At 34.8% G+C, this 61,634-nt stretch overlaps 9 protein-coding genes across 15 annotated transcripts in view; 4 read left to right on the top strand and 5 right to left on the bottom strand.

The window, feature by feature from the left end:
- Positions 1 to 2,462: 2,462 nt before the first annotated feature.
- On the bottom strand, positions 2,463 to 5,041 carry LOC108196289 (cationic amino acid transporter 1-like). Of its 3 annotated transcripts, none has more exons than XM_064080808.1 (5): positions 4,711 to 5,025; positions 4,416 to 4,523; positions 4,091 to 4,179; positions 3,897 to 3,967; positions 2,463 to 2,908 (listed from the first exon to the last, which is right to left on the bottom strand). In XM_064080808.1, exons 3-5 carry the CDS (start codon positions 4,097 to 4,099, stop codon positions 2,488 to 2,490), a joined length of 501 nt encoding a protein of 166 aa, XP_063936878.1. In that variant the 5' UTR covers positions 4,100 to 4,179; positions 4,416 to 4,523; positions 4,711 to 5,025; the 3' UTR covers positions 2,463 to 2,487. The 3 variants fall into 3 exon arrangements, 2 of the variants coding, with proteins under 2 accessions (XP_063936878.1, XP_063936877.1); XM_064080807.1 differs by having other exon boundaries at positions 2,473 to 2,570; positions 2,676 to 3,027; positions 3,897 to 4,100; positions 4,711 to 5,001; XR_010285304.1 differs by having other exon boundaries at positions 2,519 to 3,027; positions 4,711 to 5,041.
- Positions 5,042 to 5,750: 709 nt separating this feature from the next.
- Positions 5,751 to 8,611, top strand: LOC108194958 (valerianol synthase TPS8-like). The gene is made up of 6 exons (XM_064082102.1): positions 5,751 to 6,033; positions 6,353 to 6,731; positions 7,036 to 7,254; positions 7,393 to 7,531; positions 7,730 to 7,978; positions 8,083 to 8,611. Exons 1-6 carry the CDS (start codon positions 5,751 to 5,753, stop codon positions 8,368 to 8,370), a joined length of 1,557 nt encoding a protein of 518 aa, XP_063938172.1. The 3' UTR covers positions 8,371 to 8,611.
- A 4,622-nt stretch (positions 8,612 to 13,233) lies between these two features.
- Positions 13,234 to 19,217, bottom strand: LOC108196288 (uncharacterized). Of its 3 annotated transcripts, none has more exons than XM_064081475.1 (6): positions 18,987 to 19,217; positions 18,700 to 18,822; positions 18,504 to 18,590; positions 16,356 to 16,985; positions 13,881 to 15,783; positions 13,234 to 13,688 (listed from the first exon to the last, which is right to left on the bottom strand). In XM_064081475.1, exons 1-5 carry the CDS (start codon positions 19,131 to 19,133, stop codon positions 15,475 to 15,477), a joined length of 1,296 nt encoding a protein of 431 aa, XP_063937545.1. In that variant the 5' UTR covers positions 19,134 to 19,217; the 3' UTR covers positions 13,234 to 13,688; positions 13,881 to 15,474. The 3 variants fall into 3 exon arrangements, with proteins under 3 accessions (XP_063937545.1, XP_063937546.1, XP_063937547.1); XM_064081476.1 differs by having other exon boundaries at positions 15,423 to 15,783; XM_064081477.1 differs by having other exon boundaries at positions 13,881 to 15,759.
- Positions 19,218 to 21,846: 2,629 nt separating this feature from the next.
- Positions 21,847 to 28,877, top strand: LOC108196264 (glycine--tRNA ligase, mitochondrial 1). The gene is made up of 9 exons (XM_017363470.2): positions 21,847 to 22,186; positions 24,503 to 24,885; positions 25,050 to 25,167; positions 26,368 to 26,562; positions 26,700 to 26,924; positions 27,153 to 27,212; positions 27,370 to 27,450; positions 27,667 to 28,072; positions 28,463 to 28,877. Exons 1-9 carry the CDS (start codon positions 21,872 to 21,874, stop codon positions 28,678 to 28,680), a joined length of 2,001 nt encoding a protein of 666 aa, XP_017218959.1. The 5' UTR covers positions 21,847 to 21,871; the 3' UTR covers positions 28,681 to 28,877.
- Positions 28,878 to 29,168: 291 nt separating this feature from the next.
- Positions 29,169 to 32,509, bottom strand: LOC108195322 (floricaula/leafy homolog). Of its 2 annotated transcripts, none has more exons than XM_017362281.2 (3): positions 31,902 to 32,509; positions 31,079 to 31,428; positions 29,169 to 29,793 (listed from the first exon to the last, which is right to left on the bottom strand). In XM_017362281.2, the coding sequence occupies exons 1-3, from the start codon at positions 32,353 to 32,355 to the stop codon at positions 29,431 to 29,433; spliced, it is 1,167 nt and encodes a 388-aa protein (XP_017217770.1). In that variant the 5' UTR covers positions 32,356 to 32,509; the 3' UTR covers positions 29,169 to 29,430. The 2 variants fall into 2 exon arrangements, with proteins under 2 accessions (XP_017217770.1, XP_017217769.1); XM_017362280.2 differs by having other exon boundaries at positions 31,079 to 31,437; positions 31,902 to 32,507.
- A 20,543-nt stretch (positions 32,510 to 53,052) lies between these two features.
- On the top strand, positions 53,053 to 54,323 carry LOC108195449 (uncharacterized). The gene is made up of 2 exons (XM_017362413.2): positions 53,053 to 53,233; positions 53,459 to 54,323. The coding sequence occupies exons 1-2, from the start codon at positions 53,138 to 53,140 to the stop codon at positions 54,128 to 54,130; spliced, it is 768 nt and encodes a 255-aa protein (XP_017217902.1). The 5' UTR covers positions 53,053 to 53,137; the 3' UTR covers positions 54,131 to 54,323.
- Positions 54,324 to 54,842: 519 nt separating this feature from the next.
- Positions 54,843 to 60,110, top strand: LOC108196628 (pentatricopeptide repeat-containing protein At5g50990). Of its 2 annotated transcripts, none has more exons than XM_017364002.2 (4): positions 54,843 to 55,084; positions 55,294 to 56,969; positions 58,588 to 58,792; positions 59,626 to 60,110. In XM_017364002.2, exons 1-2 carry the CDS (start codon positions 55,021 to 55,023, stop codon positions 56,808 to 56,810), a joined length of 1,581 nt encoding a protein of 526 aa, XP_017219491.1. In that variant the 5' UTR covers positions 54,843 to 55,020; the 3' UTR covers positions 56,811 to 56,969; positions 58,588 to 58,792; positions 59,626 to 60,110. The 2 variants fall into 2 exon arrangements, with proteins under 2 accessions (XP_017219491.1, XP_063937775.1); XM_064081705.1 differs by having other exon boundaries at positions 55,294 to 56,981.
- LOC108196630 (sec14 cytosolic factor) lies at positions 57,880 to 59,632 on the bottom strand. The gene is made up of 6 exons (XM_017364004.2): positions 59,379 to 59,632; positions 59,002 to 59,263; positions 58,855 to 58,891; positions 58,664 to 58,769; positions 58,390 to 58,500; positions 57,880 to 58,269 (listed from the first exon to the last, which is right to left on the bottom strand). The coding sequence occupies exons 1-6, from the start codon at positions 59,535 to 59,537 to the stop codon at positions 58,153 to 58,155; spliced, it is 792 nt and encodes a 263-aa protein (XP_017219493.1). The 5' UTR covers positions 59,538 to 59,632; the 3' UTR covers positions 57,880 to 58,152.
- A 355-nt stretch (positions 60,111 to 60,465) lies between the features above and the next one.
- Positions 60,466 to 61,634, bottom strand: part of LOC108196629 (CRAL-TRIO domain-containing protein YKL091C) — a 2,501-nt gene continuing 1,332 nt past the window's right edge. The window contains exons 4-6 of the mRNA XM_017364003.2: positions 61,357 to 61,462; positions 61,147 to 61,257; positions 60,466 to 60,872 (exon numbers count right to left, since the gene is read on the bottom strand). Coding sequence (XP_017219492.1) covers positions 60,756 to 60,872; positions 61,147 to 61,257; positions 61,357 to 61,462 — 334 coding nt within the window. The 3' untranslated portion in view covers positions 60,466 to 60,755. The remainder of the gene's footprint in view (positions 60,873 to 61,146; positions 61,258 to 61,356; positions 61,463 to 61,634) is intronic.

Below are 61,634 nucleotides of genomic sequence, written 5' to 3'. Positions count from 1 at the left end.
TTATACTTTAAGGTGTCCATATTATCCAAGTTACATGAAGACTTTGAAGAATATTCACAGCAATTAACTATTCACGGGACTAAATGCCAAAAGTCAATGTGCACATGAAGATGCAAAGAATTTTGCTGCTGATTTCATATGCCAGAACTTCTAAGCAACGACGAAACATCTACATAACATATGAAAACATTATTTTTTGTTTGCCCAAAATTTATGTTTATTAGAATATTATAATTATAAAAAAGGATGCAATTGTAATCATCAGTCGAACAACTACATGACCTTTTCACCAAGAAAATTCATCAGTGTGACTACAAATATAATCATGATCAGAGCAACATTCTTTTGTACGTAGAGCACCAATGATGATATGGAGAAACAAGTGAGCTAAACAATGAAGAAAAAAAATGCAACTGTTGATGAAGGTATATGACTAACTGTGCAAAATAATGAAAGAAACATCCAGGAGAAAAAAAGAAGCACTACCTAACCGCACTTGTTCCCTTATTAAGTGTAGGCTAATACTGAATTAACAAGCTTCATACATGAACTTGACATTTTTTTTCTATAGACAAAGCAATGTTATATCCCTCCCAAAGCATAAAAAATTTAAATCTCATTTATCATGAACATAACTTCAGAATTGCTGGAATTATACTCCAATGTCCAAATAACTCATAAATTACAACTACAAACTTCTATTAGCAAGTAATTAAGAAAATCCTACCAAATCAATCACGAATTCTAAACAAGTAACTAGCTCAGAACAATTAGAAATTTGTATTGAAACCGAAACAATGACCAAACATGATCTCCTAATTCTAAATATGCAAGCATATATCATAAATCCAAGGAACTGAAAACGAACTCTGCAGACATAAAACCGAACTTCCTGAAACGTGTTCATCAAAAAATTAATCATATAACAATTCCAAAAATGTGTAAAGAAATGCTCAAATTGAAGTTCATTCACCGGATATTGCGGATTACCATCTTAGTTCCGGTTGAAGGCCACTGGATATGGTGTATTCCATTTTGTTCCATAGCTTCAACGAACCTCCAAGTTATGTTACCAACAGTTGCTTTGTGTATTTGGAAGGAATAAAGAACAGTTAGTAATGATTCACCTGAACTCAACCTTCTCAGAGCAATGACTACTTGATCCTGAAGACCTAAAGGTTGTTCATTAAGGTCAGTGAAATTTGAAGTCATCACATCCTCCACAAGTGAAATTGGATGACATTCAATCTTTTCTGAAGCACTCTCTTCATTGTTTACTGCATATACAATTTTGAAACAAATAAATTGAGAAAGAAACATGATAATAAAAATTGAAATAAATTTTGATATATATTAAGTTGAAGATCTCAAGAATTGTCAAAGACATATGACAAAAACTCATCTAAAATTATTGAAAAGTTTGCTTAACATAAAATTTTAATTTAATCGAGATAAAATCGGAATCGGATCTTGATATAAATTAAAAAAAAAATTAAATCTGAACCCGATTTAACTTTATTGATTTGAATCAAAAAATTCATAACACAGACTAACCAAAACAAGATATAATTATGTATATGATCGAATTGAACTTTTGATCCGATACTCACAAAAATATTAAATTATTAATTTTTGAGTTTCAAAAAAGATAAATTCAAAATTTTTGTTTAAAATTCATTCAGATGAAAACTTTTATCATTCGATTCATACAATCGATGTAACAAATTTATTCAAAAAACGACTTACCAGATCGACTTACCAAATCAACCAAGATATCATGTGTACCACGCCCTTTACTCCGATAGCACGAAAGATCAATGAGTAAATGAATCACAACACCGTAGATCGGATAATGATTATGAACAATACAACTTATCATTTCTAGATCATTTTTTTTTGTTAGTGACTGTGGTATTGAGGCTATATTTGATATATTGAAGGTAATTTGGTAAAGATGGAGAGAGGAAGGGCGGAGTATTAGAGAAGGAGAAAGAGGAATGAAAGAAGATGAAAAGGGGCCGACGAAAAATATGATAAAAAAACACATATTAAGATATTTATAATCACATAAGGAAGAAATGACAGAATTATTTTTTAATTTTATTCACAAAAAAACTATCATATACTGAAAATATATAATAAGATTGATACTTAATTATTCAAAATTAGTCACGATATATATTATTATTCTAAAATTTTCTTTTACTTAAATAAATATAGTGGCTATAAATTCTATTAGATTTTCCATATATTATTAATGTGTGATGTATAAATATATATATATATATATATATATATATATATATATATTTATTTAGTTAATTAATAGAAAAAGAGGTTTGTTATTAGTGAAACTATGTAACCACGTCCGACTATCCACTAGTAATTATATCCACTAGTAATTATAAATTATAAAGTGATATAAGTTTTTTATAGTTATTATATTTTCTCTAAACATGGTCATCATATATTGGTCATATTTAAAAGTTAAAGGTTTGATAAAAAGAAATTAGACCTTTGAATCATATTAGACTTTTGACCAAGCTCTACTCTTAGATACACAAATGAGCCTCCAGATTTACCACAAAAAAATAAAAATAAAAATGAGCCTCCAGCAACAGGAAGGTCCACAGAAAATTCAGTATAACAAAGGACAGAAAGCAGAGCAGACAAACCTGAAATGAGGTATGATATTATGACAGCAGGCCCAACATAATCCCTAGCAGCTTGTCCAGTGAGGAAAAAAACTCCAGCTCCCAAAACAGAACCAAACCACATCATATCAAACCAGTTTAACAACTTCGTCATCTCATTCTGGCACCTAGCACGCATTTTGTGTAACTCAGATTCATCACTGGATTGCGTCAAGAGACGATCAGTAAGCCACGATTTTGTGTTTCCTAACACCCTGCCATAATTTCCCCAGCTTTTAAATGATTCTTCAGGAAGAAAATTGTTTATATTACATCCGTAACGCATTGTTCTGACAATCCCCTGGCCACTGCTATCACCAACCACCATCTTTCTCTTGTACAATGATAATTGACACAACAGTCATGAGTTAACGAATGTAACACACATGTATATAGAATTGTCCAGATTTCATACTTGTAGAAAATCTCAGAAAAGATTATCGATATCCTGAAATAGTCTCTACACGCTGCACACACTATACAAAGGGTAAAACCCAAAATTTGATAGATAAATGAAATCGGGTCACAATTTGATCCCTGTCTCACATAGCTAATGGTGGAATGAACATTAGAGATTAAAGAGGTCTAAGTTACCATATTATCGGAATTTAAATAGTAGTCAAGTTAGTTTCATTGCTGGGTGCAAGTATGCTTGTTACAATTCTACCTGCGTTCTGATGTGTTAAAAAGGATCAATTTATAATAATGTGTCAAAAAGGGTCAACACCATAATTATTTGCCTTTCTCAAATGCTCATACATAATGTCCACATTACACTTTTCTAATTATCACATTCTGTTATTAGTTTCTTTTATACAAACCTCTAAACCATAGGGCAGCAGTTTCAGAATAAGATAGCAACAATATATTTGACTGTCTTGGTAGCACAATAGTCCAGTTTGATCTAATCGCGTACTTATCTTGTTCTCTGCCTATCCAAAGACAAATTCTGGTTTTTAAATTCTATCCAAACCTCTAAATCATAAAACTGAATAAAGCTAGAAAAAACAATAAAAGCCAAATGCTATAAGGAAAAAAAGAACACTAAAATAAGATCTCAGAAGCATTATGAACCTAAGAACATGATTTAAATTAAGAACCTTAACGTGTAATATCTAAATGGTTCTAACAATATACATCACGTGTGTACAAATCAAAGCCTATCATACATTACATTAATTGTGTGGTTAATCTTAAATGTACCTTAAGATGAGTGGACACAGTAAAGCTACCTCTCTCACCACCGATTGTATCATACTTGAGCTTTTCCTCAACTGGCAAAGCAAAGAATTCATGGAAAAGACTATACATTTCAGAAATCAATTGCTGTCAATACGGTGATCAACCGCCTGGAAAATTGCACAGCCTTCAAAGGCCTCCACTATTTTATGACATACCTCAGACATCCTATCATCAGAATTATAATCCTTGTGCAAGTCAGTAACTTAAAACACATAATGAGATCAAAACTGCTCGTCTATCAAAACTACATCAAAAACACAAAACAGCATATCACGTGTCAGGTACTGCAAATGACAAAAGATATCCGAGCAAAACTTAAAATTACAATTTTACTCCTTACTCTCATCAAAAAATCGCAAAACACGGTCAAAAAATACCTAACAATTAACAAAATCAAAAAATACCTAAAAATTGACAAATACCTAAAAATAAGTATTAATCATTGTAGAAAAAATTATTTAAAACACAGTCAAAAAATACCTAAAAATCGACCGAATTATCAATTGCTCCTGGACATTTCGTCAAATACTTCCCAGGCAAAGTCAGAGACAGTAACAACTTGGCCATACACCGCATCTTTTTTTTCGTCTACATCAAATATATGACATCATAAGTTAGATTCAAACAATAAATACAAAAAGAAACTTGTACATACATCCCAAAATCAAGCCATTAACAATAATTTAAGTAAGAAATATAATTACAAAGTGCGAAGTTATTAACCTTTTCTTTCAGACATTTCATCAAACAGTTTCGCAGCAAAATATAAACTTACAGTCAAAGCGTGTTCTTCATCAATTCGGAAAAGAGAAAAGAGAAGAGAATGGATGAATTAATCCATCACTTGCTCTGTCAAAAGACGATGTCAAAAGGCAGAGTTAAGCGCCGAGTAGCACGACAGTAACCTGATTTGAAAGTAAAGTGAAGTGAGCTCAGATTTGAAGTTTGAATGCTGGTTTGAAATTTGAAATCAGAATGAGATGAAGAGAGCGTTGGTGAGGAGTATGTGGTCGAGAAAGAGACACGCGGCTATGTGTAAAGTCCCAGTGGCCGTATAATGAAATTAATAGAAATGTAGAGGGACAAAGTGGACATTTTATAGCAAAAAAGGCAGTAGGATTTATAAAGTAGAGAGATATAAGCCAAAATTACTGACCATAGATAAGCATCAAGTCGTTATTCAATCACCAAATATGAGAGAGAAGTTACAGAACAGCAAATCCAATTAAACTACTAGATGTGTTATATATAATTTTTATAATACTATATCCAAAGGAAGTCATAAAATCTTCCTACTAATTACAAGGAAAAATATACATACACAAGCAGTCACACTTTCCGTTGACACATACATCATATGCGAGAATTAATGGTACGCATCTACGGATTTTGTTCTGGATTCAATTCATTTTAAAAAAATTTATACTTTGTCATGTTTGATTTCTGATGTATGATTAGTATAATTGAGACGCCATAAAATGTTTGTTAGAATGCCTAAACTAATTTTTTTGTTTTTTGGGTTGTTTGATCCATTTAATACATTTTCTAATTCTATCATGTTAATCTCTTTATGCTCTATTTGTCTTGGACGTGATCGTTGCTGACACTGCCAAAAAACTTTCAGTTCCTATTTGAGGGTATATGCTCCTTACCTTTCATCTGGAAGTTATTTTGTCACATTGACTTCTGTTATCAATCTCTTCTTCTAGAATTCTGTTATGCAATGATAAGTAATTCTGTTATTTAATGATAAGTGACCATAATTTCTTTGTCATCCACATATAATATTATGATTGTTTGCTATTTACACGGTTCATGGCTGTTTTAAAATTGGAGGCGTATTCCAAAGAACGTGATGCGCTGAAAAGTGAAGTAAAGAACATGCTTGTGTTTGCAGCAAGCGGCAAAATGACAGAAGAACTTATATTAATTAACACCATTGAACGCTTAGGTGTTGCGTACAATTTTCAGGAATATATTGAAGAAAGGCTGGTGGATTTGTGTAAGAACTGCTTCGAAACTGACCAACATCATGATCTTTTCACTACATCTACTTGCTTTAGGATTTTCAGACAACATGGCTATAACATCACTTCTGGTAAGTGTATACATAGCACGTAAAATATATATTAGTATTGTTTGCAACTTTGCATGTGTTTGCTACTTCTGGTCGAGGTGTTTATTTATTTGTAAGCTTTGATTTAAATTTTCTAATTAGGGGAACTTCTGTATTATAAGTTTGTTACCTGTTTTTTCTACTTGAGTACTTGTAGTCTGTCAGTCTGTGCATAGTTTAATTTGTGATCAGAGTTTTGTTGATAATTAAAATCATGTGCCCTTTAAATTTTGAAGTCCATGTTTCGTTTTCATTATACTAATCACAAGAGCTTATGAAATTTACAAATTCCATTTGTTAGATATATTTAGCAAATTCAAAATTGAGGGGAAATTTGATGAAGCTATTAGCAAAGACCAGATGAGTACACTGAGCTTGTTTGAAGCAGCACAATTAAGAATAACTGAAGAAGCCATCTTAGATGAAGCCCTTGCTTTCACAACTTCTCACCTCAATGCAATGGCTAAAAGTAGTAACTTGGAGTCGGGATTACTAAGTAGGCAAATCATGCATGCCTTAGAGCAGCCCCTCCACAAGGGCCTTCCAAGAATCGAGGCCAAACATTTCATCTCTTTCTATGAGGAGGATCCATCTCGAAATGACTTGCTACTCAAGTTCGCGAAGCTAGATTTCAATCTAGTGCAAATGTTATACAAGCAGGAATTGTCCCAAGTCAAAAGGTAAATCACCTGCAAGATCTTTTAGATGTGCAATATTATCTATTAACGTGTTTTGGGAATATGTTATATATAGAAAATTTAAATTGATAACTTAGAAGCTATATATAGTCATCTCACATCTGATACAACTGATCAGATTTATAGGATTAGTTAATCCTCCAATTAGTCCATTACGTTAAGTATATTCCATAAAATCATGAAAAAAATCATAATCCTCCAGTTCCACCCATTTTTTCCATAATCAGAAATCCATCTTAGTTTACTCAAATTAAATACATTTTAATTTTTGTTTCGCAAATTCCAGGTGGTGGGCTGATTTGGACTTCGACTCAAAACTACCTCAGTTCAGGAGTAGAGTAGTTGAAGGTTATTTCCTGGATGTCTCAATATTGTATGAACCCTGCTATGCTGTAGGACGAATCATGTTCACCAAAGTACTTTGCGCCCTATCAATAGCTGATGACCTCTATAATGCATATGGCACAATGGATGAACTGGATCTGTACACGAAAGCAATCGAGCGGTAAAGCATGTGCTCAATCACACACCCCTTAATTGATGTAGTGTTTTATTTGTTATGAAATGAATCACATGAAAGCTACAGCTCATTAAAACTCTGCAGAATTGAATTATTTGAAATTTATGTATGATCTTTTTCCAGGTTTGATTTCGAAAGTGTAGAAGGCCTTCAAGGTCATTCAAAAGAGTGCTACATCACTTGCCTAAATGTCTTGCGTGAATTTGATGATGAAATTATAAAGATGGGAAGATATTATGATGTTTCTTATCTTAAAGAAGTGGTATGACTAACAATCCAACTCTTTTTACCAGTTGATTTTATGCTGTTATTATAATATAACCATCTCGGCTTCAGAAAATGGTTTTAGTTTACCTACTATTTTGATAGCGCACAATGCAATTTACCACAATTGTACAGCATTGTACTAATATGATGACAAAACTCTTTCTTTTTTGTTTCTTTGAATCAACTATATCAGTTCAAGGCAAACTTAATATGTTATCATATAGAGGCCAAGTGGCGTGAGATAAACTATGTGCCAACATTTAAGGAATACTTCCCCAACGCATTAACTTCATCAGGCGTATGGATTCTGGGAGTAGCAAGTATTCTGGGGATGGGGCATGTTGATACCGTTAAAGCCTGCGAGTGGGCACTAACAAAACCAAAAGTAATTCTTGTAGCTGAAGCAAATGGGTGCATCATTAATGATATAGCAGGCTTTGAGGTATGCCATCATCATACCATACAAAAAGAGTGATCAACACCATTAACTAATTTGACAATTGCTTTAGAGTTTTTCATCTATGTTCATATATGTATTTGTATGAGGAACATAACAGAGCACATGTCGCTACATCTATTGATTGCTACATAAAGGAGCATGGGGTTTCTAAGGAAAGAGCTGTGGCCGAGTTAGATGAAATGATTGACAATACATGGAAGGAGATGAGTGAGGCATGCCTAAGGCCAACGCCAGTTCCGATGCAATTTATCACCGTGTTTCTGAATTTAATGAGAGTGTGTTATGTTACTTACAAGGCCGGGGACGGATATACTCATCCCGAGCAACAATTGAAGGATGAAATCAACTTTATACTTGATCCTATAGTTATATGATCATATCTAAGGATCCGTCATATATGAATAATATTGATGAACTTCCGGTGGTGTGATCTGTGACACGTGGATAATACACTGGTAGTATTGTGTGCTAACTCTTTCTAGTTGAATAAACCCTCTTATTAAGGGACATTGCTAATGTTTGATGAGGTTAGACCTCTTAGCACAAGGTGAATCATGATATGATGGAGTTTGTTTTGTCATTATGTTTGATTTCACATTTTATATTTCACTTTTACTGTTTCTGTTTGTAATTGCTGCTACAAAGACATCTTTCTTCTCAGTTCAATGATAGTTGTGAAACTTTCGCCAAATTTTTGTTGTGTTACAGCCGTATGATATAAGAGAAAGGAAAGATGAGAATGACCGAGTGAGTGAAGAGATAAGTTCGAAGACAATTTTCACTCAGATGGTAAATACATGGGCCATGGGTGACTGCATTGAGTCGATGGGAAATTTGGCATGGACTATGAAATTTGGTGGAGACTAAAGAATGCGTTTCATGAGCCTGTGATGCCAATTGCACTGAGCTACTGACCATCGTACCACAAACAACAAAAGAACAAGAAACTACTGTAATCACCAGCCGATAGACTGTGCGATATTCATTGTTATTCTATTATATTTTTCTAATATTTTATTTAAAACATATTTAGATAACTTTTTGGTCCTTATTTAACATAGATTTTTAAATAATTTAGAAATTCATATTCTATCATTTCAACTCTGAATAAATTAATATGAAAGTAAGACCACAGTTGAATTATATTCTTTATATTTTATGCAACATTTTGACTTTTAGCATATCTTTTTTATTGCATTAGTAATAATATTATCATCTCAAATTAAATTTTCTTTTTATTTAGAAACCTAACATTCTAAAATCAGTGTTTGATCAATAAGAGAACATAAGAAAGTACAAAATGAAACATCATCTGGCAATAAATAATTTTTTTTAAAGATAGCATCTATCGAAATTTAAGCTATCAATTTTATTGTACAATAAATTGAAAGAAACAATCATGTATTTCAAAGTGCTTTGTTTATATTTCTATAAAGTGTAAAACCTTTCGAGAAATAGTAGGATATTATGCTCATAATATTACAACTACCCAAGAATATGAAAGAAGCATATTTAGTAGCCATATACAGTTTCACAAATTAATAATTATAAGTGGTACAATGTTGGATTTATAGATACAATTGACAACATGTGTTCTTATATTCTAACAAATCTTCCAGTGTAAGAACCATTCTCCATGATCCTCATCATCCTCGTAACCCCCAGAAATAACAACGGACTGTGCACCATAATTTGGATTGACTGGCAATTCCTTATACATGTGGATAATGAATGCCCCATTCCCTACACTTCATGCGAAGATCCCATCACTCTCCAACCAAAACACCCATTTTCCTCTCTGGAAGAATAGGTCCAAAATAGTCAGGTGGAGTAGTGACATGTATCCATCCATTGGCAGCATTAGCCATTCCGCTCTTTTTTGCCCACTCTGTTGTATATGCTTTATCAGGCCGGTCTTGGTTATGCACGTACTGATGATATTTCGGTGGTCCATGCATAGATCTTGATATGGACATCTTGGCCATTCGGATGACGGATACAAGTGAAGACTTGATGCGTGGTTGACTTGCCATCTTAGGAGGTATGCTGCAGTTACACTTTGCACAAGTATAATTCCCTTGCACAACCCATCTCTGGAAACACTTCAAACAAAAACTATGACCGCAAGGTGTCTGGAACATATAAATTATCACCATTAAAAAGTTATATTTTAAGGTGTCCATATTATCCAAGTTACATGAAGACTTTCAAGAATATTCACAACAATTAACTATTCACAGGACTAAATGCCAAGAGCCAATGTGCACACGAAGATGCAAAAGAATTTTGCTGTTGATTTCATATGCCAGAAATCCTAAGCAACGACGAAACATCTACATAACATATGAAAACTTTATTTTTTGTTTGCCCAAAATTTATGTTTATTAAAATACTTTAATCATAAAAAAAGATGCAATTGTATCTATCAGTCGAACAACTACATGACCTTTTCACCAAGAAAATTCATCAGTGTGACTACAAATATAATCATGGTCAGAGCTACATTCTTTTGTAAGTAGAGCACCAATGATGATATGGAGAAACAAGTGAGCTAAACAATGAAGAAAAATGCAACTGTTGATGAAGGTATATGACTAACTGTGCAAAATAATGAAAGAAACATCCAGGAGAAAAAAGAAACACTACCCAACCGCACTTGTTCCCTTATTAAGTGTAGGCTAATACTGAATAAACAAGCTTCATACATGAACTTGACATTTTTTCTGTAAACAAAATGGTATATCCCTCCCAAAGCATAAAAGATTTAAATCCCATTTATCATGAACATAACTTCAAAATTGCTGGAATTATACTCCAATGTCTAAATAACTCATAAATTACAACTACAAACTTCTATTAGCAAGTAATTAAGAAAAGCGATCCTACCAAATCAATCACGAATTCTAAACAAGTAACTCGGAACAATTAGAAATTTGTATTAAAATCGAAACAATGACCAGACATGATCTCCTAATTCTAAATATGCAAGCATATATCATAAACCCAAGGAACTGAAAACGCACTCTGCAGACATAAAACCGAACTTCCTAAAACGTGTTCATCACAAAATTAATCATATAACAATTCTAAAAATGTGTAAAGAAATGCTCAAATTGAAGTCCATTCATTGGATATGACGGATTACCATCTTAGTTTCGGTTGAAGGCCACTGGATATAGTGGATTCCATTTTGTTCTATAACTTCCACGAAACTCCAAGTTATGTTACCAACAGTTGCTTTGTGTATTTAGAAGGAATAAGCAACAGTTAGTAATGGTTCTCCTGAACTTAACCTTCTCAGAGCAACGGCTACTTGATCCTCAAGAAGGTTGTCCATTAAGGTCAGTGAAATTTGAAGACTTTGTCATCATCATCACATCCTCCACAGGTGAATTTGGATGACAATTCAATCTTTTCTGAAGCACTCTCTTCATTGTTTACTGCATATACAATTTTGAAACTAATAAATAGAGAAAGAAACATGATAATAAAAATTGAAACAAATTTTGATATATATTAAGTTGAAGATCTCAAGAATTGTCATAGACATATGACAAAAACTCATGTAAAATTATTGGAAAGTTTTGCATAACATGAATTTATTAATTTAATCGAGATAAAATCGGAATCAAATCTTGATATAAATTAAAAAAAAGTAAAATTGAATCTGAACCCGATTTAACTTTATTGATTTGAATCGAAAAATTCATAACACATACTAACCAAAACAGGATATAATTACGTATATGATCGAATTGAACTTTTGATTCGATACTCACAAAAATATTAAACTATTAATTTTTGAGTTTCAAAAAAGATAAATTCAAAATTTTTGTTTAAAATTCATTCAAATGAAAACTTTTATCATTCGATTCATACAATCGATGTAACAAATTTATTCAAAAAACGACTTACCAGATCGACTTACCAAATCAACCAAGATATCATGTGTACCACGCCCTTTACTCCGATAGCACGAAAGATCAATGAGTAAATGAATCACAACACCGTAGATCGGATAATAATTATGAACAACACAGCTTATCATTTTTAGATCATTTTTTTTGTTAGTGACAGTGGTATTGAGCCTATATTTGATATATTGAAGGTAATTTGGTAAAGATGAAGAGAGGAAGGGCGGAGTATTCCAGAGAAAAGGGAGAGGAATGAAAGAAGATGAAAACGGGGCCGACGAGAAATAAGATTAAAAAAAACCACATATTAAGATATTTATAATCACATAAGGAAGAAATGACAAAATTATTTTTTAATTTTATTCACAAAAAAACTATCATATACTGAAAATATATAATAAGATTGATACATAATTATTCAAAATTAGTCACGATATATATTATTATTCTAAAATTTTCTTTTACTTAAATAAATATAGTTGCTATAAATTCTATTAGATTTTCCATATATAATTAATGTATGATGTATAAAAATATATATTTTTAGTTAATTAATAGAAAAGGAGGTTTGTTATTAGTGAAACTATGTAACCACGTCCGACTATCCACTAATAATTATAAAGTTATATAATTTTTTTATAGTTATTATATTTTCTCTAAACATGGTCATCATATATTGGTCATATTTAAAAGTTAAAGGTTTGATAAAAAGAAATTAGACCTTTGAATCATATTTAATATTAGTATTTAGTAGTTAGCGAACTAACTAGTGTTTTGAACTCAAAAGGCTAAGTTTGAAAAAATTAATTAGAGCTATATGTCTATTTAAAATATAAAAAATTAACCAAACAATGATTTACCAAACACAAAACAGCTAATTCAATCCGCTAGTCAAAATAACTATTTTATTAAGTTACTTCAATCAAGTAGTCAAATAGCTAATTCAAACCGGTAAGTTACTTCAATCAAGTAGTCAAATAGCTAATTCAAACCGGTAATAACTAGCCGTAAATGTCAATTGCCAATTAGGACCATTATAATTATTTCAAGACTGTATATTATGCCCTATAGCTAATAACATGATAAATTAGAAATGGCATAGAAGTAACTTGAAAACAAGCTCTTACTTAACAATCATTTCTTAATACATTATATATCATATTAGTTAGATGATGCAATTATTTTGGGGCAAAAGAAAAGAAAATGAGAAAACGGGACCGATGAAGTAATATGTATTTGTATTCAAGCATGCTTCGGAGTAAAATGAATCATGTCACAAATATCAAAAGGAAGATGTGTATAATATTCTAGAAATCAGTCACATTACTTAATTCTACTGAATTATTAGATTGCAAATTTACACGCCCCGTTTAATGTAATTATGTACAGAGCAAAGCACAGTTAAGTTTATAAAAATACAAAGTCCGTACAACCAACATACTGGATATAAAGATTGGCTTATGCAAAGGTGCCCTGTGTAGAAATGTAGATATGTAAAGTGAATTTTAAGTTTATGGCTATCTTATGAAAGAAAATACTTTAAGTTTAATTTGTTCATCTGCAGGTTACACCGGCGCTCCCGCCAGCCACCACATCAGTATTTAGCTCAGTGGCTTAGTTTCAGTATTTGATGAGTCTGTATCCTCATCTGTTGACAAAGCCACCAGGCCACCATTTTCAGAAGTATCCGATACCTTCACTATAGACTCGTCCACAGTATTCTCATCCTCAGGTCTCTGTTTTAGTTTCTCAATGATATCCATCACTTCTCTGTTCACCTGTATTTCAACAAAATAAAGCTGTCAATGTGTGGATCAATAAATTATACAGGGTCTAGAAGTATAACAATAAAATTATGTAACAGTTATATTCCAAAATCAGTATTATGATACACTAAATCTGTTAATAGCTGTTCCCAAACACAAGATCTAGTTCCCAACTTCTATCAGTTTGTACAAATATAAGCAAACCTGTGGATTCTGAAGAAAGTTAGATATGTCATAAGGCATGCAGGGCACTTCATAACATTCTTCTGTGATCGCAGAGTGCGCCCGCCCCTATTCCTCTCCTTGGTGAAAGTCTGCCCAGCAAATATTTCTTCTACACAAGACTTGCAAAAGTTGTGTGCACAAGGTGTTGTGACAGGGAGAGTCATCACGCTTTTACAAAGTAAGCAACTGAACTCGGTATAAATCAATTAAAATACAGCTTTTAATATAAATATAAAGTAAGCATGCCCCGAAGTTAAAAATATTTAACGTTCAATCCTTTTTTAAGGAAGTTCAATCCCAAATTTGTAAAGATATATGAATGAATTTCAATTTCCACTAGAATTAGGGGAAGAACCAACTTAAAAGCGTATCTATTATATTGCAAACTTGAGGCACGCTTAAAACTTATGAAAATGAACAGATATGCCAGCTAGAAGTATGCCATATACCGAGGCAAGCAAAGTAAACAGTACGCTCTTACAAAATATTTAGTCACATTTAGTACTTCGGTTTTCTTGTTGTTTGGTATGTGCCAAAGAACATCAAGGCAAAAGGACCAGCTGAACCTGTTTGAACCGCCCAATTTCAACTACTTGTCAATTAATCAACCGTCTTAAATCTTAATGGTTTCTAATTAAGCTACAAAGAATCGGACCTTGTTTAGTGACATCAGCTTGAGGGGAAAAAAGATATACGTCAACCATATGAACTCTTTCATTTTAAATGTTATATATTACTGATATATGCTTCATGAATTCTTTTCAACTCTCTATCATATTGTTACTAGCACATGTAGTCACATTCAATAATCCATAAATATAATGACTGTAACCTCCTCTGACCATCAAGCCTCTCTGATCAACAATCTTCTTACCCAACTGAAATCTCTTCTTAGTCCCTGATCGATCTAGTCAATTATTCCTCTTTACCTACACCAGTAGGTTACCAGCGAATACTTGTACAGACTCACCTCCCTAAATTACAAATTTAGTTATATTTGACCTCCTGTGACCAGAAGTCCAGAAGCCTCATAAATTAATAATCTCCTTCAGATATGAAAACTTCTCTTCCTCCTCACTTGTCTTGTAATTTGTGAAGTAATCCCTTAACTTTCTTTCACATTTCAATTGACAATTTTCTTCAGATATGCTCAGTACTAGTAAGTTCTCCTTCCAGCCAAATGCTTGTCTGCCGAAGCACTTTAAATTTTGAGTGCTGCGGCGACAGGAAATCAAAGGGTGAGTTTATTCACAAGTTGAGTCCTGGATCTATACTTCCATTCTGCTTACGTATGTCTGTGAATTTTTATACAAATCATGTGTTTAAATTTGCTAACCCTAGCTAAGCTCTATATATTTTCTGCTGAATCCAAGCAACTACGGCTATCTAGCCGAAGCAACTAAAGTACAATAAAAAAAAAACGATATAAAATAAAACTAATGAACTCATGGGCATCAGTATCCAGAAACATAAAACTATCTAGAACTCTTTACCGAAACATAGCATCTAGTAAAAAGTTACCAGAAAGAGCAAATGTACATTGCAGTAGTCCATGTACCACTTGAGCTTAACCTCATGGTGTAATGCGCTTGCGCATTTTAAAGCAATTATGAGTTGTCGTTGAAGGTGTTGAACCTAGGGGTATCAAGTAATCCAAGCGCGGGGTTTGTGGATTTAATCCCTGGACACAGCTACGTTTGATGGGTTTGCAATGGATTAATGACCTCCCATTTGTTAATTTCCTCTGTGTGTTGCTGGTCCCAGTGCACAGGAATCCTGTTTGTGCAAATGGACTGTCTGGTGGTTGGTATTTCCTCTTTTTCTTCAGTAGTTCCCACAACAACTTCTCATCTTTTGTCTGATCTTCCCTTAAACATAAGAACTTCAACAACAACCCAGTGTGAATGATTTAAATTACTATATATTATAGGAGAGATTCGCTAGATAGAATGATATAATATTGCAAAAAAATTGACACCTATGATATAAATTTCTCTAATCCACATTAACAATCCAGTCATACCAAAAATAACTCTCAATAAGAAGTTTGTAAAAGATGATCAATGAGCATAACAAATTAATTATGATGATAATATTATATCAAACCTAATCTAACAACATATCTCATTTTTTAAAACCCAAAGAAGAGTTGGAGTGTTGATTTGAAATAAAGGATATGTTGTTTTAAGAATCTATGGAAGTGAAAACTAAGTCTTTAAGCAATTTATAGTACGTTTTAGTAGCTTCTTTTCCCCATCTGGAATCTACTAGTTTATCTTTCTTGATCAGTGATCAGAAAAGCACAAAGTGTTGCAACAATAAAAGAATATATTAAGATGTGATCTATTAGATAATCAATCAAGAACTGCAGCTATAGGCTTAGCAAAAAAGTTTTAAAAAATAATCTAAATAGAACACATTCTTTGTGAAATTGCGGAATGTTGTATGGCATACCTCTTTCCCAGTGTTACGCTCCAAGTTCAAGGACCTCTTTTCAGATTCCAATAAGAGTCCTAGCTGCACTTTCATCTTCCTTGCTCGCCCCTCTGATTCCTGCAATCTGCCCAAAGCCTCAATCTTCCATTCTTCTGCCCCTTTCAACTTCATTCTTGCTTCCTCTAATTCTAGTCTTCGATCTTTATTTGCTTCTACCATTTCTTCCACTATTGTCAACAACTTTGGGAACGTTCCTGATGTTATTTCAGCTTTCAAGCCCTTGACATACTCAATCATCGGATTACACATTAATGTAGCAAGTTTATTCATCATATTGTCAACATCTCCCTCTACAGATCCAAGGACATTATGCACTCGAGAAAATGTGGCTTTAAGGATTTGGATTGTGACAAGAAAGGCTTCATAGTTTTGACCAGACTGATAAAAAGTAGATACATATCTAATAGCTTTTTCAAAGTACTTCTGCATGGAGACTTGATGGTCACTGATGTTCTGAGAAACTTCATTTTGGCTAGAGTTAACCTGAGCTTCGATTTTTTTAAGAAGGTAAACTAACTGTGTTAGTTGAAATTTCTGTTTCTGCATCAGATCTTTCCCTGCAGTGGTGGCTCTAGTAGTAAAGTCTTCCTGTGCATCACAAGGTCGAGTGAGAACATACATAAGACACTAATCCAATGAAAAAGCAGATCAGATTCCCTAACCAAACTAGTTTACTGCAAATTAATGTTATAGTCAAGATTACAGTTCGAAAACACAAGACCTACCAATACAGAGATACTCACAGGCAGTATGTAATATTTGGGCAAACCACAATACTGCTGGCAATACGTTATTAGAACTATATTTGCGTAAACCACTATACTGCAAACCTTTGTAACATTATAACATAGATTAACAGGCACAAAATCTCCGTCCCTCCCCCTCCACCCCCGGTCTCCCGCGCTCCCTCACTCCATTCAAATATATGGCCGATAATTTAATATTGTTCTGGCATCAACTAGGGTCTAGTTTGGTCGAGTTTTAGGTAAGTGGAGTCATAAAACTCCATGGCCTGCAGCCATGCTGTACGGTAGGGTAGAGTTTCTTCTGGTTTCCACTAGTTAACTTAAGATTCGTATTTGTATACTATTGTGAGTTATGATAGCGATATACGGAAGGGAAAAATCCAATGATTAGAATTTTTCTGGAATTCGGAACTGCAAGGTTCACCAGAAAGTTTCCATTTAGCAACGCTGTTGATCATTTTAATGGTTTCAACTCTTTCTGTCAAACAGAGGTCCAGAGTTGAAGTCACTGTTAAAGGTTAGGATTGTGTCGGTTTAATTAGACAGCGGAAAAGAAGGACGATTTTGTGGTCGGCTATAATGCCAGTCAGAGTAACAGGTTCACTCCTCTAAAATTGTAGTCAGTTAACAAATGAAGATTACGGCCATAAGTTCAAATGTTACTAACAGTAACTTCAGTTGCATAAAATAAAATTTTGCATGAATTGATCACTTCTTTGTGCTACTGGCCAACCTTGTTTTCATTCTAAACATGCCTCGTGAGTTGGATTATAATATGTTTATTAACTAAAAAGCTACATCTATAAACAATCACTAAAAATTAACAATACCTCATAGATTATGCTATATTTCAAATTTGAACTCCTCAGAGATGTGTAAATTAAATGTTACTTCAACCAATGCTGTTTAGGACACATAAGTACATAAAACATTAAATCTGACTTTTTAAGACTGATACCCCTTTACATTCAGGACTGATACATTCCTTATAATCGAGATCTTTCTATAGTCAAATGTTTAAAGACTTACGACCTGCATATATGATACATGATAATCCACACATTAAATGATATTAGGAAAAGAACATTTCTAAATTTACCGACATGACCTGCTTTATTAGTCATGTAAACTTAAAATCAATTTGTTCGAGCTCAGGATTCACCTCAAATATGCATTTACATATTTTATATGTGAGATCTCTCTATACTCACCTTTTTGAAGACTTACAAGTTGCTGCTAAGCATACATGATAATCAACTAATCAAATGAATCAGGAAAACAACATTTTTAAAATCACAGATGTGACCTGCTACATCACTCACGTATACTTGAACTTTAATTTATCGAGCTCAGAACTCACCTCAAACTTGTGTGTTTGATGTACTCTATCTGTCGCGGATGGCGAGCCTTCTGAAGAATCTGTTCTGCCATTGTTTCCCCAACAATTCTGCCATATTAACCACAGATTAAACATGATAGCACTAAACCTAATATTCAAATTTCAAGGTAAACAAGTACTGTATTTACAGAACGAACTTGCATATATTTTAGGTTACCTGAGTTTGTAATTCAGAAGTCATGAAAAAATTGCTATATCGTCCTTCTTCAGCCATTTCAACGGTCTTCAAGCCAACGAGCTTCGATAACGGAATTGCAAGTGACCTAAACACATCTTCAGCCTGCAATTACACAACGACGATCTCAAACTACCTCAAATCTAATAAAACGAGCTCGCGAGGACGAGAGCGATGTTTAATCTACTCGTAAACTACAATTGAACAAAAATCTTATATGCGAACACAATTGATGATGAGACTGAATTAAAATGAGTAGTGATGATTACTTCTTTTAGGCCGCTTTCGATCTGCGATTTGAGCTGATGAAAAGCGATTTTGAGCTGATCGTGATTACAGACGATTCGAGTGAATTTGCAGCGGAGCTGGCGCATCGATGGAGAATGAGAGGATTGTGATTTCAGCTTATTCGCCATTCCTGTTTTGGCGCCAAAATTGCGGGGCTTGGAGCGGGGTTTTGTTTTGGGTGGTGCGTAAAACGGACTCCATACTCGCTTTATATACGCTGGCCGCTGCAGGAGGCCTGTGGGAAAACCGGGCGGTTTGACTGAATTAAAAAAAAAAAAAGGCAAGGCCAAAGATCCCAAATTTTTTTCCCAAAATTTGTTACGAAATGACGTGGATAACAAGTGACGAAATTTGATTGGGTGATTGATTAATCTGCAGGGGGGCCTCATTATTATGGGAATGAATGCAACCAATGAAATTTCGCCATGTCATTTGGGAAAAAATTTTGGGATAAATATTTGGGGTCCCTAGCATTTTCCAAAAAAAAAAAACATTTACATCACTAAATTGTACTCCCTCCGTCCCAATCAATTCTATACAGTTTCTTTTTTTGGATGTCCCATCATTTCTATACATTCCCAAAATAACAACTTTTTATAATATAAAACACTACTACACCCACTACATTCTCTCACTATCTCTATTCTATAATAATAAAAACACTATTACACCCACTACTTTCCTCCACTATCTCAAATCTATTATTAAAAAATATATGGGTCCCACCACTTTACCCACTTTTCATCTAACTTTACTCATTTCTTACACTTTTTCTTGGTATCCGTGTCCAATCTCGATGTATATAATTCATTGGGACGGAGGGAGTACGTATATATTTGATTCAATCTGTGGCTATATTATACGAGGTTAAGGAGCAGTAGTTCATTAAAATCGATTCAAATTAATAAATCTTAGTGTTTAGTATGTGTATAATAAAAAAATTGTTAAAAAATTTTAACAAGTCTTCGATGAAAATTAGGTTTTTTGTCAAATGAAAATTAAATAATATATTTATTGATAATTTTTTTGATATGAAAATTTTATTTGTGAAAGTTAGTATATTAATAATAAAATATAATAATTTAATTTTTGAAATGACCCTGAATATTTTTATAAAATCAAATTTAGACAAAAATAAGTGTTGAAAAAAGTTACAATTTTCAAGTACTACTTAGCTATTCTGATAATTATAATGGACTCTCCCGGGGCTACTTTCATAAATAAAAAGATACCTGCTTAACCCGATAACATCTATATTTCATCGTGATACGTGGTACAAATTCATGACAAATTTATAATTATTTAAATTTATTTTTTTAAAATTATAAAAATATGGGGTGGGGGCTACTTTAAAAAATAAAAAGATACCTACTTAACCCGATAAGTTCTATATTTCATCGTGATATGTGACACAAATTCATGACAAATTTATAATTATTTAAGTTTATAATTTTAAATTATAAAAATATAATTGAATCTTACATATTTACATACATCAACGCAATAATTTTATATACGTCACAACTTACATGTATCAATGTAAATCCGTGTTAAGCGCCGACCTTCTAACGTTCAGACGATCGGAAAGATGCTTAATTTTAATCGTGTTAATAAACAGATTAATAATATATGTGTAAATATTGAATTATAATGTTAATATATTTAAGAATAAATTAAGATGTGGTGGGAATTTGAATTTATGATATTATAAAGAATATATGTTTTTAATATAATCATGGTTATATTATGAAAGGAGTAATATTTTAAAATTAAAAAGTAAGTTATCATCATTATGATTGCTTGTTCCGCTTGTCGTTTAATTCGTTTAATGGTTCGCTTAATTTTCGAAAATGCCTAACATCCGCTTACTACATAATTGAATTGCTTTAGACCGCAATTCCACTGTGTAGCTGTTTAATGAACTTTTTAAAACACTTGATAAAATTGTTTGATTATATTAAATTCGCAAGATATTGTGCAAAATGTGTTGAATGCGTGATATATTTTGTTTCGATAATAATTGATTATATTTTTTAAAATAGTATGTTATTAGTGTTTTAAATTCTTGTAAATAAAATATATAATTCAACATGACAACAAATGGTGTGGAGTTCTCTTGCTCACCTGCTATAAAAGTTTGGCAAATATAATCAATATTAAAAAGATTAACCATATTTATAGACAAGAAAACTATGCGCCGGTTGGCAATTTCTGCTTTTGGCTTCTGTTTTTTTTACTCGCTTGTATAAATAAATAAAAATATTTTTAAGTAGTTGAGAATGTTAACTTCTCCCCTAAAGGTTCCATTCTTTTAAGATTTTATTAACTTATTTAGATCTCAATTCTAATTCACTTCTTTATTTTAAACAAAAAACACTTTTTTTAAATTTGTCTAAACGGCCCCTACATAATTGAAATTGAGCTTCTTCTTTTTACATAATCACTATATTTTTTATTTATAATATACAATAACAATTTTAGCTAAAGATTCGGAATGCTTTAACCGAATCAGTTTATTTTTTTTGACTAATATGGCTTATAGCCTTACAAAGTGAGTATCTGTTCGAAGATATTCTCGGGGTGAGCCAGAGTCGAACCCATGACCTGGGATGACAGAGGATAAACCCTTAACCACTGGGCTATCCGATCGTGCTCACCGAATCAGTTTATTTAAGATATAGGTTATCGAACATTTTTTTAAAGAAAAAAAATAAGGTATCGAACTCTTAAAAATTAAATTAGACAAATAGTCCTCTCTCTGCAAAATAGAAAGAAACCCGTTTGCCCAAAGACTAAAATCCTGATCTTACAAGTTCAGCCCATCTTATTAAAATCCAAGGAGCAGAACATAAAGCCCTAGTCATATATGTTTTTGTTTTTTCCACAGCCCCACCTGCGACCACTACTAAATTCTCTAAAATTATCCTCATATACACACACGCTTTTACAATACACACACCACTGTAGGCACCACAGCACCAAAATGGCGGCGGCGGCAGTCCCAGCAGCAGCTCAGGAGGCGCAGAACCGAGAGGCGTTTCGTCAAGCCGTGGTGAACACTCTAGAGCGGCGGCTGTTTTATATACCATCGTTCAAGATTTACAGAGGTGTTGCTGGGCTTTTTGATTATGGGCCTCCGGGTTGCGCCGTTAAGGCCAATGTTCTTGCCTTTTGGCGTCAGGTTTATACCCCGATTCTCCTTTCTGTGTATTTGTACTTGTATAATGCTTATACCCTTCTACTGATTTAGCTTAATTTTCGGTAATTAGATTGGTTTAGGCTCCTACTGTTTCGCGGAATTTTTTTTCGGGGTTCAGGGAAATTTACATGATTTTCTAATTTTTGGTGATAACTAGTTTAGGTGGGGTTTATGTAGTGGATCCAAATCTGTGACTTGTTATTGGGTTTGTAAAATGTTTCGACTATGATTGATGATTTGTTATCAGACTTGTTAATGTATTTTGGGCAAATGGGAAAACTCGAAGATGATTTGGACTATTCAATGCACTGCTGTCAGATTGATACTTGGAAACACTCAGAGCTGTAAATAGATTTATGTCTCTGTTGGGCTAATGGCCAAAATTACCACATTTTATCACTTATGCTGACGTCAATACCACTTTGCGGGAGAATGACCAAAAATACCATCCCTAATACTCATTCTGGGTTAGCGTATTACATGTTACCCATTCTGAGAACGGGTAACTAAACAGATATTTTTTTTTTTAAATTTTCTTTTGGAAGACCTGTTATGCATTCTCGGATTGGGTATCACGTGGTACCTAGGAAGTAGGAAGCATGAGTGAGGGTGCGGGAGTGCGCGGTACGGGGATACGGGAATTCGGCAAATTTAAAAATACGGGGATTCGGGTGGGGGGTACGGCCCGTACGGGTGCGGGTTCATACAAATTTAAAACTAGAGATATACAAAGAGCATTATGACTACAAATAACCAAAACAAAACAGGCAGCTAATACAAAAAAGTAGCACTAGCTGGGTCTCTTCTGAGTCTCCTTCGAAATACATCACAATTGGACAACTTGTCAAGAATTCTGGACTTAATTAACGAACCAAACCCTCTTTAGAAGTCCCTTGTCCTGCATGTATTCTTTTGTTGCGATCCATCCAAATGCATGCTGTTAAATAGAGATTTGTTAGCTGCTTGATAAAACCAGTAGCTTCACCAATGCTCACATTTCCCTCTAACAAGTCGTTCCAGTTAATATATAAAGGAATGTGCCAAGCTGAAAAAAATTATTTCGAGTAAAATGATTTTCCAAGTTAGTCTGACATAACATACAGTTCCTGTTAACAGTCCAGCGAAAGTGGGTCATTCTGTCTGCTCTTGGAAGTCTTTGACGAAATGCTAACTAAGCCATAACAAAAAAAATTGTTCCAAACTATGTTAGTCCACGAAGTGAGCGCCATATTGACGAAACAGAGACGGATTGCCCTGACAGATCATCCCATGCGATACAATCAAAATGCTTACTTTGCACAGAACTGCAGATGTGTCTTAATTCAATAGCTAACCTGTGGCTGGAATAACTGTGCTGCCAGGCCCTAAAATCCCCAAAGTAGCAAGATTACGAGACTTTATTATCGAAATAATAGGACCCAAAATTTTTGTTTGGGTTCTGCCATTAATCCAAGGGTCATGTGACATGAAAAAGTTTGAATCTTCTCCGACCGTATGTGAAATGAAGTCATGAGCCTTTGCACGAGCACTGAAAAAAATAATCAGGCTCCATGAACCATTATTCGTTATACGGGACTCTCCTTTCCCAGAATAGTTTTCTAGCTAAGAAACATCGTACATCCCCCTTACCCACAGAGATTGCTCCCATTTAATGATCCTCCACAACTGGTAACTTTTTACTGTTTTTAGTTCTCAAGCTCATATAAATTTTCAACGAAAATGACTCTGAAAAGTATACTACATATTTTTCATTGAGAACATATCCAGTTTACTGATTCATCTTATCGGTAGTTATTATTTTTTTTTAATTCCTGATAGTTCTAACTAAAAGCAATGATTTGATGTATTTTGTATTATCAAAATTTAAGTATGTGTTGAATTTTAGCGCTTAAAAAACTTGTTAATCTGTGTGCTTTACGTGCGGCTTTGTGAAATTGAATTTATGAAATTTAACTTGCATGTAAAAATTTATGATGATAATTTTTATGAAGTTTGTTAATTATTAAATATTTTTAAAAAGTTTGGATTGTACTACTTACAGCAATGATAAAAATTGGGTGTCCCAGATAATATTTAAAAACATAGTGGAGCTTAATACCTGGAGTTTAAAGAGTAGCTCTTAGTAATATACCGAACTTGTGGAGCTGTATCTGTTTGTTTTAGTTTGTTTGTTTGTTTTACCACTTTGTTAAAGCTCCTTGCTCTGTTCACAATCATTATATATATATATATCAAATATGCGTTCATGTGATTGGTTCTGTTCACACATGGCCTAATAACTTTACTCTTATATTTCAGCATTTTGTTCTCGAAGAGAACATGTTGGAGGTTGATTGTCCCTCTGTGACACCAGAGATTGTGCTTAAGGCTTCAGGTCATGTCGACAAGTTCACAGACCTGATGGTGAAGGATGAAAAGACAGGTACTTGTTACCGTGCCGATCACTTGCTCAAAGACTTCTGCAAAGAGAAGCTAGAAAAAGATGCTACCCTCACTGCTGAGAAAGGAGCAGAATATAAACATATTCTTGCTGTACTGGATGATCTTTCACCTGAAGAACTGGGTGCAAAAATCAAGGAATACGGGATTACTGCTCCAGATACAAAGAATCCACTCTCTGCTCCCTATCCATTTAACTTAATGTTTCAGACGTCAATTGGTCCATCTGGTTTGAGTCCAGGGTAAAAATATTATCTGGACACGTTTGTGTGCACACACACAAATTTATTTATAAGCCTATATATTCACATACATTAGTATGCCACGGTGATTAGGTCTTTTAAAAACACTTTTTTGTTCACCAAGTCTTTCATTTGGTTAAATATCTTACATTACTTTGCTGCAGATACATGCGCCCTGAAACTGCTCAAGGTATTTTTGTTAACTTCAAGGACTTGTACTATTACAATGGGAGCAAGCTTCCCTTTGCTGCTGCTCAAATTGGCCAAGCTTTTAGGAATGAGGTAGCATATAATAAAACAATTCATTGCATGGGCTATGTACAGGCTTAGCTACAACTGTTAATAGGAATTAATCTTTATTTGAACATGATATTTAGTTTGCTTTCTTGTATAGTTGTATTTGATATTTAATTTGATGGGATCAAATCTGTTGGACTTCATACTTTTGAGCACGGAATATATATTTTCTGAGTGATACTAAAATTATGCATCCTGGATTTCTGGAAAGTTGAATACCATGAATTTAAAGACCATTTAGGCCGGGCCGACTGCTACCCCCCCCCCCCAAATCAATATTTATTTGATATAAAATTTTCTTCTCAGCATTGGTTCTCGTGGCTTGTAAGATTATACAGAATGTCTCTTGTTTTCATGTCTATAAATTACAGAATGCATATTTAAGAGGACAAAGGAAATACTCGGGATTGGTCTTCTGTCCTCTTAATGAACTATAGTTGTGCCATCTGATTGGTCTTTTTGTTGTGCGGTAGCAGAGATACCAGTTTATAAGTGATTATACCAAGTAGGATTTGGACTTTAAATCATAGGATGTATACTCAGAGGTGTAGAAGCTGCAATAAGTACAAGAGAAGCAGCAGAAGATAATAACCTGCAACAGGAGCTGTTCTACATAGAAGATAATAACCTGCCTCAACAATAGGAAGAAATTCTGTTTAAGACTCCAAGAGTAACTGCTTCAATTGCTAATATAGACAATAAAAATGTGGGTGATTAACATCTGAACATGTAAAAGGGAAGCCATAGCAAAGAGTATGACATATAGGCATTCATAAATATGAACTTACTCTGTGCTTATTTCCTTTTTCTGTGTTGTGTTTTTCTGTTACGCTTGTGTATTAGCATATTTGATCCATTCTTCCTACCTTAAATTATTTAGATAGATGGCAGAGCTGAGTGGGGGAAAAGTAAAAAGATCTTGTAGGAACATAAATCTCTCTGCTTTTTTACTTAGGTCCGTTTATCTGGGGGAGATATCTAAGTTCTGAATGCTTCGATGCGTAATTAACCATTGGTTTCTTTATGTCATATCTCGCCCAAAGATTTCATATCGAACATTAGTCCCAAAGTTTATTATGGGTGGACTTTAGCTATATATACTTCTGAAGTATGGTAGTTTTCGGCATGTTAACCAAGCTAGTGCACAACTATCTATCTTGATTCGTGTGAATTTATATGTTGCAGATATCTCCCCGCCAAGGTCTTCTAAGGGTTCGTGAGTTCACACTGGCTGAGATTGAACATTTTGTTGACCCTGAAGATAAGTCTCACCCAAAATTTGCAGAAGTTGCAAGCTTAGAGTTCCTGATGTTTCCAAGAGAAGACCAAGTGTCTGGACGATCTGAAAGGAAACTAGTTATAGGTGAAGCAGTTGCTCAGGTTGGTCTGACTGATCTGATTTCGTATAATGTCTCCCGTTACTGATGATAGCACCACATGTATATGTTTGTGTATTTGTATTTATGTATACTTATGGTCTTCTGAAATGTTCATATATATACGTATCTGTTCCTCAGGGAATTGTCAACAATGAAACGCTAGGCTACTTTATAGGGAGAGTATATTTGTTCCTGACTCACTTGGGAATTGATAAAGAGCGATTACGTTTCCGGCAACATCTGGCAAATGAGATGGCACACTATGCTGCAGACTGTTGGGATGCTGAGATTGAATCTTCGTATGGCTGGATTGAGTGTGTTGGTATTGCTGATAGATCTGCATACGATTTGCGTGCCCACATGGTGAGTCTTTTCAAAGTCTGGGGGAATTTGTGTTCATCTATAATGTTAATCTGTATATCTGCATGCAGTGGTAAAGAATATTGTCGATGATTTACAGTCTTCTTGTTTCGAGTCGCATGAGAAGTTAATTATGTACGAGGAATTGAGAAAAAAGAAGAGAAATTCATGTGTCATTTTCACTTGGTTCTTTAATCTTTATCTTGATATTTGGTAATTTTTACGTTGCAGGATAAAAGTGGTGTGGCTCTTGTGGCACATGAAAAATTTGCAGAACCTAAAGAAGTGGAGGTTTGATTTCCCGTATCCCTCCCCCTTCTCTCTGGCTCTCTCTTGCCCCCCCCCCCCCCCCCCCCCCCCGCTCTTCTGTGTGTGTGTGTGTGTGTGGATTATATTGTGCATTGTGTGAGTATAACAGTGCTCTTCATATTATGTCGAATTCTTGCAGAAACTTGTTATAACTCCAATCAAGAAAGAGTTGGGCCTGGCATTCAAGGGGAAGCAAAAGATGGTGGTTGAAGCGCTGGAGGTAGTATGCAAACTAGTTATACTTGTTTAAGTATATATTCGACTTGCAAGTGATGTCTATTACGCTGTAGGATAAAATTTGAAATCAAAGAGAACACGTAGGAAGAAATGTTTGCACATTCGTTGGTAGAAATATTAAGTTCTCAAGCTATGTCAATGTGAATATGTTTTCTCTTTCCTGAGAGATTGATATACGCACAACATATTTTGTGTGCAGGCCATGGGAGAAAAAGAAGCAATGGAAATGAAAGCTGCTTTGGAGTCTAAAGGAGAGGTGGATTTCCGTGTTTGCACTCTTGAAAAGGATGTCACTATAAAGATGAACATGTTGACAATCTCCAAGGAAAAGAAAAAAGAACACCAAAGGGTGTTCATTCCTTCAGTAATTGAACCATCCTTTGGTATTGGAAGGATCATCTACTGTTTGTATGAGCATTCATTCTATACAAGACCAAGTAGAGATGGGGATGAACAGTTAAATGTTTTTCGTTTTCCTCCACTGGTAGCACCTATAAAGTGCACTGTTTTCCCTTTGGTTCAAAATCAAGAGTATGAGGAAATTGCTAAACGCATTGCCAAGTCATTGATTGCTGCTGGGATATCTTATAAAATTGATATAACAGGTATGAACTTCTAGTAACATGCAATTATATCAATAGTCATATCCTATAATTTTCTACATATTGATGTCTCAACTCATGCAATTGGTGGGTAATTTAAGTGGTAGAAGAAATTGAGTTGTGAACATTTGGTATAATGTTTCATTATAATGTTTCTTCTTCTTGTTGTTCAGAACACATAAATGAACTTATTCTGTACAGATTTTTTTTGTGATCACCCTTTTTATCTGGCCACTATATAGGGGTTGGCGTCCACATATCGTTAATTGTTGTGGGATTACTATGAACTTATTTGATTATATTTTTAATTCCAAACAGTTCAAAAATTAACTGTAGAAACTTGTGTAACAAATTAAAATGCAGAAGTGAATACTAACACATTTGATATTCCAGGTACATCGATAGGCAAGCGATATGCCAGAACAGATGAATTAGGTGTCCCATTGGCCATTACAGTAGATTCAACAACCTCAGTGACAATTCGGGAGAGGGACAGCAAGAAGCAGATTCGTGTGAGCATAGAAGAGGTTTCATCTGTGGTGAAGGAAGTGACCGAGGGTCTGAGCACATGGAATGATGTATTGTGGAAATACCCAACCCATTCGTCTTGATTGCGCTGGCCTATGTTGGAGGGCTATAGTTTCCTGTCTCTTTATTGTAACCCTATAATGTTCTCTCTTTATTTTGACCCTGTAATACTATCACAAAATGGATACATGTCTAATAGACATTACAGTAACTATGCAACTCTGAGCCCCATGTTTTTGAGCTTGAAAGGAAAGACTTTATAATGGTCGCTTGAATTCTCTCTAGTGGAGTATCTGAACAACCTTTTGTCTTTTATTTGCGACTTGGCAAGGATTATCCAGCATAGTGGCGGTAAATATCAATAGTATGTGTATGGCCTGTTTGTGTGAGCTTAAAGTGAAGTATGGCCTGTTTGTGTGAGCTTTAAGTGAAGGGTATAAAGTTGTTTATTGTTTCAAGCTGAAAAATGTATGTCCGTGTAATAAGTTGGTTTTAAGTTATAAAATGTATGTTTGTATAATAATCATAAATTAGTTTGAGATATTTTTTGATGACTTAATTTTAAAAAAAATTATAAAAGGTATTCATAAATTCTGAATTAATACATAAATTATTTTTATTTTTATAACTTATAAGTTATTAAAAAGTTAAAATTATCCAAATACAAATTATAAGATACAACTCCTTGTCACATGAAAAATAAAATACTCTTGAAATGAACGCAGTCTAAACATCACAAAATCCAGAACACAATTACATTTGACTCAAAAGTAAAGTAACACACTGAGAATTCTAGAAATACAGACTGGAAATGAGTTCACTGATTCAACGTCTTAGAAGGTCAGATGATGAGTCCCAGTTGTTGCAGCTGCAGAAGCCGCAACGCAGCTGCGCTCAGCATGGCAAAGCTGACGCAGCTTGGTGGGCACATACCAGATAGAAAGCCGGGGATGTGTGTTGAAGATGAGGTCGATATCCCAGCCTTTTTGAGCTGCTATGGCCACTAAAGGCTTGTAACAAGCCTGCCTCCAAGCTCCCACATTCTCTCCTCGTTCTTTGTATAATCTCCTCAATGCATTAGAGGCCTCCTCGTCCAGGCAATGAAGCGCGTAGCAGTGCACATAATGTCGCATTTTGGGCTTGTTGATGTAGCTTGCTCCTGCTTTCTTCGCGTACCTGAACACTTGGTTTGTCACCTGTATTTCAAATCATCACACATTCGAGCATCATTCAACCAACTCAACATCTCGCGTAAAGAAAATACAATGATTAAAGAAAATATACATCATTTTCTTTTGTTACGCTAATGCAATTTATATACTCATTTCACTATTTACTCCAAAAAAAGTCGCAGTTGTATATTTGGAACAAAAGGTCAAATAATCTCACTCGGCGGAGGCTGGTCCTAATAGTTTCTATTATTATTTGCCTATTAGTACAAGATTTATCAGTAGTCTTGCAGATATAAGATGAGTTGGATAAAATCTAGCTCAGACAGAGTATCTATAGATTCTATATTAATTGCAGATGGTGTATTGTGACGTTATGCATCGGCTACTTTGGGATCTGGTATCAAATCTCTTGCTATAAACTAAAGGAATCGGGTTGCTTTATTGGTTAAAGAAGAATCTGGACATCTGGTAAGATAAATGCAGTATGGGTGTGGACAGAGGCATGGCAGGGATCTAGATAGACTAACCCGAACCCAGACTCAGTACCCAAACTTTTACTCAAATGGCGTGGTATTGATTAAGAGTCAGTTTGGAATGTTTTAATTGGCGAGATTATTATGATAGTAGAGGGTCCATTAGAATATTAGATTAAGAAAAATGCTAGGTACCCAAAAAATGTTTGCAATTTTTTTTTCCCCAATCCAATTGGCAATGTATGATTGTTTACTCTCACACTAATAATAATGGAACCCTGTATGCCCATCAATCACTCAATTAAAATTAGTCATTTATCTGCCGTGTCTTTGAGAAAAAGTTTTGGGAGCATTACTATCAGATTAAATAGAGATACATGATTTTGGTGCTCTGGCATTTTCGAAAACTAAATCAAGTGTCGGGTCTGCTCAACTCAGGTAACAGTGTAGTAACCGTACAGCCTATCACCTATGTAGCTTAGCTGCTTCCACTCTGATCCAACTGCTTACATTCATCAATTCAGACTGTATCATGTTGCCACATTCAATTAAAAGGTGTCCATTCCAACAGTAATTTTTAATTTGACAGTTACTGAGGTAGTTAATATTCTACCTCTGCTATACTCATTTCACTATTTACTCCCTTCTTCTTTACCTCAAATATACCAGAGTTAATATTTCATTTGCTATGCTAAACTTTTGGAAATACCGTTTACAATACTAGAGTTCACATTTTTGACACATTATGCACTTCATTACATATACACTAACACATTATGAACCTTGTGGAAGCAAATATTAAACAAAAACAAAGCTAGAGAGAGCTGTTAGCATACCTTGGTGGGACATTTTTCACCTTTCTCCTTGGCAATACTTTGGACATGGACAAGAAATTCACGGCACTGCTCATAGAGATGGAATAAGTAATCCAGGCCGTTCTTTTTTCCGCGAGCTACCTCTCCTGGTTCCGTCACAATGAATGGATGCTCCCTCTGCCTCTCAACAGTCGCCACATTGTCGTCTTTAGTGTGATCCGCTCGATCACTATCAGCCTCATCATCCTCCATCGAACTTATTTTCGACTTGGCCTTCTTCCGTCGTTGCTGCTTTTTTCCACTCGCCGCTGCCTCCCAAGTCCCTCCTCCGCCACTCGCCGCTGCTTCCTTCTCTTGCTGAACATGCTCCTCTGATAATCCTATCAGTTAATTGCAGTTTTAAGGAGTAAAAAATTATCATTACAATTACCCAAAGATTTAACCAGGGTTCCAAAGATCTCCGATTTGTTAAAAAAATCTCGATAAATCCTTGATTACTCCTAAAAAATTATTTTACCAATTTAACAATTACACTTTAATTTGACTAAAATTATCAATAATTTTTTTGATAAATCTTAAATCGGTAGGTCAACCGATTAGTTTCGGTTCATGTCACTATGGATTTAATACATATGTTGCATTTTTACTAGTTTCGAATTTGACAAAATACTTGAATAGGCCACTGTCATTACATTCTTAACCCAAAATAGACCATAATCATTTTCTACTTTCTGTAAACACACGAATTTTTATTGCATGCTCTGTCCGATTAAATAAAATCTAAATCTTTTTACTCTTTACGCGATCAAACAAGACAAAAATTATGAGATGGAGAGAGTACTACCTTCTTGCGAGAGTGCATCGAGGGCAGTATCATGAAACTGCCGCAACCGACGCGAATCATCTTCATCATCAAGTCGACGACGTTCGGCTCTCACCGAAGCCTTAATGCCATACCTCTCCCCAACCAGAAGATCCCAACGAAAAATCTGAGAGAGACTATTCATCATCTCATCCAGCTCCTCATCTCTCATATCAAGAAGAGTGTTGACAGTGAAGCCCAACTCAGCAATCTTCGCAGCCGTGTAGTACCTGATACCATAGGCCTGAAACAACTCCACAAGCCCACTGACCTCTCTGTTTTCCCGGCCCACTGAGAACGCCGGTGGTGGGGCCACAGCCGCTTCGTAAAGCCTGGTTGGTTGCGTTACAGGTGGCTGCGGTGGTGGCGGGGGAGCAAGGCAGTGATTTCTCGTGTCCCATTTGATCACGAATGCTTCGTTATTGCCACGATCCATAAAAAAAAAAAAAAATCTCGTAAATTTCTTAGAGCGAATTAAAATTTAAATGTTTCTTATAAAATTCTTCTAGCGAGATTGTGTTACATTTTATATACAAAGAGAGGATGGTCTTTGTCCAGTAGTGAAGCTACTGTTTTATAAAATTAAGCGAGGGTTGTTTGAGTAAATGGGGATGGCTTGATAGTAAATGTGAAACAGTAAAACGTATTGCAGATTAACGTACAAGTACTATTCACCACTTTTTTGCTTTTCCAGCTCTTGCTTGATTGCACATTAAATCTGAGAAAATAGTACTAATAAACTAATTGTTGGAATGTACACATAAAACACACACAGTGCATTCCAGTGCAAGGCTGCAGCAAAGGGTACTATTTTATTGAGTTGGGGTCTGATCTATGATCCAGTTGGATTGAAACTAGCAATTCCCTGACCTAATGGTTTCATTCTCTGTTAATAGGTGATGCATGCTTTACCCTACAATCCAATCCGAGTATCCATGCATAATTCTATATCCATCTCTTTGGATAAGATTAGTTGTGCACTTAGCATATACTCTTTCCGTCTGAATGTAATGTATACATATGAATTGGATACCGAAATCAAGTGTATAAAAAAAGGTATATAATAACATAAAATAATTGGAAAAAGAAATAAAAATGGGTAAACTGATGGACCCGTCAATATTTAGGGATATAATTGGAAAAGTAAATCAAAGGAGCTGGTAAGGTTCGAATCCATGACCCTTTGAATCAACTTAAGACCTCGTTTCTACTGAGACAGCTCTCACACTCGATACATCTTCTTTCTTCCGAGTGACATGAAACAAGTTTATATATTTTGGGACGAACCCGAAACGAGCTCATGTATTTTGGGATGAAAGGAAGAAGACTATTATTCTTTCAGTATTTAAAAGGGATAATTAATTTATACGTCCTTGAACTTTGGTCCATTTTTGATTCGCATCCTTGAACTAAGTTTGTCAATTTATGCATCCTCAAACTTTGTAAATTTCCAATTCAGGTCCCTCCGTCAGTTTTTGACTAACAGAAGTGTTAGATATAATTGATGATTACTAATGTTCTTAAGGTTTGTTTTAGAACAGGAATCATCAGAGTTTAAACTGGAAGCTGATCAGAGTTTAGTAAAGTCTGACAGAGTTTGATAAAGTCTGATCAGAGTTTACATAGTCAAGACTCGACAGAGTTTACACGTGGAAAGAGCTCAGAAGCGGATATACTTCAAGGAAGGATAGAAGCTGAGGAGTGATTTGCTGACTATGGAAACTAAACAGAAAACTGGAGCAATCTTTGATTGATAGATTTATTAGCTGATTTATAGGATATCAAATCAGAGATTGATTTTGTAACTGTGTCTATATAAACACAGATTAGGGTTACTCTATATGAGTTGAGTTATCAAGTATATTGTTAAGAACCCTAGCAGCTCTTGGTGATAGAATATAAATCACTGAGAGAGTTTTTGTAACCATCAAGTTTTGTGAACATAAGAGTTTACTGCTTTCGATCTCTTATATTGTCATACTGTATTACATATTGTGATCACTATATTATTATATATAGTGAATTAATAGGACCTAACAAGTGGTATCAGAGCCAGCTCTGTTAAGATTACTACAGTGAGATCTTAAACACAATCATGTCTGAAAAATCACAAGCTTCATCCTTTAGAGTCCCAACCCTTAAGGCATCTGAATATCCAGTCTGGAAAGAAAGAATGATCATATTCTTAGACTCTGTTGATCCAGAATACCTTGACCGGATTTATGATGGACCACATATGCCCACCAAGCTCTCTGTTGGGATTGCAGATGAACCTCAAAAGATGGTTCCAAAAGAAAAGAAAGATTATACTCCAGAGGACATCTCATCTATCAGTAAAGATGCAAAGGTGAAGCATCTGTTGCATAGTGCCCTTGATAATGCAATGTCTAATAGGGTGATTGGGTGCAAAACTGCTAAACAAATCTGGGATGCTCTGGAGACCAGATGTCAAGGAACTCAGGCCATTAAGAAAAACAGAAAAACAATCCTTACACAGGAGTATGAGCACTTTGACTCAAAATCTGGTGAGTCCCTGACAGATCTGTATGACAGATTTGTCAAACTGCTGAATGACTTATCTCTGGTGGACAAGGAATATGATCTTGAAGACTCAAACCTCAAATTCCTTCTAGCTCTTCCTGAAAAATGGGATTTGAAAGTCACTACAATAAGAGACAATCTTGATCTTGGAGAAATGTCTCTTGATGATGTTTATGGAAGACTGAAGACTCATGAACTTGAGATGGAACAGAGGAGCAAACGACATGGAGGAAAATCAAAGTCTGTTGCTCTGAAAGTTCAAGAGGAAGCTGCTAAGAGCAAGGGAAAAGCTCATGTCACAAAGTCTGACATTGAGACATCAAACTCTGATGACTCAAACTCTGATGTTCCCTCAGACTCTGAAGAAAGTGATGATGAGATGATGCAGTTAGCAGCATTGATGGTGAAGAGCTTCAAGAAGTTGGCCTACAAAAAGTTCAACAAAGGCAAAAGTTTTTCAAGGAAAGACAGAAACTCTGACAGAGTTTATGACAAGAAAAACTTTAAGAAGAATGAGGGCAAAGAAGGAAAAGCTGGAAAAGCTGACAAGTATACCTGTTTCAACTGTGGTGAAAAGGGACACTTTGCATCTGAATGCAAGAAAGCCAAGAAGGAAAAAGAAAAAGCCTTTATCACCAAGAAAGGAAACTCGACAGATACATCTGATTCAGAAGAAGAAGTCAATTATGCTCTAATGGCAAACACTGACAACAACACTGAAACTCCTGCTAAGGTACCTCACTCTACTCTTGCCTTTGATACTGAAGATATAACTGAGTTAAGATTGTTTCTTAAAACTTTACATATCAGTTTTAGAGATCAGACTTTAGAGAATGAAAGATTAAAATCTGAAACTCTGAGTGTAAAGAAAAGGAATGATTTTCTAGAAAAAGAATTAGTTCAAATGTTGGAAGTTCAAAAAGAAAGAGATGATGCTGTCATTGTCAAAGATGAATTATTAGAGAGGTATGCATCTCTTCAATCAGAACTTGCCAAGGAAAGAGAGATCATTAAAACATGGACTAATTCAGGCAAAACTACTCAGGATATCTTAGGTAGTGGAAACTGGAAGAAGGGACTAGGTTACACTGATAACTCAGAAGCTGAGTCATCAAAAACAGAGTTTATTAAAACTCAAAAACCTAAGGTTAAACCTGTTAAATTTGTTGTTGAATCCTCTAAGCCTAAACAATGTAGACCAAAATCAGAGATTAACAACAATTTAAAATCTGAAAAGCCCAAACAGGTTAACATAGGACTGATGACTCAGAAACAGCTTAAACATAAGCTTAAAGAGGTAAAGTCTGATGACAGAAACAAGGAGCCTAGGAAAAATAGAAATGGCAAAATTGGCATAGACAAGAGTAATAACTACATGCCTGTTCCAAATGCACCTAGGAAGACATGCCATAACTGTGGTAATACTAATCATCTTGCTAATTTTTGCAGGAAGAACAAGGACATTAACTCTTTACCTACAAAGTCTGGAGTTAGAAAAAGTAGTATTAGATATAAACCACAAGATCCTTGTTTTCATTGTGGTAGTTTATGACATTCTATTTATACTTGCAAAGAATATCATAGTTTGTATTATGATTATTATCAATTGAAACCTTCTTTAAAGGTTAATAAAAACTCTGCAATTACAAACTCTGTTTCCAGTACAAACTCTGTTGCAAAGTCTGTTAGCTCAAACTCTGATAATAATACCGCTGCAAAAGCTAACAAACTTAATAAGGCCAAGGGATCCAAGCAAGTCTGGGTCCTTAAAACTAACAACTAGTGGTCTTTATGATTGCAGGGCAACAGGAAGAATATCCTAGTCTTGGACAGTGGATGTTCAGGACACATGACTGGAAATAAGACCCTGCTGTCAGAGTTTGTGGAGAAGGCTGGCCCAAGTGTTTCTTATGGAGATGGCAACATAGGAAGGACTCTGGGATATGGCAAAATCAATCTTGGAAATGTCATCATATCAAATGTAGCTCTTGTTCAAGGGCTGAAACACAATTTACTCTCTGTCAGTCAGATCTGTGACAGAGGATATCATGTTGATTTCTATGAAGAACACAGTGAGATAGTAAGCAAGTCAACAGGCAAAGTGGCAGTAACTGCTCACAGACATGGGAATATTTATGAAATCCACTTGCCTACAAACTCTGAAGAAAAAGCAATTTGCTTGTCTACAAGGATCTCTGCAGAAGAAAGTTGGAAATGGCACAAGAAGCTTTCACATCTAAATTTCAATTCCATAAATGAGCTTATAAAGAAAAAGCTTGTGAGAGGACTCCCTGAATCACTACTGACATCTGATGGATTGTGTGATTCATGTCAAAAAGCCAAGCAGAGAAAGACATCTTTCAAGAGTAAGACTGAATTCTCAATAAACAAACCATATCATCTTCTACATGTTGATCTATTTGGACCAGTCAATGTACCATCCATTGCAAGGAAGAAATATGCTCTTGTCATTGTTGATGAGTATACTAGATACACTTGGGTATATTTTCTTCACTCTAAAGATGAAACAGCCTTGCATCTGATGGATCATGTGACACAACTGGATCATGGATCTGAAGACAAAGTGAAAATCATTAGAAGTGATAATGGAACTGAGTTTAGAAATTCAACAATGGAAGAGTTCTGCAAAGAAAGAGGTGTAGTGCAACAGTTCTCTGCACCTGGTACACCACAGCAAAATGGTGTAGTTGAAAGGAAAAACAGAACTCTTATAGAAGCTGCCAGAACTATGCTTGATGAGGCTAAATTGCCCACTTATTTCTGGGCAGAAGCTGTTCAAACAGCTTGTTTCACTCAAAATGCAACCTTGATTAATAAGCTTGGCAAAACCCCATATGAGATGGTGAAGAAGAAGAAGCCAAATCTGAAGTATTTTCATATATTTGGGTGCAAATGCTTTGTATTGAAGACTCATTCAGAACAGCTTACCAAGTTTGATTTAAAAGCTGATGAAGGTATTTTTGTAGGTTATCCTCTGATAACAAAGGCCTTCAGAGTCTATAATCTGAGAACCAAGGTCATCATGGAATCCATACATGTGTCATTTGATGACAAAAGAATTATGGGCTTAGCTGATATGGATGAACATGAAGAACTGCATTTTGAAAATGAAGAAATATTCTCTGATTCAACAAACTCTGATGAACAGTCAAACTCTGACTGTGAACAAAATACAGCAAACTCTAGTAAAAATTCACAAGTTCATGATGATGAAGCAATTGCTGAGGGGGAGCATCAGAATGTTTCAGACTCTACCCAAGCCTCATCAGAGAATGCTGACTTAAACTCATCAGAGAATACTGATTCAAACTCTGATAGCACAGACTTAGGGGGAGCTACAGAGAATGATCAACAGAATCAGGAGAGCATGGATCAAGGGGGAGGATCCAATGATGAAAATGGTCAGCTTCCACATGCTAGGAAGTGGACAAAATCTCACACACCTGATTTAATAATTGGCAATCCAGAAGCAGGTGTGCAAACAAGGACAGCTACAGCAAATGAATGTTTACATCATTGCTTTCTGTCACAAACAGAACCCAAAAAGGTGGAGGAAGCTCTTCAAGATCCTGATTGGATTCAAGCAATGCAAGAAGAGTTAAATGAATTTGAAAGAAATAAAGTCTGGACCCTAGTACCAAGACCTAAAGACAGATCCATAGTTGGTGCAAAATGGGTGTTCAGAAACAAAACTGACAGTGAGGGTGTCATTACAAGGAATAAAGCAAGGCTTGTGGCAAAAGGGTATTCACAACAGGAAGGTATTGATTATGATGAGACATTTGCTCCAGTTGCAAGATTGGAGGCAATTAGAATCTTTCTGGCCTATGCTGCACACAAGAAATTCAAAGTATTTCAGATGGATGTCAAAAGTGCTTTTCTAAATGGGAAACTGGATGAAGAGGTATATGTTGAACAACCTCCAGGTTTTGTGGATCCAAAACATCCAGACTATGTCTACAGGTTGGACAAAGCACTTTATGGACTAAAGCAGGCTCCAAGGGCATGGTATGAAACTCTAGCTCAATTTCTTCTTGAAAGTGGATTTACTAGAGGTACCATAGATAAAACTCTGTTTTATTTGAATCATGGTAATGATCTGCTTTTAGTTCAAATCTATGTTGATGACATTATTTTTGGCTCCACTAATGCTAAACTCTGTCAAAGATTTGCCAAGCTCATGCAGTCTAGGTACCAAATGAGCATGATGGGGGAACTCAGTTATTTTCTGGGTTTACAAGTTGAACAGACTGAAGATGGGATTTTTATAAATCAAGCCAAGTATACCAGAAATCTTTTAAAGAAATTTGGTATGCAAGACAGTTCTGCTGCAACTACTCCTATGGCAACAGCAACAAAACTAGACAAAGATACTGGTGCATCAGTGGATATCACAAACTATAGAGGAATGATTGGATCATTGCTTTATCTGACTGCAAGTAGACCAGACATTATGTATGCCACATGTCTATGTGCAAGATTTCAGGCAGATCCAAGAGAACCTCATCTGATTGCAGTAAAGAGGATATTCAGATATCTCAAGGGAACCACATCATTGGGACTATGGTACCCTAGAGAATCAGATTTTAGTCTTATTGGATACTCTGATGCAGATTTTGCAGGTTGCAAAATTGACAGGAAAAGCACAAGTGGGAGTTGTCAATTTCTGGGTGGAAGACTAGTTTCTTGGTACAGTAAGAAGCAGAAGTCCATCTCAACATCAACAGCAGAATCAGAGTATATTGCTGCAGGCAGCTGTTGTGCTCAAATTCTTTGGATGAAGAATCAACTGTTGGACTATGGGTTATCCTTCTCTAAAATTCCTATTTATTGTGATAACCAAAGTGCTATTGCTATGACAGGAAATCCAGTTCAACATTCTCTGACAAAGCACATCAGTATAAGATATCATTTTATAAGGGAGCATGTGGAGGAAGGAACCATTGAACTTCACTTTGTTCCTACTGAACAGCAGCTAGCAGACATTTTCACCAAGCCATTAAGTGAAGCAACTTTTACTAGGCTGGTGAATGAGCTAGGAATGATATCAGGAACTGAGTAAACATATTGGTTAGATCTTTAAAATTTAACTTGTCAAATTTACCATATGTATTACTCACACATCTGCCATGATATACTCTGATTGATAAAATCTGATGACATTCTCTGATAATATACTCTGTTTGCTTTACTCTGATAACATTCTCTGATAATATTCTCTGATGCTTATAAAACTCTGAATCTTGATAAGTGATCTCATTTTTATCTTCTCTGAGACAAAACACCTATGAAGATACCATGAAGCATGTTCTGAATGAGTAATCATGAATCTCAGCTAAGTTCCTTAATCCTGATCTCAATTTTGTGCTACACTAGTTCACACTATGCATGCTGATATCATTGAGACTCTATTACTTCACATATCTTAATTATAAGTGAGACTGATTAATTTAAATTTTCTCTCATATACTAGACAGTGATTATAAACTCTGATGTTTTTATTACCTGAGACAAAACCCCCTGAAAAATAAGCATGGTACTCCTTTGAGATCTTAGATGTTAATATGACAGTGACTGGGAAGAACCAAACATTTGCTGGTATTAAGTAATTGCTAAGATTTTATAATCTATGGTGACCAGTCACAATCTCTGATTACTGGAGAAATACTAATGCAATAGTATATTTAAAGGTCGTGCCTCACTCACACTGAGAAGCGTCCTGCACAAAAAAAAAAAAAAAAAAAGGGTAGATTATTTTATTGATTATCTTCAGAGTATGTCCTAGTCTAAGTTTTGAGAGTTTGAATAAATTATTCAAAGTCTACCTTATAATTACGAAATTGTGAAATTTTATATTCTCTGATTTAACATGACCACACAAACTCTGAGCTATGGATTTTAGAACAAACTCTGATTTATTGATGAATATTCTGAAAATTATGTCTTTATTCTGAGGTTCGCAGAAATTTATTTTCTTTGTCTTAAATCTCAGAGTTTAAAAATTCGAGAGATTTGATCTTGATTTTTTTCAAATATTCAGAGAATGTGTAGAGAATGTGTTTCAAACGGATGTATTATTAGTGGGTTTACATGCAAAACATTTTAATAGGAGAACGTGTAATCAGCATTTATTACTGCGCATGTTTTACTGCACTCATGATTATTACTCTCGTTTCTCCATCCCACTAACACTCATCTACCAGTTACATTTTGACAGGTGTCTGATTGAACAAAAAGCCCATGCGTGCTCAGTTCAACAAAATCTGAAGAGTTTTTCAGATCAGATTTTATTGCTCATTATTCAATTTTACACTTACTCTCTACATTCACCTTCTAAACAAAACTCTTACACTCTGTTCTCTGAAATTCAAATCTTCGTCTACACACTTCCTCAAACATCTTCTTTTCATAATCTCTGTTCTAATGGCCACTACAGCTTTTATCTTGGCAGGTGTTGAATTCGTTCCTAATAACTATGCAGCCATCCTTGACACTGCTGAAGCCCCAAGGGATTATCATCCCTTTCAGCGATTCTTGGCACAAAGTGCCATCGGTACCGCTCTCACCGCTCCTGCAAGACTTTCAGGAAGCCAAATCATCAGCTTTTGGAAGTCGGGTACATATGACAATGGTGGTGCAGATGGATCACCATCAATTGTGTTTTCCTATGACGGGGAGGAGTATGCAGTTACTCCAGCAACAGTTCGTCAGGCACTCAACTTGCCAGAACATTCTGCGTACATTACCAATGGAGATGCAAATCTCAGAACAATGATGCTTGAATTGGGGTACTACGAATCTCTGGATAAACTGGGTCAGTTGAAGCGTCCATGGCTCAATAAGGAGTGGAGTTTTTTCTTTGATTGCATTACCAGAGCTTTCCAGAAGAAATCTACAAACTGGGATGCTATTCCAATGGACATGCTACAGATCGGGTATTCTCTGATCTATTCTACTGCTTTTGATTTTGGTAGATTAGTTCTTAGAAATATTGGTGAAAGAATGCTTGAGAACAGGAATGTCATATATTTCTCAAGATTTTGCCAATTGTTGTTTAATGCCACTGTTGGAGAAGTGGATTTTGATGCTGCAGATGAGATCAAACCTTTTAAACTTCATAAAAGGGCTTTTAAGGATCTCATATCTAAAGATGAGAAGAGACCAGTTCTCAGGCCTCTGCAAATCCCAGCTCCATTCAGAGCAAGGCTGAACCTTCCTCAGGAACCACAACAACAGCCTCAACAACCTCAACCACAACATCCACCCTCTCCCACAGTCACCAGAAAACCAAGATCATCAACTACAAAACCATCCAAATCTACAAAGTCTGATGACCAACCCTCTACAACCAAAACCAGAACCTCTGTTGATACACAAGTTCTAAAGACAAAGTCTGATAAAACAGCAAACTCTGATGCTGCAAACTCTGATAATGTCCACAATGAAGCTGCTTCTCCTCCAAAGCAGAAGAAAAGAAGAAGACTTGTTGCAGCATATGAATATGATGATCTAGAAACTGCACAAGTTGCAAACTCTGAACCTACTCCAACAACAGTCTCTGAACCGGTTCACACAAGTCCTCAGAAGACAGCCAGATTCAAGTTACGGGCTCAAAAACCTGCAAAGGCGAAAATCCCAGAAACTGACATCACAGACTTCACTGTTGAGGAAGACCAAACACCATCTACCACACTACCAGAAACTTCTCAAGCTCTGATGGTGCTTCCTATTCAAGCTGTTCCTCTGATATCTCCTACAGTATCTCCTACAACATCTCCTAAAGCATCTCCTACAGCATCTGCAGTAGATGAAGAAATAGAGTGTGATGCACAAGCTACAACTGAAGCTGGAGCAAATTTGTCTGATTCTCAAACTCCATTATCTGATCATGGTCCAATTCCTCAATCTCCAATGAAAATTCCTGAGGATGCCATTGTTCATGATACAGCTCCAGAGAACTACAGGTCTGATGTAGTTGAGGAAACTGACAAAGTAGCTGTGGAAGCTTTACAATCTCTTGCTCAGACTGGTGAAAAGCCCATCAAGTCACAGTCTGAAGCTCAAGAAAAATCTGCTCCGGATAATGTGGAGAAAGTTGCTGATCCTGTTCCTGAAGATGAAAAAGCAAACTCTGATACTGAGGATGATGCCAGTTCAGATACTGCCAAGGATGAAAATGATGGAGTTCCTCTGACACAACAGAAATGGGAGTCAACTAGCCAGTACAATGCCAGGCTACAAACTCTGAACACAGACTCTGAGCCACTTCCCAGGGATCTTCAGGTTGATCCTCCAACTGAAGTATGGGATAAACTCTGGTTGAGTCACCAGCATTCCTTGGAAACACCTAAAGCTGAAGAGTTCTTATCTATGGCAGAAAAGAAAATTACAAACTCTGATGTTATGTCAAGCCTCAAGGGCACAATTCTATATCTGAAGACATTTCATCCTGCTCATGCCCAGACATCTAAATCAATAGATGGTCTAAGAACAGAGGTGGCAAAAGTCAAGGAGACAAATGAACTGGAAAAGAAAAGGACCATCAATCCTATGAAAGAAAATGTACAGAAGCTGGTGACTGCAAATGACTCTCTGGACCAAAGGATGACCATGATTGAATCAAATCAAGAAAAGATGTCCAAACAGCTTGAAGCCATCCAAACTTCACTTTCTCTGATCACATCAATTCTGATACCTGATGAGGATGATGTCAAAAAGGGGGAGAGAGTAGCTAAAGTCAAATGCAAGTCTACTAATCAAACTCTGAAGAGAAAGAAGAAGGATGATGATGATGATGATGATGTGGATGACTTCACAAAGCACAAGAGATTTCAAGCAGGAACTGGTGGAAGAGTTTCAAACTCTGACAGTCAGAAACAATCTAAGCAAAGCACAAAGTCTGGTCCAACTCACAACATCACATCTGGATCTAAGCAAAGACCAGTGACTGGATCAGACAAACCCATGACTGATGAAGAGCTTGCTAGATTGGTTTTTGAACAAGAAAATCCAGAAGCAAATTTGGATTTGGAGTTGATTGCTGCAGAGGAAGCTGAGCTGAAAAAGGAACATATTGAAGCCATAAACTCTGGAAAGATCCAAAAGCCTGCAAAGTCAACTACCAAGCCAAAAGAAAAAGGAATACTGATCAAGGAATCTACTGTTGCTGATCAGAGTTTACCAGTCAAAAAGGTATACTCTGAAGATGAATACACCTCCAAGGGTAAAAGCAAAGTAGATGAAAATCTGGAGAAAGGCTGGGAAAAGAAGAAGCCTACAACCTCTGACAAGGATCAAGTTGTGAGGGAAAAGAAAACAGAAGCTGCAATCTCTGACAAAGCTCATGTTGCAGAACCTCAAAAAGAAAGATTGACCTCTGACACAGCTCAAGTCAATAAGGAAGCAAAGAAAGACACAGTCTCTGACAAAGCTCAAGGTGTGTTCAAACCAACAACTACTCCACTGGCTGGATTTGCAAAGCCTACTCTGATGACTGAAATAAGTTTTGAAAAAGGCTCAATTAAACCATTTTCTCATCAAAAGGCAGGAAGAGATAAAGGAGGGCTGGGATCCAAGTATGAAAAATTTGATCAGAGTATAGGATCAAGACCAGATGACCCCTCATCTCTCTGTGCTCCCAAGACTGGAGTATTGCAAGACAGAATGGACAAACTTGATTCAGTCCAGTTGGTAAAAAATGACAGAGGAGATAATATCCTTATCTACTTCATGTCTGATGGAACAGTGTTTAGAGTACTTGAAGCAGATCTATATGCTAAACACTGGGAAGAATTGAGATATGTATCATACATATTTCAAGTAAAGAACAAGTCAGGACAACACATCTCCAACCTGCTAAAAGATCAAATCAGAAGAAAGATGGGGATTACAGGAAACAAAAATGCTGGACCTTTCATTCCTAAATACCTCAATCATAAAGGACAGCTGGTGGAGATGAAGAAAAATTCAGCAAAGATTGAAACAATAGGTGGAATCAGAACTCTTGCATTTAATGAAGAGTCTGATAAAGCTTACAATATCAGGCTGGATAGGGACTTGAAGAAGAACAAGATTTATGATCTCAGAGCTGCAATTTATCAAACTGGAGTTTCAGATCCAGAGCTGAGAGAGATCAAGAGACAAATGATTGCAGTGCTTGAAGAAGCTGAGAAAGAACTCCTCAGAGAGTATCTAAAGACAGCAAATGGAATCTATGCAGCTAAGGAGTAAAGTATCTGTAAGTTTTAAAAGTTTTCTGTTATATAGTTAAACTCTGTTGCATTTGACTTAAATGTTTTGACATCATCAATTATCTGTTAACTTGCACATAACTTATTCATGCACAAGTTGGGGGAGATTGTTAGATATAATTGATGATTACTAATGTTCTTAAGGTTTGTTTTAGAACAGGAATCATCAGAGTTTAAACTGGAAGCTGATCAGAGTTTAGTAAAGTCTGACAGAGTTTGATAAAGTCTGATCAGAGTTTACATAGTCAAGACTCGACAGAGTTTACACGTGGAAAGAGCTCAGAAGCGGATATACTTCAAGGAAGGATAGAAGCTGAGGAGTGATTTGCTGACTATGGAAACTAAACAGAAAACTGGAGCAATCTTTGATTGATAGATTTATTAGCTGATTTATAGGATATCAAATCAGAGATTGATTTTGTAACTGTGTCTATATAAACACAGATTAGGGTTACTCTATATGAGTTGAGTTATCAAGTATATTGTTAAGAACCCTAGCAGCTCTTGGTGATAGAATATAAATCACTGAGAGAGTTTTTGTAACCATCAAGTTTTGTGAACATAAGAGTTTACTGCTTTCGATCTCTTATATTGTCATACTGTATTACATATTGTGATCACTATATTATTATATATAGTGAATTAATAGGACCTAACAAGAAGTTAGTAATTAGGGTTTTGAATTTGGGGGTTTTCGACTCGTTAATGAATTGTTGAAATTGATGGTATGTGAAGTTTCGGGAGGTCAAACCGAAGAGATTCATGTAGGTTTCAATGGCAGAGGATTGCCGGAATGATGGCCGGAATCAATGGCCATTTTCCGGCCAGCGGAGACATTGCCACCATTCCGGCAATCCTCCATCATTGAAACCTACATTAATCTGTTCGGTTTGATCTCCCGAAACTTCCCATACCATCAATTTCATCAATCCATGAACGAATCGAAAACCCTCAAATTAAAAACCCTAATTGACTAACTTCCGTTAGTCAAAAACTGACGGAAGGACCTTAATTGGAAATTTACAAAGTTTGAGGATGCATAAATTGACAAACTTAGTTCAAGGATGCGAATCAAAAATGGACCAAAGTTCAAGGACGTATAAATTAATTATCCCTATTTAAAAAGGATAAACAACTTAACATATTAGAGCATCTCCAACGGTACTCCTAAATCATTCCCTAAACAATAATATAAAATGTGGCTCCTAGTAAGTTAATACACCGGAAAACGTGAGAACTCCAATACTACTCTTTAAATTTGGCTCCTTATTCACATTTTATATTTATTTTATATAAATGAGAGGAAAAAGTTAACTAAAAGAGAGAGAAGATGGTGTGTTTGGCTTAGTGGGTTCGGTCGTATGTGTCATGTGAATGAGTGTTAAATCCTGTAGTTAATTTCTGTGACTTGGTAGAAACAAAACATGTCCTTTGTCATCTTGAACCATGTGTTTGTTAGCCTAAGCTATTGGTGCATGAATATTGAAGGCTCACTTTCAGATCAAAAAGGTGTTAAATTTACTCTCCGCTGAATTCAAAGTTTCAGCCCATCAAACTCCGATACGCTGCCGTTTGTGAATATCCTTGATTCTCCGACTCCCATGGCTACTCCTGCACAAACATCGGCAAAAGGCCACCGATCTGCTCACTAGAGACTATGTTTCCGATCAGAAGTTCTCGGTTTTCACCGCTAGTGATACCGGCGTGAGAATTTGTCATCGGAGTGAGGACATTGCGGAGATGGATCAAACGGAGAAAGCAAGGAGTATTGTGTTGTGTTGCAGGAGCGAAACTAGAGGGCTTGCTTGTGTATGTGGATGGATATAATTCGGATGGTCATTGTCTTTTTTACGGTGGTGTGCGGGAGAGATAGCTTAGCGGTGATAGCGGTGGTGGCTGAGGGTTGTGGCGACAACATTCCGATCAGTACGGGATAATTCAGAAAGGAAGGCGTTAATTGATGACGTTAATTGTGCCTCATAATTATGAGGGCGTAAATTGTGCCTTATTGGGCGTAAATTGTGCCTCTAATTGAGGATGTTAATTGTGCCTTATTTGAGGGCGTTATTTGTGTCTTAATTAAGGGCGTTAATATTTTATTAATTGTGCCTTAATTAAGAGTTTAATTGTCTCAATTATGATTTATCATAATTGTGTAATTTTTTATCACCACATGCATATACACGCGATTTTGTTAATAATTATTTATTGGATATATTTTTTATTTTTATTTTTATAATATATATAATCTGTTATATATATCGACTTATATTCTTCTTGTTTCCTCTGTTTTATTTTCAGGACTCTCGGAAGAAGACGGATTTTCTTTTCGGACATTAAAGTCTTATTGTCTAAATTTCCCCGGTCATCTTGTATGTCCGACGGTTAGATAATAAGCTTTCTTGAATGAAAGAATTATCTCGGTGAATTGCCGGTTTATATCTGTGAGATTTATTCTCAATTTAAAAAAAAAAAAAAAAAAAAGAGAAGATTGAAGGAAAAATAATATAATATTGAGTTAGGAGCTACTAGATACTCTTTAAAAGAAAGGAGAGAGAAGGCTCCTAAATTTTTAAAGAGCATCTAGGAGCCCATTGGAGCACTAAATTTTGATTTGCTCCTAAATTTTAGACTTAGGAGCTTGTTTAGAGAGCCCTTGGAGTTGCTCTTATCCAACAGTCCATGGTGGACAGTAGCAACTAGGCTGACCAAATTATTATGTACATGTACGAAGTGTGTAGCTAAGCATATGATAGGTGTAAAACATGAAAACAAAGAGAAACACGGGAGGAAGAGATGGTGTTGGTCAAAGTGATGCAGGGAGAGATGCATACAGCAAATTGAGTAAAGTGCAAAAGAGAGATCCTGATGTGTAGAGTAGATGAGGTACAAAACTGCAAAACCATAGCTATGGGAAAACTAGCTCTAATTAAGCAACTTAAAAAAGCTGTTATCGTACTTGTAATAATAATGCAGCGGAGACGGAGCTCTCTTGATTCATGACAAATGTCATAGGAGTATCTTATATCCAGTCTCCTAGATCATAGTGCCACAATCACCTCATCTCTCCCTTTCATCTCATACCATCTTCAAATTATATACTTAAGAGTAATCACGGTGTCCCAAATTGTTTAGTTAAATCAAAATTCCAGGACATAATATAAAATTGGATATGTACGACATTTTGCTCAATGCTATTCGTTATATTGATTGCCTATATTTTAAAAATATGTTGTTATTGTTTCATGTTGTTATAAATAAAATATATTCTGTTAAAATATTTTTTTTAAATTTTTTTTAATATGTTAATAGATGATATAAAATTTTGCTACATCTGGAGGTTGGCCAACATAATATTTAGAATCATTTCCTTAAGTCAAAATCATTACCAAATAAATCAGAAGTGTCTTCAGCTCAACAAAGACTTCGCCCAGCTTATACCATCCGTAATCATATACTACTTAGAGTTGAGAGTGTATACCTAAAGTATCAATTTTTTTGTGATCGGCACATGTTAACACACCTCTACATATACAAAAACTTCATTAATTAAAACAAATTAAATACATCAAGTTTAGTGTTTAGTATGTGCGCATGACACACGAGCCAAATTCTTAAATTACCTGTAACTAAAATATTCTGAATAGAAAGCTGAAGTGTCTTGAATTCTTTTTCTTTTCATTGAAGTTGCTTAGTACTGTTGCTCTTCTTTGAATTAAATTATTAGAAACAGTGTACTAGCAATTGTACTAGAAATTCTTTCTTCTCATATGTGCTTTCAGAAGTACCACTTCTTTTATTTTCCCAAATATAAAAACAAACTAACCCCTAAAAAAATAGAGTAACAATAGTAGTTAGCAATAACAATTTGAATTTTTTTTTTTAAAATGATGAATACAAAATTTATGGTTATATAGTAATAATATACAAAGAAATACAAAAATAGTAATAAAAGAAATTTTTCTAACTAGAGAAATTTTATGTTAAAATTATATTTAATTAAGAATAATATTTAAAAAGATGTAATACATAACAATTACAGAGAAATTAAATTTATGTTGAATCATAAATTAATATTATGAGAAAAAATGAAAAATCAAACTTTAGGAAAATGAAACAAAAATTTAATAGTTGGTATTATTTAATTGAATAAATTTCAATAAATTTATTTAGTATAAGTTTTTACAATAAATCTATATTTGAATATTTCAATAAATTTATATTTGAATAAATTTTAAATAAATGAATATTAAAAGTACGTTTAAAACTGATCCATTTTTCAATTTTAAGGACTTAGAAAAAAAAAATTGAAGTCTAAGCAACGTTTTACACAACCAGCAGAATAGTACTACTGTTGGGCCACGTCAACTCCTAAAAAAAGGGTAGTGTTTTAGTAGTGCATAAGGATGTAACCCAAGATTTATTGCTTTGAATAATACCACCGGGGATGGAATGAATGACGTTTACTTATGCACCGTGAGAAAAGGAAGAAACAAGAGCTAGGTTTCCTCGGCTCCCTCACATTTCTAACCAGTTTGAACGTAAAGTTTTCAAAACTAACCAGCCTATGTTCAACTTTTCAAAACTAACCAGCCTAATTCTAAGGAAGTCGGGCGACCCCAATTGATCGGGGAAAAGAAGAGTGGGTCGCCCCTAGCACGGGCGACCCGTGCTATTTATGAACGAGGGTTAGGGTCGCCCCTTACACAGGCGACCCCTACCATGAACTGAAACATGAACTGGTGAGCTCATTCATCACACATGTGCAAATCAGTTTGTTTTCTATTATTACTCTTACTAATTTTCTATTATTTTTTATATTTTATTCTTTTTGATTATTAATTTTGTTAATTCCGAGTATTACTTTTTTTTATTTTAAAAATATTTTCATTTCTATTTTTCATTAAATTCAACTATTTTTAAAAAATTTCCATTATTACTTATATTATTTTACAAATATTTGTAAATTAATAACTATAATATTTGTAAATAATATTTGTAAATTCCGATTATAACAATAATATTTGTAAATTCCGATTATAACAATTTTTTTGCAAATATAATCGGATTCCTCTTTTTTATCGATTTCATTTATTATTATTTTTACCCTATATGTAAATATAATTCGAATATTTAATATTTGTAAATATTAAACAATAATTTTTGTAGAAAAAAATTCGAATATTTGTAAATTCCGATTATAGCAATAATATTTGTAAATTCCGATAATAACAATAATATTTGTATATTCTGATTATAACAATATTATTTTACAAATATTTTCTTTTTTTTCAAATATTATTTTTTCAATTTTGTTTATAATGTTTACCCTATTTGTATATATAATTCGAATATTTAATATTTGTAAAATAATATAAGTAATAATCGGAATTTTTTAGAAAAATAGTGTAATTTATAACAAAAATAGAAATGAAAATATTTTAAAATAATAAATGTAATAATCGGAATTAATAAAAATAATAATCCAAAAGAATAATATATTAAAAATAATAGAAGAGTAATAATATGAATTAACGAACAAAAAACTGCTTAGTCTTTCTACGTAATAAAAGAGAAAATATTTGTAAAATAATATGTTGTAATCGGAATTTACAAATATTATTGTTATAATCAGAATTTACAAATATTATTGCTATAATCAAAATTTATGAATATCCGAATTTTTTTTACAAATATTATTATTTAATATTTACAAATATTAAATATTCGAATTATAATATTCAAATATCATCACAACCAGATTCCTCACTATATTTCGGTTAAAAACAACTCATATGCCAAGATTTTGTCAGGAAGTAAAAGACTAAGCACAATAAGCAGCAAATAATGATAAAATAAATCAAGAAATTTGCACAAAATATATCAAAAGTAGTTTTGAAGACAACAAAGTGAAAGAAATATACCTGATGTCCCTGCAGCACATGTCGCTCACGGAAGGGGCGACCTCTTAGTGTTCTTACCTCGCCGTTGGGGTCGCCCGACTTCCTTAGAATTAGGCTGGTTAGTTTTGAAAAGTTGAACGTAGGTCGGTTAGTTTTGAAAACTTTACGTTCAAACTGGTCAGAAATGTGAGCTAGCCTCCTCGGCTCCCTCCAGTTGTGCAGAAGATTTCAGTAAGGTTTTAGACTTGATATCACGTAACTGTAGCAAGAAACATGATAAACTAATTACATACGTCATAACTCAGAACTACAGCAATTGCAGCGGCCCAGCCGGCTACACCTTCACTCAAGACATTCGCGTATGAGTTATGACAGTAAACCATTGTTCTAAAAAAACTCTGATTTAACAGATCCAATTAATCTTCAACAATGTGGCCGGCCGATTCGATTCTTGAAATCTGATTATTAATTTTTATAAATTTTTCTTAACAAAAGTATATATAATAATTTATTTAATTTAAAATCTTATATTACTTTAATAGTTTAATTACGAACAATTGAAGAACTTGTGATATAGTAAATATATATTTGTTAATAAATAACTAGTATAATAATAACTAAATATTGAATAATATTTAAATTTTAAATTTTAATGATTTTCACTTTGATTAATCGTTTCGATTAATCCCCGATTTTCAATTAATCCCTGAATCGGTAACTCAGCCGATTAGATCCGGTTCCCGATTTCTGTAACACTACAGGAAACTAGAGCACATACTTATTTAAAAAAATAATCTGCTTCTATATATTAAAAGGGGACATGAAAATGATCAATATATCCTTATTCAATAAATATGCCATCATTTTATACTCCCTCCGTCCCAATCAATTATATACAGTTTCTTTTTTGAGATGTCCCATCATTTTTATACATTCCTAAAATAGCAACTTTTTATTATATAAAACACCACTACACCTACTACATTCTCCCACTATCTCCATTATATAATAATAAAAACACTATTACACCCACTACTTTACTACACTATATCAAATCTATTATTAAAAAGGGTCTTTCTAGTGTATGCCCAAGGGCACACATTAAGCACTAAATTTGATGAGTTTCGTGGATTTTGATTGGTGGAGTTGGTGTAAATGCAGGGGGCCATCCATATTTATGATTACATGACCAATAAGAATGCACCAAACTCATAAAAATTAGTGCTTAGTGTGCCCTTGGGCACACCATAGAAAAACCGTATTAAAAAATATGTGGATCCCACCAATTTACCCACTTTCCATATAACTTTACATATTTCTTACAATTTTTCTTGGTCTCCGTGTCCGATCCAATGTATATAATTCATTGCGACGAAGGGAGTAGCATTTACTCGGGATCATAATCATTAAACTATACGATAATATTTGACATTATGTTCGAAATTTTAGTGGATAAATATAAATTATATATAAATTTGGATAATCAAAGAATTATATATAAGTAAACTAAAAATTTATGAATACTCCAGTTTAAATGCGGACTCTATAGAATCTAACTCTATTTTTTATATATCATAAATTTGTAGCTTAAAAAATAAATATTTTTGCATATATAATGTTTTCTTAATATCAATGTGTTCACGAGTTGTTATTGATAAATTTTAAATCATATTTTTCATACTTGTTATTATTTCATTTCTAAAAAAAATATATTATTTATAACATTCATGTTAGAATAGACAACGTTAAAATTTAAAATAGTTATACCGTGTATGTCTTGTATTAGAACTCTTTAGAGTTAAGAAGAGTTATATGATCATTTTTTTAGATACGTTATAATTAAATTAAGATGAGAAGAGACATGTTGGTATGTTTTTCCATAATCATCCCTATATTTAAATTAACCCTATATTACTTATTATAAATTATTAAATAATATAGAAAATAGAGTAATTTAGGAGTGACTAAAATATTTAGTCAACTACAAATTATTCCTGCATTTGCTAATGATTAGATAGTATAAACAGATCACAAACTTTAAAATCAAGTGTACTTAACTTAGTTATATTCATTTGCACACGGAGTCTCCTTGTATTACATGTTTTTGGGGTGTTTTGTCAGAAATTAATTCATTGAGGAGAAGAAAAATAGTAGTTTTCAACAAAGATAGGAAAACAGAAGTGTAAAAAAACTGAACATTAGCAAAGAAGTAGTAAAATATATTCATCTATTTCTTTCAATAAATTTACAAAGCGAAAGAACAGTCGAAATTTTAAAGCATAAAATAAAAGCAGAACATGGCAGTGCAACGGGCAACATAGCAGAAGCAAAATAACTCCAAAAAATAGTACCACACGCAAACATAAATAACGTATCCGTTAAAGCATACCCCACACAAACAACTTGCTGTTATAAGCATACTGTGACTTATTATTGGTTTTCAATTTTCTACATTGGCAGTCCATTATTCATATGATCTGTTTTGAATTTCATTATTCATAGAATGGATAGTCACAAGGCAAGAACACCACTGGGTTCACATAAATTTCTTCACAAGAGTGGAAGGTTGGATTCTCTGCGGAATGTTAACTCCCAAAAGGTAAGATGAGCATACTCAACTTCGACTTAATTATGGAATCGTCATGTCATATCGTGCAAAATTTTGTATCTAATTTTGTGCATGTAGCACTACTCTTACATCACAGCTTTGCTGGTAATTGATACATAATCGTTGAAAATTTCGCTTCTGATATGCACTCAAAAGATTTGTTTTAAGAATTGTCCGCACAATTTCAAACATTAATCTAATTCTAAGCTGATGCAGATCAAAACTCCGGGCTGCACGCAGAGAGCTGCAACTAAAGCTGATCATCTCAAGGACATCAGTGAAGGCCTTAGCACATCTAAGGAGTTGCTTAAAATACTCGACTACACGTGGGAGATGGATGACAGAAGCTGTACATTTAAATCGCTTGTTGCAGCACTAAAATGTGAGCTTGAACAAACTGAGGCCAAGGTGGGCAAGTTAATTCAAGAACAACAAGTTGAAGAAAGTAAGATGGGCTGCCTCATGAAGAAATTTGCGAAAGAAAGATACCTGTGGAAAACGAAAGAGCAAGAAAGAATTCAAAATGCAGTTGAGTCCATTGCGCGAGAGCTACAAGTGGAAAAGAAGTTGAAATGCCAATTTGAGAGACTAAACAGAAAGCTGGGAAAAGAATTAGCCACTACAAAGGCAAGTATCTTCACGATAGAGAAGGCGTTTGACAGTGCTAACACGAGATCGCGGAAGGGAGAAAATATTAATGGGGATGATACAGAAATGGATTATTCACCTGATAGTGATCTTCACTCTATTGAGTTCAACATGGATAACAATTGCAAGACATATGACTGGAGTTTCATATCCGCATCGCGTAAAGAAAATTATGAAGATCAGATGCTAAGATGCAATATGATTAAGAATGTGAGGGACCGTATCGTTTATGGTTCTTGATTAGCAATGTTGCCCGGGGCAACTTATGCTAAATTCTTTATGGCAGTTTAGTAAAGAGATGCAACTCCTCACTGGCATGCAGAATTGCAGATAGGTAAATAAAACACAACTGTTCTTTTGATGCTGCCCAGTGCCCAGGGGAGGATTAACTAAACTTGTAATAACGTTTACTCGGACATCATTTTTATTTCCATTAATCGTGTTTTCGGGTTTTTTAAGGTAAAAAATATGTCACTGGACCATTTCCAGTTGTGTTGATTAAAAATATATTCTAGATGCTCTAATAAACCACCACCCAATCTCTCGTGCCATTCCTCAATTAACATCAACGGATTAAGAAATGTGTATTAAAAAGATAATATTCATTATTTAAATGTATATAAAATATTCTCGAACATCCAAGTTCGACTTGTCTCGTCACAATAAAATTCATTTGTAAGACATATGATTTTAAATTGTCTAAAAAATAGTAAGAAATATCTAATTAAAAAATTTATATTATGGGTAATTGACATTTACTAATGAAAATTAATTTAACAAATTTTCAAATTGATTGATAATACAAAATTTCATATTCAAAAATACAAAAATAAATAACTATTTCAACATGTAACAATCACTAACAACCAACTTCTTAAATTAACCTATTTCTTTAACAAATAATTTTTTTTGCCAAACAGGCTAACAATGAACTGAATCATTATTTAGGCCCAAGTAGATTCGACCCACTCCGAAGCCCAAACAGTGACCCGGGGCAAGCTCTATCAATGGAAGTCACCATGACCATGGCGACAAGCTCTTCTGCTCAAACTCTCACTACAAATTATCTAAACACCACCATATTTCTTCTCTATATGACAAACCCATATATATAATGCATATTTAAAAAAATGGTGACTCATACTTTAACTAGGCGTCTTAACCAAACAGCTCAAATGATCAACAGTTGTACTGGTAACACCTCTCTCTCTCTCTCTCTCTCTCGATAATGTTTATGCAGCAAAAGCTCCTGACTAATTGTTAATTAATTTTTACTCTTCTATATTTGCATGAAATGATTAATTACCCAGTTTCTTGATTTTATGTTCTGCTATAACTTTAGCTTCTTCATGTTGGATGGTGATTTCATGTTTTTTTTTGTTTTTGTTTTTGTAATTTTATAGATTATGGGACACTTTTTAGTGTTCTTCAAGAATGCAGACTCTCTCCTAACTCGATAAATACTAACAGAACACATTCTAGCATCATAAAACTTGGGTATGGAAATTACCCGTCGCTCGTTTCGTTACTCGTGTCCGCTTATATATCTTGTGATGAACCTATTCTTGCAAAGAGATTGTTTAGTGAAGTACATTGTTTGGATTTTGGTCTTGTTGACTCCAATTTGATGATTGCGAGATTTATGAAGATGGGGGAGGCTGATGTTGCTAAGAAGGTATTTGAGAAAATGCACACCCGAGATTTGGTGTCGTGGAATTCAATTATTGGAGGTTGTGTTAAAAATGCGCGTTATGAGGAGGGATTTAGTTATTTTCGGAAAATGTTGCGGTCGGAATATGAGCCTGATGGATTTACATTTGCATCTATTATAACTGGGTGTGCACGAACTGGAGCTCTTGGTCATGCTAAGTGGATTCATAGCCTGATGATTGAGAGAAAAATTGAACTCAATTACATTTTATCTTCTGCACTGATAGATATGTATTCAAAATGTGGACGAATTGAGGAAGCCAAGGCAATCTTTGACTCTGTTCAGAAAGAAGATGTTTCTGTTTGGAATTCTATGATTAATGGATTTGCAGTTCATGGGCTTGCTTCTGATGCAATTGCGATATTTACAATGATGGAAGAGAAAAATATTCCACCAGATGCTATCACATTTATAGGAATTTTGACAGCATGTAGTCACTCAGGTTTGGTGGAGCAAGGTCGCAAATTTTTTGATCTGATGGAAACCCATTACTTGGTCCATCCACAAATAGAGCATTATGGAGCAATGGTTGATCTTTTGGGCCGAGCTGGTCTTCTCGAAGAAGCTTTTGATCTAATCAAGAGGATGCTGGTGGAACCTGATGTTGTCATATGGAGGGCATTCCTTAGTGCTTGCAGAACGTACAGAAATTCTGATATGGCTGAAGTTGCGGTAGAAAAGATATCGCGTCTTGAGAGTGGAGATTATGTCTTGCTATCTAACACCTATAGCTCATTGAGACAATGGGATAGTGCGGCAAGAGTGAGAGATGGGATGAAACAGAAGGGGGTTCACAAAGGTAGTGGAAAGAGTTGGGTCGAAACTGGCGGATTAATTCACCACTTCAAGTCCGGAGATCATTCACACCCTGAGACTGTAGAAATATACAAGGTTCTGGAAAAATTGATTTCTCGAACCAGAATGGAGGGATTTATGTCTAGCACAGAGCTTGTTTTAATGGATATTTCTGAAGAGGAGAAGGAGCAAAATCTCAATTATCATAGTGAGAAGTTAGCAGTAGCCTATGCTATACTTAAATCAAGTCCAAGAACTGAGATTCAAGTTTCAAAGAATCTTCGGACTTGTATTGATTGCCACTATTGGATGAAGATTGTATCTCGAATATTAAATAGGGTCATAATTGTGAGGGACCGGATCCGCTTTCACAGGTTTGAAGGTGGTTTATGTACTTGCGGAGATTTTTGGTAGTCATTATTAAAAGCCTACCTGGTAGAGCTGGAGATAACTTGTAAGTTTTTCATGTTGCTACATGAAGGATGTGATGCCGATACCATGCTTTGTGAAAGAAATGGGATGCCCTGTTGCAAAATTCTAATATACTTCTCAGCTTAAGTTGAACATTGCAAGGTGTCTACATAAGTACGGTTATGTTTCTAAAGCCAAAGCTCTATTTGACTATTAGTTGCTTTAGACTTCTGCACATATTTGATGAAGCATATACATATACTTAAACCAAGTAGCTTTTTTATTTGAATAAAGTGCAAGTCTGTTAGATTATAAACAATTGTTGAAAAAGGGTATTATGAAAGACCAGTAGCTACAAGATTAACTATTCTTAGCAATTAGAGCTAGTAATCTGGACTTCTTTAGAAACTGGATTCTTACTGAAATTTTGTAGCTATTTTTCTTATGTGGTGGTCGATGTTTTGATTAGACAGTTCCTAGCAATGCTATCCCCGCCTTTGTTTGTTTGTTCAAGATTAGATCATAAGAAACTGTGGATGCATTAGCTAAATAAAAATCATAGTAGGAAAACACTTTTTAGTTCAACAGCATAGAATATTTACATGTGTGCTTATATCGATCAATGTCACTGTGAATCTTGTTTTTTGGTTAGTACTTTGGTATGCTAGTATCATAAAGCTACACTTTGTTATACATCAGTTATTACTAATCAAAGTTGAAGAGAGAAACTTGGAAAGTTCATGTGTAATCAGTTCGCACATTATATTTTTTTTTACGGGAAACCTTTAGAAGTAAACCCCGGGTGCGGACCACCCTACTAGATTCAACACCAGGTAAATCGAGTGCTTGTGCAATGGTAGGTGGCCCGCAAGAAATGTATGCCGCTCTCGGGCATCCCTTTAAAGTTTAATTGAAAGTCATTTCCACCCTTAACTTAAAAGTTATAGATCTGGGTTTCTGGTTTTCTACAAGATGGAAATAAGTGCGACAAAAGTGTTGCACTTGTATGTCAAATGGCATCATGGTTGATGTGTACTTAGAAAACCTGCAAATTGGACTTTTGACACTAAACTTATTTTAAAAACAACACTCTAAAAAAAATATTAGAAAGGGGAAATTTTGCACCATCCAATTCTCTCAATCTCTGGCAGAGAGTTTGCAGTGTGCACTAATATGAAGTTGTAGATAGTGTAGCAGTTAACATATCTTTGAAGATTACTATATTGCTTAAGTGTTACAAAGCAACATAATAACTATCTTATATATAGCTGCATTACTAGAAAAAAGGGACCGAAACATAGTGCTAAAGAACAAAGTTGATCTCTCTTTAAAATTGCTCTCCCACTTAGCTCTCCTGGATAGGGATGAGGGGCAATTTGCCTCCATAAGTCTGTGGAAGCTGGCTCTCCTCAATGTCCTCAAGTAGCGTTGCTTTCAGTTGCTTATTTTCCACAAATACAATCTGTATTTGAGTCACCAACATGAGAATATGATATTTTGCTATGCTGTATATGCGCAAATTGTGCATACCAAAACAATTTTCCTTTGAACTTTCAGTATCTACAGTAAGTTTTAATCTTACCTTCTTTTTTGTATTATTGTCAATGAATGGATAAACTATCTTCCATGCTTTCATGAAGACGTATGGCACATGGACAATGTACAGTTTTCCTAGTCTTTCCGGATAGTAGTCCTGCCATTCATAAAACTTGATTAATTTATACATCATATCATGTCAAATGTGATTAATATCTAGTAATATCACTTTGCATGATTGCAGGAGGTCCCAGATTTTCAAGTGGTGTCATTAATGTTTTTCATGATGAGAAGTATCAGACTAAAAGAGATGATCAGACCTGCAATATGGAGAGGGCACCAAGCATTCCTCGAATATCACAATTTGAGTACCCCCATCCTTTAAGATCTGCAATGACGACGAATTTTTCCTCCCCTGTAGGCATTCTGGTATGCCAAGGTTTGACTTGGTAAGTATATTATTCTCTCAAAATATATGTGTATGATCGAGATGATTTATATAATGATATACCTCGAGCATAACTTTTCAAGTGCAAATACTGCAAAACCTGTAGTTTGAAGATATTTCAGTATGAGATTTTGAACTAGTCAAATTAATTTAAGCAGAGAAGCTCAACTGAAAGTAACCTAATCATAACAGAGGAAAGATTTAACATACGCTTCAACTCATCAACACCTCCTTTTTTGTTTTGGAAATGTTTGCAGCCAATAAGGACAGTGATTGGACGTCCTTGTTTATCAAAACCCTGTATAAACTGCTTCTTCTGGGAAATCTCATTTTGAATCTCATTTATTGATATGTGACCATTTGGAATGAATGATCGTTTCCATTCCTGATATTTCAGAAACATGGTAGAAGCTTTTTCTATATCATGATCACGCGCTCTTAGAAATCTTCTGAGCGTTAAGTTGTCTACATCCTGAAAACCAATTAAATCCCACGAAAACTTTAACAAAGATGCTAGTGAACAGATTTAATTACAACACAACTTTGTCAGAAAAGATTCATATTTGTGCATTAATTAAACTCAGAACCTTTGTAGAAGGATCATGCTTTTCCACAAACTTCCTCATGGCATCAACTTTGCTTTGCTCCACCTTATCATTTTTGCCGTCATATTTAATACTACTTATTTCTGCTGCTTCTTGCTTTCTCATTGTTTCTCCAGAATTGAATCCGTTTCTTTGCTCCATCAGTACTATAATTGCTTCTCGAGTTATCTAGATCCAAGAAATATATTCTTTGAATCCCTGTAATGTATAAATATATATTTGGTCACAGACTAGTAGTATCCGTGTGATACAAATTTGGTGGTGGATGCATAAAGAAGAGAAGATCTAGCTCAAGTAAAAGAGAAGGAAAGAGGTCTAATGCAGAGTAAATAATTAAAGATAGCCAGCCTTCTGGCTTGAAGAAAATATTTCAAATTTGAATAGTCAAAAAGGGCCAACGTTGTCAGGGTCTCAGAGGGACTTGGAATGGAGAATTTTATAATAGCACATTAGCACTAATATGCATGTACTACTAAAAAAATTTAAAGCTCATGTTACAAGTGATATATATGTTTGAATTATATTAGTCAACTACTTGAACTTGCTGTTCGTTAGTTGCTATAGCTACAAAAAGTCAGATATTTCATCTAGAAGATTTCCGGATAAAGCCACAAATAGATCATCGTGATGGCGACTCATGTGTCCCTCCAGTGGACAAATAATTCTCTCAAAGATCTTGAGATTTTATGGTATCATATATTATTTTACTTAATACTTCTCTTCACTCGAAAGCGAGTGAATACTTATTTTTGAGTTGATAATTTATCTTTGTTAGATTAAATTATCAATTTTTCAAAATTGTTATTTTATGAAGAAAGTTTGAGTTCAGGTACCCGGAGTTCGGTTTAGAGAAGACTAACCTTATTTTTTTAAAAAAGTTTTGAGTTCTCGGATTTGAATTATTGCTTTGGAGCTTTGGTAGAAAGGCAATTCTGTTGGGTCAATATATTTTTCATGGTTGAGAAAGCAGGATCTGGAGTGGCCCTCCCTTGCATTAGTACACCATTATATTTAATATTTGATACTCCATCTCTAATCTTATAAATTAATTATGAATTATTATCATAAATGCCACGTGATCTAGTATCTGATAAACAATCTCTGACTGTTTTTGAACCCGCAAGAAATTTAATTACTCTTTGTAAAAAAAAAAAAAAAATTGCTACTCGCATAGGATGACAGTTGACACGAGTGGATCGGACCGGATTTCCGATTCATTCACATAATTACACAGGGTCATACCGGTTCTCCGATCCATTTACAGAACTACACAGGACAGGAGTGAACACTAAAATAAAAGCAAGCCTGATAGATGTTGGAACCGGAAAGGAGTTGTAAAGAGCAATCACAGTCCTTCGATCAGGCATGTTGGATAGGAACCAACGGCAATTTGCCTCCGTAGATAGCTGGGAGCTGGCTCTCATCAATGTCTTCCATTAGTGTCTCTTTCAGTCGCTTGTTTTCCACAAACACCAGCTATCATTAACCACCAAATTACTCATCATTAGTACTTTAATCCCACATTACCATATTATTCAAACATCTCCTGAGTAACTTGTTTTTACCTAACACAAAAAGTTGTTCACAGTACACAGATGCTCTCTCCTTTTTCAAGTGTTAAACGTTTAAGATTTTTGATTTTATAGCAATGTGTACGTCAGAGGTTTCTGGAATCTTTTCAATTATACATACTTTCAGTGGTCGTATATCTTAGAAGATAATTGCATGAATTATTAGGAGTGAATCTTACTTTTTTCTTGGTATTGTTGTCGATGAAGGGATAGATGAGCTTCCACACAGTCATGAAGATGCAAGGCACATGGACTATCAGCAATTTCCCCAGTCTCTCCGGGTAGTAATCCTGTGATTAACAACTTTTACGTCAGATACAAATTATATGTTCAATAGATCGCGTTCTATGGAAAACACGGAAAAAAGAAATCAGGTGGAGGGAAGGTACCTGCAAAAGGGTGAGGGCAGCAATGCAACCCCGGACGTCGCTGTTACAATATCCCCAGCCCTGAAGATCAGCTATTACTACGAACTTCTCCTGTCCTGCTGCCATCCTGTTATGTGCAGAGGGGATCACATTCAATAGAGCTTAATAGTACTCGTATATATCAAACATCAACTTAAATGAATCACAATATCTAGATTTTAATCAATAGAAATTAGAAATTAATCAGATAAAAGATAATTTGACGGTGATACCATACATGAATTAATGTAGACATGATT

This window comes from Daucus carota, chromosome 7 (genome assembly GCF_001625215.2).
Source record: "Daucus carota subsp. sativus chromosome 7, DH1 v3.0, whole genome shotgun sequence".
NCBI classification, from domain to species: domain Eukaryota; kingdom Viridiplantae; phylum Streptophyta; class Magnoliopsida; order Apiales; family Apiaceae; genus Daucus; species Daucus carota.
Note: the sequence above shows the minus strand (reverse complement) of the source record. Positions and strands in the feature narration are given on the sequence as shown.

Bases quoted from the DNA above. Each gene is read 5' to 3' on its own strand.
- LOC108196289 (XM_064080807.1), bottom strand. From the start codon at position 4,004: ATGTATAGTCTTTTCCATGAATTCTTTGCTTTGCCAGTTGAGGAAAAG. The intron at 3,028-3,896 runs GTACATTTAAGA...TCATTGTACAAG, and splicing joins CTGTGTCCACTCATCTTAAG to AGAAAGATGGTGGTTGGTGA. The intron at 2,571-2,675 runs GTTTGTCTGCTC...GTAAATCTGGAG, and splicing joins AATATCATACCTCATTTCAG to GCTCATTTGTGTATCTAAGA.
- LOC108194958 (XM_064082102.1), top strand. From the start codon at position 5,751: ATGGCTGTTTTAAAATTGGAGGCGTATTCCAAAGAACGTGATGCGCTG. The intron at 6,732-7,035 runs GTAAATCACCTG...CGCAAATTCCAG, and splicing joins GAATTGTCCCAAGTCAAAAG to GTGGTGGGCTGATTTGGACT. The intron at 7,532-7,729 runs GTATGACTAACA...CAACTATATCAG, and splicing joins TTTCTTATCTTAAAGAAGTG to TTCAAGGCAAACTTAATATG.
- LOC108196288 (XM_064081475.1), bottom strand. From the start codon at position 19,133: ATGGCGAATAAGCTGAAATCACAATCCTCTCATTCTCCATCGATGCGC. The intron at 18,823-18,986 runs GTAATCATCACT...GTGTAATTGCAG, and splicing joins TCGAAAGCGGCCTAAAAGAA to GCTGAAGATGTGTTTAGGTC. The intron at 18,591-18,699 runs GTAACCTAAAAT...TTAATATGGCAG, and splicing joins CTTCTGAATTACAAACTCAG to AATTGTTGGGGAAACAATGG.
- LOC108196264 (XM_017363470.2), top strand. From the start codon at position 21,872: ATGTTTTTGTTTTTTCCACAGCCCCACCTGCGACCACTACTAAATTCT. The intron at 25,168-26,367 runs GTAGCATATAAT...TATATGTTGCAG, and splicing joins GCCAAGCTTTTAGGAATGAG to ATATCTCCCCGCCAAGGTCT. The intron at 26,563-26,699 runs GTTGGTCTGACT...TCTGTTCCTCAG, and splicing joins TAGGTGAAGCAGTTGCTCAG to GGAATTGTCAACAATGAAAC.
- LOC108195322 (XM_017362280.2), bottom strand. From the start codon at position 32,355: ATGGATCGTGGCAATAACGAAGCATTCGTGATCAAATGGGACACGAGA. The intron at 31,438-31,901 runs GTAGTACTCTCT...ATTAACTGATAG, and splicing joins CGATGCACTCTCGCAAGAAG to GATTATCAGAGGAGCATGTT. The intron at 29,794-31,078 runs GTATGCTAACAG...TTTGAAATACAG, and splicing joins GTGAAAAATGTCCCACCAAG to GTGACAAACCAAGTGTTCAG.
- LOC108195449 (XM_017362413.2), top strand. From the start codon at position 53,138: ATGGATAGTCACAAGGCAAGAACACCACTGGGTTCACATAAATTTCTT. The intron at 53,234-53,458 runs GTAAGATGAGCA...AAGCTGATGCAG, and splicing joins GGAATGTTAACTCCCAAAAG to ATCAAAACTCCGGGCTGCAC.
- LOC108196628 (XM_017364002.2), top strand. From the start codon at position 55,021: ATGGTGACTCATACTTTAACTAGGCGTCTTAACCAAACAGCTCAAATG. The intron at 55,085-55,293 runs GTAACACCTCTC...GTAATTTTATAG, and splicing joins AATGATCAACAGTTGTACTG to ATTATGGGACACTTTTTAGT.
- LOC108196630 (XM_017364004.2), bottom strand. From the start codon at position 59,537: ATGGAGCAAAGAAACGGATTCAATTCTGGAGAAACAATGAGAAAGCAA. The intron at 58,892-59,001 runs GTATGTTAAATC...TTCAAACTACAG, and splicing joins AGGTGTTGATGAGTTGAAGC to GTTTTGCAGTATTTGCACTT. The intron at 58,270-58,389 runs GTAAGATTAAAA...ACTCAAATACAG, and splicing joins ACAATAATACAAAAAAGAAG to ATTGTATTTGTGGAAAATAA.